At 43.6% G+C, this 65,685-nt stretch overlaps 1 protein-coding gene across 1 annotated transcript; it reads left to right on the top strand.

The window, feature by feature from the left end:
- The first annotated feature begins 5,826 nt into the window (after window positions 1–5,826).
- On the top strand, window positions 5,827–32,394 carry LOC120029472 (annexin A4-like). Its single transcript, XM_038974703.1, has 15 exons — window positions 5,827–5,949; window positions 11,128–11,490; window positions 13,151–13,182; window positions 20,657–20,953; window positions 21,391–21,478; window positions 21,749–21,843; window positions 22,386–22,499; window positions 22,965–23,055; window positions 24,270–24,349; window positions 26,323–26,379; window positions 27,338–27,431; window positions 28,237–28,332; window positions 30,452–30,510; window positions 30,801–30,923; window positions 31,143–32,394. Exons 2-15 carry the CDS (start codon window positions 11,136–11,138, stop codon window positions 31,200–31,202), a joined length of 1,641 nt encoding a protein of 546 aa, XP_038830631.1. The 5' UTR covers window positions 5,827–5,949; window positions 11,128–11,135; the 3' UTR covers window positions 31,203–32,394.
- Window positions 32,395–65,685: the final 33,291 nt, after the last annotated feature.

The following is a 65,685-nucleotide window of genomic DNA, read 5'->3' as shown; positions in this document are numbered from 1 at the left end:
CTCCATTTAGCAAATCTGACCATAATGCTATCCTGATTCCTGCTTACAAGTAAAAACTAAAGCAGGAAGTACCAGTGACTCGGTCTATAAAAAAGGGGTCAGATGAAGCAGATGCTAAGCTACAGGACTGTTTAGCTAGCACAGACTGGAATATGTTCAGGGATTCCTCCGATGGCATTGAGGAGTACACCACATCAGTCACTGGCTTCATCAATAAGTGCATCGATGACATCGTACCCACAGTGACCGTACGTACATACCCCAACCAGAAACCATGGATTACAGGAAACATCCACACAGCTAAAGGGTAGAGCTGCTGCTTTCAAGGAGCGGGACTCTAATCCTGAAGTTTATAAGAAATTCCGCTATGCCCTCCGACGAACCATCAAACAGGCAAAGTATCAATACAGGACTAAGATTGAATCGTACTACACCGGCTCCAACGCTCGTCGGATGTGGCAGGGCTTGCAAGCTATTACAAACTACAAAGAGAAGCACAGCTGCGAGCTGCACAGTGACACGAGCCAACCAGACGAGCTAAATTACTTCTATGCTCGCTTCGAGGCAATCAACACTGAAACATTCTTGAGAGCATCAGCTGTTCCGGACGACTGTATGATCACGCTCTCCGTAGCCGATGTGGGTAAGACCTTTAAACAGGTCAACATTCACAAGGCCGCAGGACAAGACGGATCCCCAGTACGTGTACTCCGAACATGTGCTGACCAACTGGCAAGTGTCTTATCACTCACATTTTCAACCTGTCCCTGACTGAGTCTGTAATACCAACATGTTTCAAGCAGACCACTGTAGTCCCTGTGCCCAAGATCTCTAACGGTTCGAACACACCGACAGCGTCCTGGCACAAAATATAATTCAGCATCATCTGGATATAACAAAAGTTCAACATTCACCTTCTGCTGCCATTTCTGTCAAGCCGTTTACGCATACGGTTTTGCGCATACGTTCGATAAAATCCAACGTACGCACCACACAGAACGCACTGCATCTGCAACGCAATGCTGCAAGGCAAACACAACGTTTCATTGGAATTGAATGTAATTCTGGTGTACCAAAATGCAATGACTGTCGGTGTGATCGAAGCGTAAGTTAACCTGCCTAAATGACTACCGACCCGTAGCACTCACGTCTGTAACCATGAAGTGCTTTGAAAGGCTGGTCATGGCTCACATCAACACCATTATCCCAGAAACCATAGACCCACTCCAATGTGCATTCTGCCCCAGCAGATCCACAGATGATGCAATCTCTATTGCACTCAACATTGCCCTTTCCCGCCTGGACAAAAGGAACACCTATGTAAGAATGCTATTCGTTAACTATAGCTCAGCGTTCAACACCATAGTGGCCTCAAAGCTCATCACTAAGCTATGGATCCTGGGACTAAACACCTCCCTCTGCAACTGGATCCAGGACTTCCTGACGGGCCGCTCCCCAGGTGGTAAGGGTAGGTAACAACACATCCTCCACGCTGATCCTCAACACAGGGGCCCCTCAGGGGTGCGTGCTCTGTCCCCTCCTGTACTCCCTGTCCACTCATGACTGCATGGCCAGGCACAACTCCAACACCATCATCAAGTTTGCAGATGACACAACAGTGGTAGGCCTGATCACCGACAACGACGAGACAGCCTATAGGGAGGAGTTCAGAGAACTGGCAGTGTGGTGCCAGGACAACAACCTCTCCCTCAACGTGATCAAGACAAAGGAGCTGATTGTGGACTATAGGAAAAGGAGGACAGAGCACGCCCCAATTCTCATCGACAGGGCTGTAGTGGAACAGGATGAGAGCTTCAAGTTTCTTGGTGTCCACATCACCAACAAACTAACATGGTCCAAGCACACCAAGACAGTTGTGAAGAGGGCACGACAAAGCTTATTCCCCCTCAGGAGACTGAAAAGATTTGGCATAGGTCCTCAGATCCTCATCAGGTTCTACAGCTGCACCATTGATAGCATCCTGACTGGTTGCATCACTGCCTGGTATGGCAATTGCTCGGCCTTCGACCGCAAGGCACTACAGAGGGTAGTGCGTGTACGGACCATTACGTCAGAAGAAGGCCCTAAAAATTGTCAAAGACTCCAGTCACCCAGTCGTAGACCGTTCTCTCTGCTACCGCATGGCAGGCTGTACTGGAGCGCCAAGTCTAGGGCTAAAAGGCTTCTTAACAGCTTCTACCCCCAAGCCATAAGACCCATGAACAGCTAATATCGTAGAAATTCAATACTGAGAGAGACTTGGTCATTTCTTCAAACAATCATTATTTAATATCGATTAGTTATTGTAATAATGAAACCGTCAGCCCAACAGTCTTGACTGACTGTTGGGCTGAGAGCCTTCCCTTTACAGACAATGCACAGTTTATTTAGCTAATACCCAGAATGCTTGATTCCAGCCCTCCCATATAGATTGGGGGTACCATAAGCCACTTTGGGCTCAACCTGTCTTCATCTGCACCTGGCGTTATCTTAACCCCCCACCCTGGCCTAATTTCCCAGGTGTTATCTTAACCCCCCACCCTGGCCTAATTTCCCAGGTGTTATCTTAACCCCCCACCCTGGCCTAATTTCCCAGGTGTTATCTTAACCCCCCACCCTGGCCTAATTTCCCAGGTGTTATCTTAACCCCCCACCCTGGCCTAAATTCCCAGGTGTTATCTTAACCCCCCACCTTGGCCTAATTTCCCAGGTGTTATCTTAACCCCCCACCCTGGCCTAATTTCCCAGGTGTTATCTTAACCCCTGACCCTGGCCTAATTTCCCAGGTGTTTTCTTAACCCCCCACCCTGGCCTAATTTCCCAGGTGTTATCTTAACCCCTGACCCTGGCCTAATTTCCCAGGTGTTATCTTAACCCCCCACCATGGCCTAATTTCCCAGGTGTTATCTTAACCCCCCACCCTGGCCTAATTTCCCAGGTGTTATCTTAACCCCTGACCCTGGCCTAATTTCCCAGGTGTTATCTTAACCCCCCACCCTGGCCTAATTTCCCAGGTGTTATCTTAACCCCCCACCCTGGCCTAATTTCCCAGGTGTTATCTTAACCCCCCACCCTGGCCTAATTTCCCAGGTGTTATCTTAACCCCTGACCCTGGCCTAATTTCCCAGGTGTTTTCTTAACCCCCCACCCTGGCCTAATTTCCCAGGTGTTATCTTAACCCCTGACCCTGGCCTAATTTCCCAGGTGTTATCTTAACCCCCCACCCTGGCCTAATTTCCCAGGTGTTATCTTAACCCCCCACCCTGGCCTAATTTCCCAGGTGTTATCTTAACCCCCCACCCTGGCCTAATTTCCCAGGTGTTTTCTTAACCCCCCACCTTGGCCTAATTTCCCAGGTGTTATCTTAACCCCTGACCCTGGCCTAATTTCCCAGGTGTTATCTTAACCCCTGACCTAATTTCCCAGGTGTTATCTTAACCCCTGACCCTGGCCTAATTTCCCAGGTGTTTTCTTAACCCCCCACCCTGGCCTAATTTCCCAGGTGTTATCTTAACCCCTGACCCTGGCCTAATTTCCCAGGTGTTATCTTAACCCCCCACCATGGCCTAATTTCCCAGGTGTTATCTTAACCCCCCACCCTGGCCTAATTTCCCAGGTGTTATCTTAACCCCTGACCCTGGCCTAATTTCCCAGGTGTTATCTTAACCCCCCACCCTGGCCTAATTTCCCAGGTGTTATCTTAACCCCCCACCCTGGCCTAATTTCCCAGGTGTTATCTTAACCCCCCACCCTGGCCTAATTTCCCAGGTGTTATCTTAACCCCTGACCCTGGCCTAATTTCCCAGGTGTTTTCTTAACCCCCCACCCTGGCCTAATTTCCCAGGTGTTATCTTAACCCCTGACCCTGGCCTAATTTCCCAGGTGTTATCTTAACCCCCCACCCTGGCCTAATTTCCCAGGTGTTATCTTAACCCCCCACCCTGGCCTAATTTCCCAGGTGTTATCTTAACCCCTGACCCTGGCCTAATTTCCCAGGTGTTATCTTAACCCCTGACCCTGGCCTAATTTCCCAGGTGTTATCTTAACCCCCCACCCTGGCCTAATTTCCCAGGTGTTATCTTAACCCCTGACCCTGGCCTAATTTCCCAGGTGTTATCTTAACCCCTGACCCTGGCCTAATTTCCCAGGTGTTATCTTAACCCCCCACCTTGGCCTAATTTCCCAGGTGTTATCTTAACCCCCCACCCTGGCCTAATTTCCCAGGTGTTATCTTAACCCCTGACCCTGGCCTAATTTCCCAGTTGCCAGGATATCTAAGGACCATGGAGGCCTTTGTTCTACTCCTTTCTATCCTGGCTAAACAGACATCATATATTGTCTATGGAATGCAAGCTCAATCAGACCGGAGACATACAGTATGTCTCACATGCACCACTAATCATAGAATGTGGCTGTTTCATTTTTTATCACGAGACATCAATCAATTGTCAGCTTCAAGCTATCTCGAGTAAAATCCATGTCCTCGACACCCAGACTAGCTGCAGGAAGCTAGAGTGGACACCATAAAACTCAGGATTAGCAGGACAGAAATATCTTACTGGTTGTTTAGTAAATAATTGTTACATATCCAACAAATAAGGTGAATACATCATTTTTCCCTCACACTAATCAAAGGGCTACCCAGACCCCTCTTTTTACACTGCTGCTACTCTCTGTTTATTATCTATGCATAGTCACTTTAACTCTACCTACATGTACATATTACCTCAATTACCTCGACTAACCGGTGCCCTCGCACATTGACTCTGTACCGGTACCCGCTGTATATAGCCTCGCTATTGCTATTTTACTCCTGCTGTTTAATTATTTGTTACTTTCATTTTTACTTAACACTTATTTTTCTTAAAACTGCATTGTTGGTTAAAGGCTTGTAAGTAAGCATTTCACTGTAAGGTTGTATTTGGCGTATGTGACAAATAAAATTGGATTTGATGTGTACAGAGGTAACCAAGACAACAGCAGACATTTAACATTCTCCTTGCAGGAGGATTTTACGCTGGCAGTACAATCACAGATTTTTTCCCCCCTCCAAAAATAATTCCACATGTAAAGACATACTAAACTTTGGGAATATACACTGAGTAGACAAAACATTAAGAACACCTGTCTCTGCTTGACATGGACTGACCATGGTGGGGATTTGATGTACTTTTATTTGTAATATTTTATTATTTATACCAGCATTTATGATACGTTTTAACAAATACTGGTACGTTGAAAAGCTAGTGTGTATATTTAAATGAAATATACTTTTAATAAAATGTATAAATACCATTTGTTATTGGAGTTACTCATTAAGAGTCTGTGTAATTTAAATTGGTTTTGTGCTGGCCAACTGGTTTAATACTGAGTGCTCGTGGCTCCTTTCTCCACCCACTCCGTTCACTGCAATGCAATACTGTAGAACACCAGACCTTAAAACGTGTTTGCTAAGGATGATGTATTCTGTTTCTTAAATAGGCTACTTCTAAATTAACATATCTAAGTCACTATGTGAACCAACGTATCCATATTTGTTTATATAAATCCCAAAGAAAAGACATGCAATTCATAGGTCATTAAACCTAATTGTGTCTGACAATTTCTGTACTGCAAGGCCTACTTTTTAATTTACATTTCAAAACACTGAAACATAAGGCCTCTAGACATACATTAAAATTAAGACTATAGACAGATTCATATCTAGACTGACACTATGATTAGGCTATAAACCTTTCAAAGCATTTTTTGCTGTTGTTGTATTTGACTGAAAGTGAATGACTTGACTGTTTGTTATATGCAAAGGTTGTTGCCAACACAGTGGAAACCTCTGGTGGAAACAAGGCTAAAATCAGGAGAAGAGCCCACCCACAACTACACTGCGCAACCATCTTTAAGCTCTTCCTGATTCAATCGCTTCCCTTCAACATTCCCGAGCGTCAGAAACAAGTAAGGCACAAGTTATTTTGCTTTGAAAAGGGTTATATTCTTCAATGTTAGGTTTTATACAGATCTAAGCCAACTCGAAATGTCCTAGAATTGTGTGCAGGTTTAAGCTTCTGAATGTCTTTATTTATATAATGTATGCGAAGCAGTTCGCATATCCGCATTTCGGTTCAACATCTAACAATCGCCATTTAAAATCGCTCTTATTTGTGAACGATCCTGGGTTTAGTTATTGGTCACTGTTTAATTGTTATAATTTAGTAGTCTACAATTGTTTTCTTATTATTATTCTCCTGCATTAAGGGCAGATCGACAAGATTTTAAGTACGCTCTAAAGTACTTTAATCTCAAACTGCCATTTTGTCTCAAATTCAGGATGTGTAATTAGCTACAATGTGACATCTTGGAAGGCTAGATTGTAATATTATGTAACAGCTTCAGTGTGTAGCCTAGTAGAATATATATATATTTTTCAGCAGTGAAAGGGACACACGAAACATGTGAGACCACCGATTCTGGTTGGCTGGAAGGTTACATTGTAGTACTCCTAATGTAGCCGAAATGACGTTGTTTTACTGTAGTAGGAAATTACTAGCGTTGTGATGTTCTTTTGTTGCGTTCAAATCAAAGGAGCAGACCTATTGACGGATCAATTTCTTGTGTTCGAAGCTAGTTCTGGAGCAATGAGTGTCCTTATGGGGCGTTCCTCTGCCCAGGCGTTGCTGAACCCTGCCAGATCTTACAACGGTCTGGATAGGTATTTTTAGGTATCAGCAGATGCCACGTTCAAAACAACTGGGAACTCGGGAAATCTCCTACTTCTGACTTAAGTGTGTTTTAAGACAACTGGGAACTTTGGGGGGGGGGGGTTCTAAACTTGGGCCTTTTTCTAGAGCTCTGACTTTCCGTCCGAAGATCACGGACCTAGTTTTTTTTCTCTTAAGTTCCCAGTTGTCTTGAAAGCACCATAACCACGTCATAGTTGCGTTACCCTGCTCAGATGTTGCTTGCGTCAACCAATTGTTGTGTGCCATGTCATCGACTGACTGTTTTAACGTATAATGTGGTTAGATGGTATGTAAAATACCAATCCAGGCGTTGTAAGATCTGGCAGGCATCAGCAATGCCTGGGCAGAGGAATACGCCCCATTAGTTGTAGAAATCTGTCAGTCGATGACAGAGCAGGGCAACTGCTTTAGTCTGTACTGGTCTGTTTATTCAGATAAATCAATGTTTAGGGTTCCATGGAGATGTTGGAATGTGTGACGATGGGAGAGGGCGTGCTGTAGGGTAGGGGACACCCAGTCGCCCTTCATATGTTACTGGTTAAATTGCTCAGTCTGGGTTAACCAGTCCAAGGAGTGTCTCAAAGGAGGAGTGCTGATGTAAACCTGTTTTTAAGACAACAAAAAAACTCCCAGCTCAGAGTAGGTTTAAACATTATGTTAAAGATGTCCTCCAGCCATTTTACTTTTACTGTTGAAAAGCGATATCCCCAAGTATAACTGCAGGAAAGTACATACACTGAAGGGTAAAAAAATGTGTTTCGGAATATTTGTATTCTGTATATTTGTATTCTTCTTTTCACTCTGTCATTTAGGTCATTATTGTGGAGTCACTACAATGTTGTTGATCCATCCTCAGTTTTCTCTCATCACAGCCTTTGAACTCTGTAGCTGTTTTAAAATCACCAATGGCCTCATGGTGAAATCCCTGAGCAGTTTCCTTCCTGTCCTGCAGCTCAGTTCAGAAAGACCTAAGACCACAACATAGCATGGCAGCAACACATGACAACACAGCATGGCAGCAACGCATGACAACACATGGTAGCAACACAACATGACAACACATGGTAGCAACACAACATGACAACACATGGTAGCAACACAACATGACAACACATGGTAGCAACACAACATGGCAGCAGCACAACATGATGTTTGAAATGCACTACTTGACTGAGGGAACTAAAATATGTTGTATGTATGGGGGACAGAGGAAGTGGTAGGCATTCATCATTATTACTATTTCACACACAGTGAGTCCATATAACTTTGTCGTTTGATAAGCCAAATCCTACATCTGAGCTAATTTATTCTTGCCTCAACGAAGGGGGTGAATACTTATGCACCGACTATATTTTAGTTGATAAATGTTAATTTGTAAACATTTGTAGAATTTTCTTTCCACTTTGATATGATGGAATATTTTGTGTAGATCAATGACCAAAACATGACAATTATGACGCTTGTTATGGCTCAAGGCTTCATGCATAGCTTTTATTTTTTACCCATAAGAGCAGGAGTAAGATGCCTTTATTTTTTACCCATAAGAGATGGAGTAAGATGCCTTTATGTTTTACCCATAAGAGATGGAGTAAGATGTCTTTATTTTTACCCATAAGAGCAGGAGTAAGATGTCTTTATTTTTACCCATAAGAGCAGGAGTAAGATGTCTTTATTTTTACCCATAAGAGCAGAAGTAAGATGTCTTTATTTTTACCCGTAAGAGCAGGAGTAAGATGTCTTTATTTTTACCCATAAGAGCAGGAGTAAGATGTCTTTATTTTTACCCATAAGAGCAGGAGTAAAGATGTCTTTATGTTTTACCCATACGAGCAGGAGTAAGATGTCTTTATTTTTACCCATAAGAGCAGGAGTAAGATGTCTTTATTTTTACCCATAAGAGCAGGAGTAAGATGTCTTTATTTTTACCCATAAGAGCAGGAGTAAGATGTTTTTATTTTTACCCGTAAGAGATGGAGTAAGATGCCTTTATGTTTTACCCGTAAGAGATGGAGTAAGATGTCTTTATTTTTACCCGTAAGAGCAGGAGTAAGATGTCTTTATTTTTTACCCATAAGAGATGGAGTAAGATGCCTTTATTTTTTACCCATAAGAGCAGGAGTAAGATGCCTTTATTTTTTACCCATAAGAGCAGGAGTAAGATGTCTTTATTTTTTACCCATAAGAGCAGGAGTAAGATGCTTTTATTTTTTACCCATAAGAGCAGGAGTAAGACGTCTTTATTTTGACCCGTAAGAGCAGGAGTAAGATGCCTTTATTTTTTACCCATAAGAGATGGAGTAAGATGTCTTTATTTTTACCCATACGAGCAGGAGTAAGATGTCTTTATTTTGACCCGTAAGAGATGGAGTAAGATGTCTTTATTTTTACCCGTAAGAGCAGGAGTAAGATGTCTTTATTTTTTACCCGTAAGAGCAGGAGTAGAAGCCATTATTTTTTTACCCATGAGAGCAGGAGTAAAAATGTCTTTATTCTCAGCACTTATGACTGATTTTCTACTGTGAGACGCTTTGTGGATTTGGCCCCTGGCGACGGAATACTGGTCAATAGGTTGTAATAGTATACTGTTCGATCAATTAAACCCAGAGTCATTATCGTTCATCCATGGTACTTCCATGTAGTTCACTGAGTCGTCATCTTCCAGGATATTGTACTTCTGTAATATACTTCTGTAATATACTTCCAGGATATTGTACTTCTGTAATATACTTCCAGGATCTTTTTAGCCGACTGGGAACTATGCCTTTATAGCAGCGGTAGACCACCCTGTTTGTGGAGTATCTCTGGTACTTCAGCATTTTGGTTCAACTCGTCAGCACACCTGATCAACTGAGTTAATTAATTAGTTCAGTGATTGCCTAAATTCAGCACACCTTGTCTTCAGGTCCGTTATATGGAAAACATGAAGTGTCTGTAGTTCTCCAGGACCAGGGTTTTCTACCCCTGCTTTACACTATTCTTTGACTAGAGTTTTGGTCAGCGCTTTTCTCCAGTTATTATACCTCAACTGATCCTTTAGAGAGGGTATGTGTGATGTCATGTCCTTAACGCCCAAAAATTGACAAAAACAAATGAATAAATGTTGTGCAAAGTAAACTCTAATTCACAGCTGTAATGGCTACCAAAGATGCTCCTGTATCAAGTATTACCTCTGGGATGTGAAGACAAACGTAATCAACACATCTTTGTGTTTATAGAAAAATGTTCCGTCATTTTTCTTTCACTTTGAAAATGTGGAATAGGTTATTTATTATTCTCCTGGATTAAATATTAAAGCAGCAAAATGTGAAGATTTAGCCAAAGGGGTTTGTAGACTTTCACTAGCGACTGTATATTCTATTTTGTTGGACACGAGCAATACTTTTCCGCGCGTGCAGGCATTTATGCATTTAGCTATAGTAATTGTCTCTCATTTTGTTTGTGGGTTTACACATTGAAACATAGGAAAAGACTATGAGGCTGTAGCTAGGTGTATGTGGTCTGTTCTCTAGTGTCCACTGACTGTTATAATGAACCAGTGGATGTTTTTATTTCAGGGTTTGTTTGTTCAGGTGATGAAGGCCATTCGACCAAAACTGTTTTTAAAATCGTAGTTGAATAAACTCTATGGGCCGGTTTCCTGAACAGAGATTTAGCCTAGTTCCGGACTAAAAAGCACTTTCAATGGAGATTCTACAGGACTAGGCTCAATCTGTGTCTGGGAAACCGACCCTATAGGTTCTTTGTACACTGTGTGTGTACACACACACACACACACACTGAGTGTACAAAACATTAGTTGCACCCCCTTTTTTAATCAAAACAGACTCAATTCGTCGAGGCATGGACTCTACAAGGTGTCGAAAGCGTTCCACAGGGATGCTGGCCCATGTTGACTCCAATGCTTCCCACAGTTGTGTCAAGTTGGCTGGATGTCCTTTGGGTGGTGGATCATTCTTGATACACACAGGAAGCTGTTGAGAGTGAAAAACCGTTGCAGTTCTTGACACACTCAAACCGGTGTGCCTGGCACATTCTATCATACCCTGTTCAAAGGCACTGTAGTTATTTGTCTTGCCCATTCACCCTCTGAATGACACACATACACAATCCATGTCTCAATTGTCTCAAGGCTTAAAAATCCTTCTTTAACCCGTCTCCTCCCCTGCATCTACACTGATTTGAAGTTGATTTAACAAGTGACCATAAGGGATCATAGTTTTCACATGGATTCACATGGTCAGTCTATGTCATGGAAAGAGTAGGTGTTCATAATGTTTTGTACACTCAGTGTGTGTGTATATATATATATGTGTCTCATAAATGTATATGTATCTCATAAAAATATGTTTTTAAATACTTACGCCTTAACTTCTAATGCTTTCTTTCTTTCAAGTCCCAAAGATGAGTTATCCTGGTTACCCTACCCAGACAGGTGGCTACCCCCCACAACCAGGTGCATATCCCCCCCAAGCTGGAGGTTACCCGCCTCAGGCTGGAGGTTACCCGCCTCAGGCTGGGGGTTACCCGCCTCAGGCTGGGGGTTACCCGCCTCAGGCTGGGGGTTACCCGCCTCAGGCTGGGGGTTACCCGTCTCAGGCTGGGGGCTACCCGCCTCAGGCCGGGGGCTATCCGCCCCAAGCCGGGGGCTATCCATCCCAGCAGGCTGGTGGTTACCCTCAACCAGGTGGAGGTTTTCCTCAGGGGGGAGGCTTCCCTCCTCAGGCCGGAGGGTATCCTTCCATGCCTCCAGCACAAGGTAAGGGTTTTGCTAATATATTACATTTTTTGGGGGGATTAGCTGATTACCTAGATAAGCACCACATTCCAGAGAATCCTTTAAGTAACACCGGCACATGTCAACTCTAAGGCTATTGCTATTTGCTTTCATGGTCGTGCAAATGTGTGCTTGTTGTGTTGTTTTTTTTAGTATACAGGAAATCTGAGATGAGACCCTGGTCTGTGACCTTGATACACAATGATTTTGGATACATTTTACAATTCAAATGTCCAGTATATGGGTTGTTCTATGAAGAGAGTGCCTTTTGTGTCCCTGATATTTTAAATAAAAAGTTTTGCACCCATATTGAATTTGAAAAGCCTGTTAAATGAAGTGCCTTTTTAAAGATGTGCTCTGGAACTTTGGCGTTCACTAAGTGTTGAGGCATGCATAATCTATGAGCAGAATTACTGTTTTAACTCAATTAGCCACGAAATCCTTAGTTCTTCTGGAAACAGTGCTGCGCTTTTCCCCCTACATTTTTCCCTCACGTGGGCCAGCCCGCTAGCAATTAGAGTTCAACCAATGAACTTCAGCCCCTCATCATTTGAGTGACAGCTAGCAAGATGCACTCAAAGGGGGGAGGGAGAGAAAGAGAGAGAGAGAGAGGGGGAGGGAGAGAGGGGGAGGGAGAGAGAGAGAGAGGGGGAGGGAGAGAAAGAGAGAGAAAGAGGGGGAGGGAGAGAAAGAGAGAGAGAGGGGGAGGGAGAGAAAGAGAGAGAGGGGGAGGGAGAGAAAGAGAGAGAGGGGGAGGGAGAGAAAGAGAGAGAGAGGGGGAGGGAGAGAAAGAGAGAGAGGGAGGGAGAGAAAGAGAGAGGGAGCGAGAGAGGGGGGAGGAAGAGAGGGGGAGGGAGAGAAAGAGAGGTGCACATATGTTACGTAGTGTGCAATTTTCATTTTGACGTGTCCCTCTGATTTCTTATTTTAACCGTAACAAGTTTCACCATCATTGTAAAGCCCTAGTTATGTTTTGTTGCTTTGACAAAAGTCATTTCTGAAGATATTTATTTATTTATTTGTGAGTCATTTACGTATGTCCCTCAGGTCAAACCTGTTACATGAACTGGACTCTTGTTAATATGGTAAAACTATTCCTTTAAAAAACAATATTTTTTCCCAAATAAACATTGAACATCTACTAGTCAAATCATAGCGTTAAAGCAGGTGATCTGGGTCTTCTATTTTTGGTCATTTTCTGGTGTTTTGTGGTGGAAAACTGAGCGGTTTGAGCAAAACACGTCAAACCCGTTATCCATAGATAGACAGGCTAGAAATGTTTGTACACCTTCACATTTTTTTGGTGAAGCTTGTGTTCAATTGCCACTCCCTGTTGCACACAATAATATTCCATTCCCCCACGTCTCAATGAGATTTATGGCTTATTTAAATTGCATTCAACCCTGTTACTTCATCTGCCACTTACTATAGTATTTTTTAAAATAATTGAGTCTCTTCAGATGAGAAAATGTGTTGTTCAACTTAATGAAAAAAAAAAAAACATGTGCTTTTTATTATAGAATGTTAAAAATGTTCTCAAAAGGCACCGAACTGGATAAACGATCCATATTTGAAGTTATCCTGTGTTTTCGATATTAAAATTCTACTAAAAGATGCACCACTCGCTGTGTTTGTTCTCCAGGTGGTTGGGGTGGAGCCCCTGCTGGTGGAATGGTAAATATAACTTACACCAAGTAACTAAGAAGCAAGTTATTACCGACCTACTGACAGCCTCTAAATCAGCTCTATCTACCACGTCATCTCCACTCCCTGTAACACTCTGTTACGTCTCAAATGGCACCCTATTCTTTTTTTATTTTTAATATAATATTTCAGTTTGCAGTTTTTCCCCCACACCAGATACAAACCTAAACATGCTAAAAACAACTTACAGACAAACAACGACTACATCTCTTCTGCCCAGACCTACATGGTCTCTCCTCTATCCCTAGTACCTACATGGTCACTCCTCCATCCCTAGTACCTACATGGTCACTCCTCTATCCCTAGTACCTACATGGTCACTCCTCTATCCCTAGTACCTACATGGTCACTCCTCTATCCCTAGTACCCACATGGTCACTCCTCCATCCCTAGTACCTACATGGTCACTCCTCTATCCCTAGTACCTACATGGTCACTCCTCTATCCCTAGTACCTACATGGTCACTCCTCTATCCCTAGTACCTACATGGTCACTCCTCCATCCCTAGTACCTACATGGTCTCTCCTCTATCCCTAGTACCTACATGGTCACTCCTCCATCCCTAGTACCTACATGGTCACTCCTCTATCCCTAGTACCTACATGGTCACTCCTCTATCCCTAGTACCTACATGGTCACTCCTCTATCCCTAGTACCTACATGGTCACTCCTCTATCCCTAGTACCCGCATGGTCACTCCTCCATCCCTAGTACCCGCATGGTCACTCCTCTATCCCTAGTACCCGCATGGTCACTCCTCCATCCCTAGTACCTACATGGTCACTCCTCTATCCCTAGTACCTACATGGTCACTCCTCTATCCCTAGTACCTACATGGTCACTCCTCTATCCCTAGTACCCACATGGTCACTCCTCCATCCCTAGTACCTACATGGTCACTCCTCTATCCCTAGTACCTACATGGTCACTCCTCTATCCCTAGTACCTACATGGTCACTCCTCTATCCCTAGTACCTACATGGTCACTCCTCTATCCCTAGTACCTACATGGTCACTCCTCCATCCCTAGTACCTACATGGTCTCTCCTCTATCCCTAGTACCTACATGGTCACTCCTCCATCCCTAGTACCTACATGGTCACTCCTCTATCCCTAGTACCTACATGGTCACTCCTCTATCCCTAGTACCTACATGGTCACTCCTCTATCCCTAGTACCTACATGGTCACTCCTCTATCCCTAGTACCTACATGGTCACTCCTCTATCCCTAGTACCTACATGGTCACTCCTCCATCCCTAGTACCTACATGGTCACTCCTCTATCCCTAGTACCTACATGGTCACTCCTCCATCCCTAGTACCTACATGGTCACTCCTCTATCCCTAGTACCTACATGGTCACTCCTCTATCCCTAGTACCTACATGGTCACTCCTCTATCCCTAGTACCTACATGGTCTCTCCTCTATCCCTAGTACCTACATGGTCTCTCCTCTATCCCTAGTACCTGCATGGTCACTCCTCCATCCCTAGTACCTACATGGTCACTCCTCCATCCCTAGTACCCGCATGGTCACTCCTCTATCCCTAGTACCCGCATGGTCACTCCTCTATCCCTAGTACCCGCATGGTCTCTCCTCTATCCCTAGTACCCGCATGGTCTCTCCTCCATCCCTAGTACCTGCATGGTCTCTCCTCCATCCCTAGTACCTACATGGTCACTCCTCCATCCCTAGTACCCACATGGTCACTCCTCTATCCCTAGTACCCACATGGTCACTCCTCTATCCCTAGTACCCACATGGTCACTCCTCTATCCCTAGTACCCACATGGTCACTCCTCTATCCCTAGTACCCACATGGTCACTCCTCTATCCCTAGTACCTACATGGTCACTCCTCTATCCCTAGTACCTACATGGTCACTCCTCTATCCCTAGTACCTACATGGTCACTCCTCTATCCCTAGTACCTACATGGTCACTCCTCTATCCCTAGTACCTACATGGTCACTCCTCTATCCCTAGTACCTACATGGTCACTCCTCTATCCCTAGTACCTACATGGTCACTCCTCTATCCCTAGTACCTACATGGTCACTCCTCTATCCCTAGTACCTACATGGTCACTCCTCCATCCCTAGTACCTGCATGGTCACTCCTCTATCCCTAGTACCTACATGGTCACTCCTCTATCCCTAGTACCCACATGGTCACTCCTCTATCCCTAGTACCCACATGGTCACTCCTCTATCCCTAGTACCCACATGGTCACTCCTCTATCCCTAGTACCTACATGGTCACTCCTCTATCCCTAGTACCTACATGGTCACTCCTCTATCCCTAGTACCTACATGGTCACTCCTCTATCCCTAGTACCTACATGGTCACTCCTCTATCCCTAGTACCTACATGGTCACTCCTCTATCCCTAGTACCTACATGGTCACTCCTCTATCCCTAGTACCTACATGGTCACTCCTCTATCCCTAGTACCTACATGGTCACTCCTCTATCCCTAGTACCTGCATGGTCACTCCTCCATCCCTAGTACCTGCATGGTCTCTCCTCTATCCCTAGTACCTGCATGGTCACTCCTTTATCCCTAGTACCTACATGGTCACTCCTCTATCCCTAGTACCTACATGGTCACTCCTCTATCCCTAGTACCTACATGGTCACTCCTCTATCCCTAGTACCTACATGGTCACTCCTCCATGCCTAGTACCTACATGGTCACTCCTCCATGCCTAGTACCTACATGGTCACTCCTCTATCCCTAGTACCCACATGGTCACTCCTCTATCCCTAGTACCCACATGGTCACTCCTCTATCCCTAGTACCTACATGGTCACTCCTCTATCCCTAGTACCCGCATGGTCACTCCTCTATCCCTAGTACCCGCATGGTCACTCCTCTATCCCTAGTACCCGCATGGTCACTCCTCCATCCCTAGTACCCGCATGGTCACTCCTCTATCCCTAGTACCCGCATGGTCACTCCTCTATCCCTAGTACCCGCATGGTCACTCCTCCATCCCTAGTACCCGCATGGTCACTCCTCCATCCCTAGTACCCGCATGGTCACTCTTCCATCCCTAGTACCCGCATGGTCACTCTTCCATCCCTAGTACCCGCATGCTCACTCCTCCATCCCTAGTACCCGCATGCTCACTCCTCCATCCCTAGTACCCGCATGCTCACTCCTCCATCCCTAGTACCCGCATGCTCACTCCTCCATCCCTAGTACCCGCATGGTCACTCCTCTATCCCTAGTACCCGCATGCTCACTCCTCCATCCCTAGTACCCGCATGCTCACTCCTCCATCCCTAGTACCCGCATGCTCACTCCTCCATCCCTAGTACCCGCATGTTCACTCCTCTATCCCTAGTACCCGCATGCTCACTCCTCTATCCCTAGTACCCGCATGCTCACTCCTCTATCCCTAGTACCCGCATGCTCACTCCTCTATCCCTAGTACCCGCATGCTCACTCCTCTATCCCTAGTACCCGCATGGTCACTCCTCTATCCCTAGTACCCGCATGGTCACTCCTCTATCCCTAGTACCCGCATGGTCACTCCTCTATCCCTAGTACCCGCATGGTCACTCCTCTATCCCTAGTACCCGCATGGTCACTCCTCCATCCCTAGTACCCGCATGGTCACTCCTCTATCCCTAGTACCCGCATGGTCACTCCTCTATCCCTAGTACCCGCATGGTCACTCCTCTATCCCTAGTACCCGCATGGTCACTCCTCTATCCCTAGTACCCGCATGGTCACTCCTCTATCCCTAGTACCCGCATGTCACCCGCATGGTCACTCCTCTATCCCTAGTACCCGCATGGTCACTCCTCTATCCCTAGTACCCGCATGGTCACTCCTCTATCCCTAGTACCCGCATGGTCACTCCTCTATCCCTAGTACCCGCATGGTCACTCCTCTATCCCTAGTACCCGCATGGTCACTCCTCTATCCCTAGTACCCGCATGGTCACTCCTCCATCCCTAGTACCCGCATGGTCACTCCTCCATCCCTAGTACCCGCATGGTCACTCCTCCATCCCTAGTACCCGCATGGTCACTCCTCCATCCCTAGTACCCGCATGGTCACTCCTCTATCCCTAGTACCCGCATGGTCACTCCTCTATCCCTAGTACCCGCATGGTCACTCCTCTATCCCTAGTACCCGCATGGTCACTCCTCTATCCCTAGTACCCGCATGGTCACTCCTCTATCCCTAGTACCCGCATGGTCACTCCTCTATCCCTAGTACCCGCATGTTCACTCCTCTATCCCTAGTACCCGCATGGTCACTCCTCCATCCCTAGTACCCGCATGGTCACTCCTCTATCCCTAGTACCCGCATGGTCACTCCTCTATCCCTAGTACCCGCATGGTCACTCCTCTATCCCTAGTACCCGCATGGTCACTCCTCTATCCCTAGTACCCGCATGGTCACTCCTCTATCCCTAGTACCCGCATGGTCACTCCTCTATCCCTAGTACCCGCATGGTCACTCCTCCATCCCTAGTACCCGCATGGTCACTCCTCCATCCCTAGTACCCGCATGGTCACTCCTCTATCCCTAGTACCCGCATGGTCACTCCTCCATCCCTAGTACCCGCATGGTCACTCCTCCATCCCTAGTACCCGCATGTTCACTCCTCTATCCCTAGTACCCGCATGGTCACTCCTCCATCCCTAGTACCCGCATGGTCACTCCTCCATCCCTAGTACCCGCATGGTCACTCCTCCATCCCTAGTACCCGCATGGTCACTCCTCTATCCCTAGTACCCGCATGGTCACTCCTCCATCCCTAGTACCCGCATGGTCACTCCTCCATCCCTAGTACCTGCATGGTCACTCCTCCATCCCTAGTACCTGCATGGTCACTCCTCCATCCCTAGTACCTGCATGGTCACTCCTTCATCCCTAGTACCTGCATGGTCACTCCTCCATCCCTAGTACCTACATGGTCACTCCTCCATCCCTAGTACCTGCATGGTCACTCCTCCATCCCTAGTACCCGCATGGTCACTCCTTCATCCCTAGTACCCGCATGGTCACTCCTCCATCCCTAGTACCCGCATGGTCACTCCTCTATCCCTAGTACCCGCATGTTCACTCCTCTATCCCTAGTACCCGCATGGTCACTCCTCCATCCCTAGTACCCGCATGGTCACTCCTCCATCCCTAGTACCCGCATGGTCACTCCTTCATCCCTAGTACCCGCATGGTCACTCCTCCATCCCTAGTACCCGCATGGTCACTCCTCTATCCCTAGTACCCGCATGTTCACTCCTCTATCCCTAGTACCCGCATGGTCACTCCTCCATCCCTAGTACCCGCATGGTCACTCCTCCATCCCTAGTACCCGCATGGTCACTCCTCTATCCCTAGTACCCGCATGGTCACTCCTCCATCCCTAGTACCCGCATGTTCACTCCTCTATCCCTAGTACCCGCATGGTCACTCCTCCATCCCTAGTACCCGCATGGTCACTCCTCCATCCCTAGTACCCGCATGGTCACTCCTCCATCCCTAGTACCCGCATGGTCACTCCTCTATCCCTAGTACCCGCATGGTCACTCCTCCATCCCTAGTACCCGCATGGTCACTCCTCCATCCCTAGTACCTGCATGGTCACTCCTCCATCCCTAGTACCTGCATGGTCACTCCTCCATCCCTAGTACCTGCATGGTCACTCCTTCATCCCTAGTACCTGCATGGTCACTCCTCCATCCCTAGTACCTGCATGGTCACTCCTCCATCCCTAGTACCTGCATGGTCACTCCTCCATCCCTAGTACCTGCATGGTCACTCCTTCATCCCTAGTACCTGCATGGTCACTCCTTCATCCCTAGTACCTACATGGTCACTCCTCCATCCCTAGTACCTGCATGGTCACTCCTCCATCCCTAGTACCTGCATGGTCACTCCTTCATCCCTAGTACCTGCATGGTCACTCCTTCATCCCTAGTACCTACATGGTCACTCCTCCATCCCTAGTACCTGCATGGTCACTCCTTCATCCCTAGTACCTACATGGTCACTCCTCCATCCCTAGTACCTACATGGTCACTCTTCCATCCCTAGTACCTACATGGTCACTCCTCCATCCCTAGTACCTACATGGTCACTCTTCCATCCCTAGTACCTACATGGTCACTCCTCCATCCCTAGTACCTGCATGGTCACTCCTTCATCCCTAGTACCTACATGGTCTCTCCTCCATCCCTAGTACCTACATGGTCACTCCTCCATCCCTAGTACCTACATGGTCACTCTTCCATCCCTAGTACCTACATGGTCACTCCTTCATCCCTAGTACCTGCATGGTCACTCCTCTATCCCTAGTACCTACATGGTCACTCTTCCATCCCTAGTACCTACATGGTCACTCCTTCATCCCTAGTACCTGCATGGTCACTCCTCTATCCCTAGTACCTACATGGTCACTCCTCCATCCCTAGTACCTGCATGGTCACTCCTCTATCCCTAGTACCTACATGGTCACTCCTCCATCCCTAGTACCTACATGGTCACTCTTCCATCCCTAGTACCTACATGGTCACTCCTTCATCCCTAGTACCTGCATGGTCACTCCTCTATCCCTAGTACCTACATGGTCACTCTTCCATCCCTAGTACCTACATGGTCACTCCTTCATCCCTAGTACCTGCATGGTCACTCCTCTATCCCTAGTACCTACATGGTCACTCCTCCATCCCTAGTACCTACATGGTCACTCCTCTATCCCTAGTACCTACATGGTCACTCCTCTATCCCTAGTACCCGCATGGTCACTCCTCCATCCCTAGTACCTACATGGTCACTCCTCCATCCCTAGTACCTACATGGTCACTCCTCCATCCCTAGTACCTACATGGTCACTCCTCCATCCCTAGTACCTACATGGTCACTCCTCTATCCCTAGTACCTACATGGTCACTCCTCTATCCCTAGTACCCGCATGGTCACTCCTCCATCCCTAGTACCTACATGGTCACTCCTCCATCCCTAGTACCTACATGGTCACTCCTCCATCCCTAGTACCTACATGGTCACTCCTCTATCCCTAGTACCTACATGGTCACTCCTCTATCCCTAGTACCCGCATGGTCACTCCTCCATCCCTACTAGTACCTGCATGGTCACTCCTTCATCCCCAGTACCTGCATTATTGTTTGCCACATGGCCTTAAATTGTACCAAGCTGTTTCTCTCGGCACAAATGGCACCTTATTCCTATGGGCCCTGGTCTAAAGTAGTGCACTATGTAGGGAATAGGTTGGGCCCTGATCTAAAGTAGTGCACTATGTAGGGAATAGGGTGGGCCCTGGTCTAAAGTAGTGCACTATGTAGGGAATAGGGTGGGCCCTGGTCTAAAGTAGTGCACTATGTAGGGAATAGAGTGGCATCTGGGCACAATACCAGAGTCAGTAACGTGATCCCAGCTAATCAGCTCCCCTTTTCCTCCAGCCAGGTGGAGGTATGCCCCAGGGGTACCCAGGCTGTCCTGCCCCAGGTCAACCCCAGGGGTACCCAGGCTGTCCTGCCCCAGGTCAACCCCAGGGGTACCCAGGCGGTCCTGCCCCAGGTCAACCCCAGGGGTACCCAGGCGGTCCTGCCCCAGGTCAACCCCAGGGGTACCCGGGCGGTCCTGCCCCAGGACAGCAGCCCATGCCTGGCTACCCTGGTGGAGCCCCGGCCCCCAACCCTTCCATGCCAGGATATGGAGGTGGTGTTCCGGCTACTCCTTATTCACCTGCCATCAACGTGAGAGTCTCTATATGTTGTTGTCTTTAACGTGAAATCGTCAACCAATTACTCAGTTACATTTATTTACATTGGATTTTTATTTCCTAATATGCTTTACAAAGTGTTTCCTTATTTCAGTATTTCTAATCTTCAGTTTCAGTATTTCTAATCTTCAGTTTCAGTATTTCTAATCTTCAGTTTCAGTATTTCTAATCTTCAGTTTCAGTATTTCTAAATCTTCAGTTTCAGTATTTCTAAATCTTCAGTTTCAGTATTTCTAAATCTTCAGTTTCAGTATTTCTAAATCTTCAGTTTCAGTATTTCTAAATCTTCAGTTTCAGTATTTCTAAATCTTCAGTTTCAGTATTTCTAAATCTTCAGTTTCAGTATTTCTAAATCTTCAGTTTCAGTATTTGCTTGCTTCAGTGTCAGTATTTTCTTGTATTTGTCATTAGAGAGGCTATAGGGGTGTTATTAAGGACTATCCAGGCGCTGACCCTCTGAGGGATGTGGAAGTCCTCCGCAAGGCCATGAAGGGCTTTGGTCAGTACTTCATTACAGACATTCACTTATATCATGGATAATGACATTCAGTACAAATCTAATAACACATTATTTAACTGAAGTTCCTTCTGGGGAAAAATGTAGTTTATTTTATTCGATTCTGTAAATCTTCTATAAATATAAACTTTCTATGGCTAGATTTGCATGTGTTGAATATTCTACAATTAAGAACACATTATTTCGTGATACACATTCAATTTACTATCAGTTAAACTGGTAACAATAATATTAATAGATTATTTTCAACAGGCACGGATGAGGCAGCTATAATTGAGATTCTTGGGAGCCGCTCAAACAAGCAGAGGGTTCCAATGGTTGCAGCCTACAAAACCACTTATGGGAAGGTGAGGTTTACACTACAGTAATGGTTCCCTATATTGTTGTGTGGTTCCCTATATTGTTGGAGTTCAACACCTGTCTCAACATCAACAGTGAAGAGGAGACTCTGGGATACTGGCCTAATTGCAAAATGGTTTTCTAATGATCAATTAGCCTTTTAAAATGATAAACTTGGATTAGCTAACACTAACGTGCCATTGGAACACAGGAGTGATGGTTGCTGTTAATGGGCCTCTGTACGCCTATGTAGATATTCTCATTACAAATCAGCCGTTTCCAGCTACAATAGTCATTTACAACATTAACAATGTCTACACTGTATTTCTGATCAATTTGATGTTATTTTAATGGATAAAAAAGGTTTGCTTTTCTTTCAAAAACAAGGACATTTCTAAGTGACCCCAAATATTTATATATTCAGGATAGAGCTGTTGTTGTGGACGTGCCTTGGTCAAGGCTCTGGTTAAAAGTAGTGCACTATAAAGAGAATAGGGTGCCATTTAGGGCACATATTGCGTGACCTCTTACACAATCTTCTATTTCACAGGATTTATTCCACGATCTAAAGTCTGAGCTGACTGGGAACTTTGAGAAGCTGGCTATTGCCATGTTGCAGACACCAGCCAAGTTTGATACATCTCAACTCAAAGAAGCCATAGCGGTGAGTTGGGCTTTTACTCATTCTTCTCTACACCGGGGGTCATGTTCATTAGAAGTTCTTATATTATTGGACAAGACTGTTTTTTAAAAACGTTTTCTTCCTACTGAACACAACCCAGATTGTCTTTATAGTAGCCACCTTTTTGGGTCTCTTTTTTAGTGAGTCATCTCAGTAAGGAACAGAAAGAAAAGCTCAATTTTTAAAGACAAAAGTCAGGCATGTGGGGGTTGTGAATTGTTCATTGCTCATACATTGTCCAAAATCAATTTAGCTTGCCGTAGTTACTGTATCAAGAAAATGTTGCTTTTGATTGTAGCATACTTGGACAATAAATATTCTTATCTTCAAGATGATTCTTAGTCATTCGATTTTAGTAAATGTTTTTACTTGTAACATGTATACACCTTAAATGTTCCCTTTTATTACCATCTACTCAATAACCTGTTTTGTTCTCTGGACAAACAGGGTGCAGGTACCGATGAGGCCTGTCTGATTGAGATCCTGTCATCTCGCTCCAATGCAGAAATCAGAGAAATTAATCAAATTTACAAAAACGGTAAGTGTCTTGCCTACTCCTGAAACACACAGTATTTCATCCATATTCTGAAACACACAGCATTTTCAATTCATACTCGTGAAACACAAAGCATTGCCAGTTTGTCATACAAGTAAATGTGTCTTAGCTATGTTGATACATTTTGACCGGTTATGTGTTGGGAAGGCAGTAAGACACATTTACTTTTATGATAATCGCTCTGGATAAGAGCGTCTGCTAAATGACTTAAATGTAAATGTAATAATCTGAAATGCTTTGTGTTTCAGGGTAGGGCTGAAAAGCAGTTTGTTTCAGAGTAGAGCTGAAAAGCAGTGTGTTTCAGAGTAGGGCTGAAATGCAGTTTGTTTCAGAGTAGGGCTGAAAAGCAGTGTGTTTCAGAGTAGGGCTGAAAGGCAGTGTGTTTCAGAGTAGGGCTGAAAGGCAGTGTGTTTCAGAGTAGGGCTGAAAGGCAGTGTGTTTCAGAGTAGGGCTGAAAGGCAGTGTGTTTCAGAGTAGGGCTGAAAGGCAGTGTGTTTCAGAGTAGGGCTGAAAGGCAGTGTGTTTCAGAGTAGGGCTGAAAGGCAGTGTGTTTCAGAGTAGGGCTGAAAGGCAGTGTGTTTCAGAGTAGGGCTGAAAGGCAGTGTGTTTCAGAGTAGGGCTGAAAGGCAGTGTGTTTCAGAGTAGGGCTGAAAGGCAGTGTGTTTCAGAGTAGGGCTGAAATGCAGTGTGTTTCAGGGTAGGGCTGAAAAGCAGTGTGTTTCAGGGTAGGGCTGAAAAGCAGTTTGTTTCAGAGTAGGGCTGAAAAGCAGTTTGTTTCAGTAGGGCTGAAAAGCAGTGTGTTTCAGAGTAGGGCTGAAAGGCAGTGTGTTTCAGAGTAGGGCTGAAAGGCAGTGTGTTTCAGGGTAGGGCTGAAAAGCAGTTTGTTTCAGTAGGGCTGAAAGGCAGTGTGTTTCAGAGTAGGGCTGAAAGGCAGTGTGTTTCAGAGTAGGGCTGAAAGGCAGTGTGTTTCAGAGTAGGGCTGAAAGGCAGTGTGTTTCAGGGTAGGGCTGAAAGGCAGTGTGTTTCAGAGTAGGGCTGAAAGGCAGTTTGTTTCAGAGTAGGGCTGAAAGGCAGTTTGTTTCAGAGTAGGGCTGAAAGGCAGTTTGTTTCAGAGTAGGGCTGAAAGGCAGTTTGTTTCAGGGTAGGGCAGAAATGTTGTTTCATTCAGGGTATCATGTAAATGCTGTGTGTTTCAGAGTATGGTAAGAAACTGGAGGATGCCATCATTAATGACACATCAGGACACTTCCGTAGGCTCCTCGTCTCCCTCTGTCAGGTAACTGTTGATGTGTTGTTAATGGTTTTTAATATGTTGATTGATATGTTATTAATCGTTATCATTGAGTAACGGCTTTGAAAGTGAAGGCTAAAGCTGATTTAATTAGGGCAACTTCCCAGTACTCAACATAGTTGGTGCTCTTGCACTTTCCATTGGCTATCTGATGGCTACAAATATTATTATCCTTAAGTGTCGTTAACAATTCTGAAATGCTAAGATTAAAAAGACTCAGGAAACCAAAATACTTGTATTAAACTGCTATCGCCCTCAAGATAAACATCTACTGTAGCCACTTCCTTTCTGAGAGTACGTCCCAAATGGCAACCTATTCCCTACATAGTGCACTACTTTTGACCAGAGCCCTATGGACCCTGGGAATAGGGTGCCAATTGAGACGTACACTCTTGAGTCAGGAAGTAAGAACTACTATAAAGATACAATTAAAGTTTTATGGAAGAAATTACAGCAATTGGGGAGGATAAGTTTACAGTTTTCTTGCGTCAAATTCCTTCCAAGATACCAGTACTCTGCTGTTATAATATAATCTGCATCCCAAGGCTCTGGTCAAACGTAGTGCACTATATAGAGAATAGGGTGCATTAGCCTGGTCAAACGTAGTGCACTATACAGGGAATAGGGTGCATTAGCCTGGTCAAACGTAGTGCACTATACAGGGAATAGGGTGCATTAGCCTGGTCAAACGTAGTGCACTATACAGGGAATAGGGTGCATTAGCCTGGTCAAACGTAGTGCACTATACAGGGAATAGGGTGCATTAGCCTGGTCAAACGTAGTGCACTATACAGGGAATAGGGTGCATTAGCCTGGTCAAACGTAGTTCACTATACAGGGAATAGGGTGCATTAGCCTGGTCAAACGTAGTGCACTATACAGGGAATAGGGTGCATTAGCCTGGTCAAACGTAGTGCACTATACAGGGAATAGGGTGCATTAGCCTGGTCAAACGTAGTGCACTATACAGGGAATAGGGTGCATTAGCCTGGTCAAACGTAGTGCACTATACAGGGAATAGGGTGCATTAGCCTGGTCAAATGTAGTGCACTATACAGGGAATACGGTGCATTAGCCTGGTCAAACGTAGTGCACTATACAGGGAATACGGTGCATTAGCCTGGTCAAACGTAGTGCACTATACAGGGAATAGGGTGCATTAGCCTGGTCAAACGTAGTGCACTATACAGGGAATAGGGTGCATTAGCCTGGTCAAACGTAGTGCACTATACAGGGAATAGGGTGCATTAGCCTGGTCAAACGTAGTGCACTATACAGGGAATAGGGTGCATTAGCCTGGTCAAACGTAGTGCACTATACAGGGAATAGGGTGCATTAGCCTGGTCAAACGTAGTGCACTATACAGGGAATAGGGTGCATTAGCCTGGTCAAACGTAGTGCACTATACAGGGAATAGGGTGCATTAGCCTGGTCAAACGTAGTGCACTATACAGGGAATAAGGTGCATTAGCCTGGTCAAACGTAGTGCACTATACAGGGAATAGGGTGCATTAGCCTGGTCAAACGTAGTGCACTATACAGGGAATAGGGTGCATTAGCCTGGTCAAACGTAGTGCACTATACAGGGAATAGGGTGCATTAGCCTGGTCAAACGTAGTGCACTATACAGGGAATAGGGTGCATTAGCCTGGTCAAACGTAGTGCACTATACAGGGAATAGGGTGCATTAGCCTGGTCAAACGTAGTGCACTATACAGGGAATAGGGTGCATTAGCCTGGTCAAACGTAGTGCACTATACAGGGAATAGGGTGCATTAGCTTGGTCAAACGTAGTGCACTATACAGGGAATAGGGTGCATTAGCCTGGTCAAACAGTGCACTATACAGGGAATAGGGTGCATTAGCTTGGTCAAACGTAGTGCACTATATAGGATGTTATTTGAGACTTATCCAATCCTTTTTTTGTTGTAAACCAATTCTTCACTTCCTGTTTGTAGGGAAATCGAGACGAGAGGGAACAGGTGGACATCAACATAGCCAAACAGGATGCTCAGGTGAACACTCTTTCTTGCTCTGGTAATGTAATAGATCTTTAAAACAGTAACATTTCTATCTGATGCCAAACAATACTGTTTATATACCCTGTAGGGCAAAAGGATAACAGGAAAGTGGGCATTATCTAAGGCTGAAAGTTATTTAAAAAAATATATAATTGGAAAATATAGGCAGAGATATGCTTCCATAATCATAGACAAGCAGTTCATGACTTGTAATGATTATGTTGTGTTAGAAACGGATCGTTTTTATGTGTGTGTTAGAAACTGATCATGTGATGCTGTGTGTTAGAAACTGAACATGTGATGCTGTGTGTTAGAAACTGAACATGTGATGCTGTGTGTTAGAAACTGAACATGTGATGCTGTGTGTTAGAAACTGATCATGTGATGCTGTGTGTTAGAAACTGATCATGTGATGCTGTGTGTTAGAAACTGATCATGTGATGCTGTGTGTTAGAAACTGATCATGTGATGCTGTGTGGTAGAAACTGATCATGTGATGCTGTGTGTTAGAAACTGATCATGTGATGCTGTGTGTTAGAAACTGATCATGTGATGCTGTGTGTTAGAAACTGATCATGTGATGCTGTGTGTTAGAAACTGATCATGTGATGCTGTGTGTTAGAAACTGATCATGTGATGCTGTGTGTTAGAAACTGATCATGTGATGCTGTGTGTTAGAAACTGAACGTGATGCTGTGTGTTAGAAACTGAACGTGATGCTGTGTGTTAGAAACTGAACGTGATGCTGTGTGTTAGAAACTGATCATGTGATGCTGTGTGTTAGAAACTGATCATGTGATGCTGTGTGTTAGAAACTGATCATGTGATGCTGTGTGTTAGAAACTGATCATGTGATGCTGTGTGTTAGAAACTGATCATGTGATGCTGTGTGGTAGAAACTGATCATGTGATGCTGTGTGGTAGAAACTGATCATGTGATGCTGTGTGTTAGAAACTGTATGCTGCCGGGGAGAACAAAGTGGGGACGGATGAGTCCCAGTTCAACGCCATACTGTGTTCCAGGAGCAAACCCCACCTGAGAGCAGGTAGGTAATCATACTGTGTTACCTGAGAGCAGGTAGGTAATCATACTGTGTTACCTGAGAGCAGGTAGGTAATCATACTGTGTTACCTGAGAGCAGGTAGGTAATCATACTGTGTTACCTGAGAGCAGGTAGGTAATCATACTGCACTGTGTTTATATTACCAAGTCAGTTCTGTTTCTCTCAAAGGGTTGTAGTTCCTCATACCAGTTATACTGTTATGACAGTACAGTATATGTCTATATTATATATGTCTATATTATATATATCTATATTATGTCTATTATGTCTATATTATATATGTCTATATTATATATGTCTATATTATATATGTCTATATTATATATGTCTATATTATATATATATCTATGTCTATATTATATATATGTCTATATTATATATATGTCTACATTATATATATGTCTACATTATATATATGTCTACATTATATATATATGTCTACATTATATATATATGTCTACATTATATATATATGTCTACATTATATATATATGTCTACATTATATATATATGTCTACATTATATATATGTCTATTATATATGTCTATCTCAACGCTATTTCTACAAACATATTTTATTTGCTTTATTTATGTGGTTAACCAAAGTCATAACAACCCTGCCTATGGCTCATTAGTATATTATAACCTGTATTACATGTTTATAACAACCCTGCCTATGGTTATAACCTTACCACGTGGTTATAACCTTGCCTGTGGTTTCGTTGGCATGTTATAACATTATGACGAGGTTATAACAACCGCTGCTCTGTGGTTCTTGCTTCTGCTAGTGTTCAATGAGTACCAGCAGATGAGTGGTAGAGACATCGTGAAGAGCATCTGCAGGGAGATGTCTGGAAACGTGGAGGATGGCATGGTGGCTGTGGGTAAGTTCAGTAATAACCTGGTCACTGCAAGGAGAGAACAGTCTGTAATAACCAGCTGGTCACTGCAAGGAGAGAACAGTGTCTGTAATAACCAGCTGGTCACTGCAAGGAGAGAACAGTGTCTGTAATAACCAGCTGGTCACTGCAAGGAGAGAACAGTGTCTGTAATAACCAGCTGGTCACTGCTAGGAGAGAACAGTGTCTGTAATAACCAGCTGGTCACTGCAAGGAGAGAACCGTGTCTGTAATAACCAGCTGGTCACTGCAAGGAAAGAACAGTGTCTGTAATAACCAGCTGGTCACTGCAAGGAGAGAACAGTGTCTGTAATAACCCGCTGGTCACTGCAAGGACAGAACAGTGTCTGTAATAACCAGCTGGTCACTGCAAGGAGAGAACCGTGTCTGTAATAACCAGCTGGTCACTGCAAGGAGAGAACAGTGTCTGTAATAACCAGCTGGTCACTGCAAGGAGAGAACAGTGTCTGTAATAACCAGCTGGTCACTGCAAGGAGAGAACAGTGTCTGTAATAACCCGCTGGTCACTGCAAGGACAGAACAGTGTCTGTAATAACCCGCTGGTCACTGCAAGGACAGAACAGTGTCTGTAATAACCAGCTGGTCACTGCAAGGACAGAACAGTGTCTGTAATAACCAGCTGGTCACTGCAAGGACAGAACAGTGTCTGTAATAACCAGCTGGTCACTGCAAGGACAGAACAGTGTCTGTAATAACCAGCTGGTCACTGCAAGGAGAGAACAGTGTCTGTAATAACCAGCTGGTCACTGCAAGGAGAGAACAGTGTCTGTAATAACCAGCTGGTCACTGCAAGGAGAGAACAGTGTCTGTAATAACCAGCTGGTCACTGCAAGGAGAGAACAGTGTCTGTAATAACCCGCTGGTCACTGCAAGGACAGAACAGTGTCTGTAATAACCCGCTGGTCACTGCAAGGAGAGAACAGTGTCTGTAATAACCAGCTGGTCACTGCAAGGACAGAACAGTGTCTGTAATAACCAGCTGGTCACTGCAAGGACAGAACAGTGTCTGTAATAACCAGCTGGTCACTGTAAGGAGAGAACAGTGTCTGTAATAACCAGCTGGTCACTGCAAGGAGAGAACAGTGTCTGTAATAACCAGCTGGTCACTGCAAGGACAGAACAGTGTCTGTAATAACCAGCTGGTCACTGCAAGGACAGAACAGTGTCTGTAATAACCAGCTGGTCACTGCAAGGACAGAACAGTGTCTGTAATAACCAGCTGGTCACTGCAAGGACAGAACAGTGTCTGTAATAACCAGCTGGTCACTGCAAGGAGAGAACAGTGTCTGTAATAACCAGCTGGTCACTGCAAGGAGAGAACAGTGTCTGTAATAACCAGCTGGTCACTGCAAGGAGAGAACAGTGTCTGTAATAACCAGCTGGTCACTGCAAGGAGAGAACAGTGTCTGTAATAACCAGCTGGTCACTGCAAGGAGAGAACAGTGTCTGTAATAACCAGCTGGTCACTGCAAGGAGAGAACAGTGTCTGTAGTAACCAGCTGGTCACTGCAAGGAGAGAACAGTGTCTGTAATAACCAGCTGGTCACTGCAAGGAGAGAACAGTGTCTGTAATAACCAGCTGGTCACTGCAAGGAGAGAACAGTGTCTGTAGTAACCAGCTGGTCACTGCAAGGAGAGAACAGTGTCTGTAGTAACCAGCTGGTCACTGCAAGGAGAGAACAGTGTCTGTAATAACCAGCTGGTCACTGCAAGGAGAGAACAGTGTGACTTATTCTCAAAGTTCAGTAACTATCACTTTTGGGATCTGAGATCCCATAGCTGTTGAATGTTTAGAATCAGGTGATTGAGGATCTGATTTGAATCAGGTGATTGAGGATCTGATTTGAATCAGGTGATTGAGGATCTGATTTGAATCAGGTGATTGAGGATCTGATTTGAATTGGTTTGATATGACAGTGTTCTGCATCCCAAATGGCACCCCATTTCTTATCTAGTGCACTACTTTTGCCCAGGATCCATAGGGCTCTATACAGGGAATGTGGCAGCATTTGTGACTGAGCCGGTAGTAAGGTTAGTCCTGTTTCTTCTCTATGAACTAAAGCCTTGTCTTGTTGTGTTCCAGTGAAATGCATCAGGAACACTCCTGAATACTTTGCAGAGAGGCTGCACAAGTCCATGGCGGTAAGAAAGAAACACTGTCTCTTACATCTGACTGTGCTCTTACTTTGACTGCGGGCACTCGGACCCTACGCATTCTGACTCCACACACTCTGACTCCGCTGGTGGAAATGTCCTTTAACCATGTATAAGTGTAGCCCTGAGACATGTCCTGTAGTTTCTATCACGATAGTGTTTTAGACATATTGTATTTTGACACACATTTAGACACCATAGTGACGGCGACCACAAGCCATGTTTCAGGCCTAGCTCTTACTGATGACTAACCAGTCTGTGCTATGTGTTGTTCCTAGGGGGCTGGGACCAAGGACAGGACTCTGATTCGGGTCATGGTGACTCGCTCCGAGGTGGACATGCTGGATATCAGACAGGCATACCAGAAGACCTACGGGAAATCACTGTTCACCGCCATCTCTGTATGTACCTTACACAAATAATCACTATGCTAAAATTCTATTGTTGGAATTAGTCCACTGCTTTTATGCTATGGAGGTAGATTGCTGCCAAAATTATGTAAATTATTGAATAATAATTCACAAGTATATTATGTTAATTTCTTGGTTTGTCTGATGGAAAATGTGTCTGTTTTTAACATGCTGTTACGTGTATGTGCTTTTTAAAATGTCATCTGACAGGGTGATACCTCTGGGGACTACCAGAAGCTGCTGCTGAAGCTGTGTGGAGGAAGTGATTAGAGCGATATGAAGAAATCCCCGATATCAATCAGGACAGTGACGTCATAGAATCAGAATGAGAACCATAGAATCATAAGTGCTATGGCCGTTCTACTCATTCTAATTCTATGAGTGTAGTAGTCCATGAGAATGTAACAGACAGGATCTTATATCAACCTGTGATATATGTAGTTAGTTTTGCCAAATTTGTGTCTCACACCATAATGTGCTGCGTGATGTATGTAGTTATTTTTGCCAAATTTGTGTCTCACACCATAATGTGCTGCTTGATGTATGTAGGATAATGACTTTATTTGCTGCATATGCAATCCGTTATTGTTATTATATAGTCTTGATTCATTTTCAAAAGTTTATATTTTTTATTTTAATCGTGATATCTGTAATCATATTTCATATGATCAGGATAATGCCATTTAAAAACAATGCAGTACTATAATTGACAAATTATTATATTAGCTAACTGCCAAATACTAAATATGAATATTTCTGGATTTGTGTCAACACGTGCAAATATTTTAGGATATTTAGATACTTATTAAGATATAAAAAAAAATGTAGGTTATTATAGCTTTATTGCTGACTGCTATATTCTATGCAAATTAGCCAACTTGTTTAATTTCAAATGAAAGCCAATGATAATTAAATATCACCACACAAAGCTGGTATTTATTTTCTCTTATTGACACCTTTTAATAATGTAGGCCATTTTTCCATTGCTTGTTTCCTAGATATTAACACAATGTTGCCTTTTTTATGCTGCAGACCCAAAGCCGCCATGCCATGCAACTCTTTCAATGTTTTACCATCTATTTTGAAAGCTGTTTAAGTTCCATGCAAGTCAATATTTATGTTTTCATTTCATCTTTCACTGCTATTTCTAATATAAGCCGTTGTACAACTAATTGCCAATACTTAAATATTTAATTATTTGTTGTCAATATTGTTTAACGATTTATTCATTGCGTAGGTATATACTGTATAGTATAATTTGATGCCAGTAGAGGGCAGTTTGAACACAATGGATCCAGTGAGGCATTGTAATTGGAAAATGATATAAATATATGCTAATACCACGTTTGTAACTTATCACAATGGCCCAAACGTTTACAATCATTTGGTTGTTGTAATGTTCACCCACAGGCTTATAATGGTGTCCTTCCTGTCAAATTAAAATATTTTGACTGGCAATGATTTTCTGTTTCAATGAGATTTTTGTGCTTCATAACATTCAAATCAAATCAAATGTATTTATATAGCCCTTCTTACATCAGCTGATATCTCAAAGTGCTGTACAGAAACCCAGCCTAAAACCCCAAACAGCAAGCAATGCAGGTGTAGAAGCACGGTGGCTAGGAAAAACTCCCTAGAAAGGCCAAAACCTAGGAAGAAACCTAGAGGAACCAGGCTATGAGGGGTGGCAGTGACATTGATTGTCATAGCCTGAGTGCTAGTCTGTTTGCGCTTTCAAGTGCCCCGAGGGGAAGCATTTTTTTTTTTAAAGAGCTGATATGGCTGACTTGCTTAAACAAATGTGGTTTCTACTGACAATTGAGATGTACAAACTGGCATAAGGGACAGATGAGCTGATAAGAGGAAATCCGTAATTTCGATGAAGACATTTTAATGAGCGAGCTAAGACCGGACGTAGTCAATAACTATGTGTGCTAGTCAGCAGCCAACCGGTGTTTCCCAAACTTTATAATAAAGCGTTGCATTGCATTATCATCGCATTTGCGTCGTGGCAGTGAGCAGTAGAGGAGAGGCACGTACAGAAGTTGTACACATGGAGAGACGTTTCAGTAGCCTAGGGTACGGGAAAATGTGGCCTTTTATCAAATGCATTTCATACTATTCTACTTTATTTTACATGCCTGGAGACGTTGGCATAATGTTGTTAATTTCATTTATTTTTATTTCACCTTTATTTAACCAGGTAGGCAAGTTGAGAACAAGTTCTCATTTACAATTGCAACCTGGCCAAGATAAAGCGAAGCAGTTCGACACATACAACAACACAGAGTTACACATGGAGTAAAACAAACATACATTCAATAATACAGTAGAAAAAGAAGTCTATATACAATGTGAACAAGTGAGGTGAGATAAGGGAGGTAAAGGCAAAAAAAAAGGCCATGGTGGAGAAGTAAATACAATATAGCAAGTAAAACTGAATGGTAGATTTGCAGTGGAAGAATGTGCAAAGTAGAGATAGAAATAATGGGGTATACCGCACAAATGATCGAAATGGCAGGATACTTTGACACTGACAAACTGAGAATGTGAGATCAATAAAAACGACCTTGTCTTGAATCCATCAATATATCTAGGTGTGTGGAGACACATATTGTCGGCTACAACATGAGGAGGAAATTATAGGCCTAAATATGTTTTCCAGTTTCACCGACTCACCCAATGATGCGCAACTCACTTGCTGGTGATGGCCGATCCGCTCAAACCAAAACCCTATCTCTCTTTTTTTTGTAAAACAATATTTGGAATTCGATCTAAAATTTTGGTACAGCATAGTGTTCTATTTTCAGCAGCAGCCATTTGCTTTACAACCTGTGTTTTCCCTTGATTGTATTTGAAATATCGCGAAAGGCCTGTTTTGTCTGCATGCTGTTTTTTTCACGGACAGATTTGCAGCGCGTTCCCGGCTAGGTTATACCTTGTTATTGGGCTACAATCCACAGCTAGGCAATTTAAAAAAAGAAGAAGCTATTGATCCTCTGAGGCTAAATTATAGGCCTTCTCATGGTGTAGTAGGCTATTCTGATTTCATTTATTTATGAACAGACAGCAGTAATTCCATAACTTTGGCAAATGTACATTTCAATTTAGGGGTGCTGTAGTTCCTTCAGAACCCTTCGCGCGGTTATGATTCTATAAGGAAATAAATGAAGTGCAACGCTGGAGAGATGAGAGTTGCAGGCTCATGTCTATCAGAGCAGAGTGGGTTCATAGAAAGTGAAACTCATTCTAGTTATGTGAGAGATACTGGCGCGCTTCTCACACAGCCACAGCCACACACACAGCCAAGGCCACACGTTGGTCTCAAACATAGGTTACAATGTTGCGCAAACCATAAACCCGTGCCGGCCCAAACCATATTAAGCTTGGGCTGAAAATCAACTTTTTCACATTACGATTTTACATAATTTAGGCAGCAGCATACTGTAATGACCTGACTAGATCATAAAAGAATGACTGTCCAGACAGAGGATTGAGTTTACGAATGGACGGTTTATTAAACCAACTTTACACAGGCTACTGTTTGGCCGTAGCCCACGCCAAATAAATGAAAGATAAACCACAAGCCAATCGTGACGTTCTCTTGTGAAGCCCAGACGTAAGAGAGAGAACAAAGGCAAAACCTGGTCTTAACTTCCAATGCTCCATCCCCCTGCCCAACCCCCCTCCACGCCACTCCGCCAACCACCAGGATGCCCGGCATCAGAACATTCCAGGCATTCCCGTGATTGGCAGATAGCAGGTTGACTGACATGTCGGACCCCGCGAACACAACCACCTACTAGCCTAACACATAACACACAGCTGTCTGTGCGGGTCGCTACACAGCCCCCCCACCACAAAGTCCCTCGTCCCCGAGGGAACAAACAAAGTCTCTGAAGCGACCCGGAGGTCTCCTTTGCCTGCGTGGCCGTGATGGTCGCAGAGTGCCCCTCTGGGAACCAGGGGATGAAGGCAGGGATATGGGGGACAAGGAAGCGGGAACGGGTAATACAGTCCGTGGCTCTGGGGAACCACGCGGTGACACAGGGGGGAGACAGGGGGAGTGGGCTGTCTGGAGCCTTGTCTGCGGCACCTGGGGGTGGGTGCCTGGAGAATGGCATTGCCAGAGAGGGGAATTGTGGGGGTTCCTGGGGTTTGGGGAGAAGAGGCCCCTCTGTATGGGGCTAACCTGTCCCGGTGCAGTGCCACCTTTCTCCCCCTGGGAGGAAGCTGCACCCGGTAAACAACCTCCCCTACCCTCTCCAGGACACTGCAGGGTCCCACCCAGTGACTGTCCAACTTGGGGCATCTGCCTTTTTTCCTTAGCGGGCTGTAGACCCAGACCAGCTCCCCAGCCACAAAGTGCCTTCCCCGGGTGTGCACGTCATAGTTCCTCTTCTGCCTCACACCTGCATTCACCAGCTGCTCTCTGGCGAAGGTGTGGGCTGTCTCCAGGCGGTCCTGGAGTCTCCGGGCATACTCCGGCCCCGGGGGAACATGAGGGCTATCCAGGGGCCGACCAAACGCCATCTCCGCAGGGGTGCGGATCTCTCTCCCCAGCATGAGGAGGGCAGGCGTGCAGGAGGTGGAGTCTTGGACAGCGGAGCGGCATGCCATGAGGACCATAGGCAGGTGCTTGTCCCAGTCACGCTGGTGTTTGGAAGAGACGATGGCCAGCTGCTGTCCAAGCGTTTTATTGAAGCGCTCTACAAGGCCATCACTTTGAGGATGGAGAGGAGTAGTGCGGGTCTTGTGCATACCCAGCCTCTCACACATGGTGGCGAACACACGGGACTCAAAGTTTCTGCCCTGGTCGCTGTGGATGGACTCTGCAGCTCCAAACCTGCTGAACATCCCCGCTGTCAGGGCGTCGACGATGGTCTCTGCCTCCTGGTCAGGCAGAGCATAGGCCTCGGGCCATTTTGTGAAATAGTCCATGGCCGTGAGCACCCAGCGGTTTCCACTGTCTGTGGTGGGGAACGGCCCAACTACATCCACTCCCACCCTCTCCATGGGAGCCCTCACTGGGAACTGTTGGAGCTGAGCATGAGAGCGGCCTGGGGGGCCCTTTCTCGCTGTGCAGTTGTCACAGCGGCGACAAAAGTCCTCCACATCCCTCTTGTGCTGCCCCCAGTAGAAGCCCTGACGGAGACGGCGCAGTGTTTTTGTGACCCCAAAGTGTCCAGTCCCCACCCCGCCATGAGTACTCTGGAGCACAGCCTCCCGCAATGCTTTTGGGACCACCACCTGCCACCTCTCCTCTCCCGTAGCTGACTCCTTCCATGCCCGCTGTAGCACGCCATCAGCCAGCCGCAGTCTCTCAAACTTTGACCACAACCCTTTGGTCGCGAGTGAGAGCGCTGTCACCTCTTCCCATGGTGGCCTCACCTGCGCCTCTACCCACTGTAGCACTGGCTGTAGGTCTGTGTCCCGTCCCTGCTGCTGCCGCCATTCAGCCACGTCGACAGTCTGCAGCTCACAGCAGACAGGCCCGCTCGCCCGACACACTGTGGCACAGACCCCCTCTGCACACAGCTCTCTCTCCCGTCCCTCTCTCCGTTCGCAGTGGCGGCAGCCGTCTGCAGTACAGGGCCGACGGGACATGGCGTCGGCGTTGGAGTGGCGTGCCCCTGCCCTGTGCACCACTGTGAAGTCATACGGCTGAAGCTCCTCCAACCAGCGTGCCACCTGCCCCTCTGGCTCTCTGAAAGACATGAGCCACTGGAGAGCAGAGTGGTCAGTCCTTACAGTAAAGGGCAGACCACCCAGGTAGTACTTGAAGTGTTTGACGGAAGCCACAACAGCCAAGAGCTCCCGCCGGGTGACACAGTAGCGGCGCTCATGTTTGTCAAATGTTTTGCTGAAGTACGCCACCACTCTCTCCCCCGCTGGCCCCACCTGGGCCAGCACCCCACCCATGCCCACATTGCTCGCGTCTGTGTCCAGGATAAAGGGCAAGGTGAGGTCAGGGGGGGCGAGCACGGGGGCCTCGATCAGTGCACGTTTGAGGGTGTTGAACGCCTCCTCACACTCCACTGTCCAAGTGAAAGCTTTGTCCTTCGGCAGCAGGCGGTTCAGTGGAGCAGCAACGCTTGAGAAGCCCCGTACAAACCTCCTGTAGTACGAGGCCAGGCCCAGGAAGCTCTTCAGCTGACGCTGGTCGGTGGGGGTGGGCCAGTCTCTGACAGCCCCTACCTTGTCCTCCATGGTGCTGATCCCCTCCTTCCCCACTCGGTGGCCCAAGAAGGACACCTCTCTCCTCATGAAGTGGCACTTCTCGGGGTGGAGCTTCAGACCTGCGGCAGCCACCCTCTCCAGCACACGCCGTAGCGCCCCCAGGGCTGACTGGAAGGAGCTGCCATGGGCCAGGATGTCATCGAGGTATACCAGACACTGCTGTCTGGGGATGCCATCCAGCACCCTGTCCATCAAACGCTCAAAAGTAGCTGGAGCGTTGCACAGGCCAAAGCACAGGACCTTGAACTGCCAGTGTCCTCTGTTAGTGGAGAATGCAGTTTTGGCTCTGGCCTCTGGGGAGAGGGGCACCTGCCAGTAGCCACTGCGGAGGTCTAGTGAGGAGAACCAGGAGGACCCCCTAACCAGGTCCAGCGACTCATCGATACGTGGTATGGGGTATGAGTCCTTCCTGGTTACCTCATTCAGCCGCCTGTAGTCCGCACAGAACCTCAGCTTGCCCCCCTTCTTCGGAACCATGACGACTGGCGCCGCCCAGGGGCTGTCTGAGGGCTCAATGAAGTCTGCCCGCTGCATCTCCAACACAGCCTTGTCTGCCGCCTCCTGGCGTGCCAGCGGGATACGGCGGGGACGCATCTTGATGGGTCGAGCATCACCTGTGTCGATCTCATGCTGCACCAGATGAGTCTGACCCACCTCTTCCTCACTCAGCGCAAAGCTGTCTCTGAATTCAAACAGCAACTGCCACAACCGTTCCTGCTGCTCGGGGTCAAGACCAACACAGTTCCTCCCCCATATCTCCCTCACTGCAGACAGTGTCCTCTCCTCTCCCATCTGGGGTAGCTGGGCTGGGGGGGCGCGGCCTGGGCTCACAGAGGGCTGTGTCATGGAGGTAGCTGGGGGAATGTAACACACCGCAGTAGGTGACAGGGGGGCTGGGGAAAAGTCACACACAGCTGTGGGGGAGGGGGGGCAGCCATGAGTCTCTGCTGCTTTAACTGTTGGAGTAAAGGGTTTGTTGGGTTGAGTGAATGTGACATTAGGGGGGGCCATGGTGACTTCCGGCCCTCCCTGGAAGCTCAGTGTGCCCCTATTTAGGTCTAACTGGCAGCCTGTGCTCCTAAGAAAGTCCAACCCCAGGATACAAGGGTCCTGCACAGCCGCCACCCACACAGGATGACGCACAGTCCTGCCCCCTACTGTCAGAGTCATTATTCCCTTCCCTTTCATGGGTGCCAGCTCACCTGTGACTGTGCGGAGCTGCACAGTTGTAGGCTCACACTGAGTCCAACCTGGCACAATATCTGGCCTCACCAGGGTTACTGTGGACCCAGTGTCCACCAGGGCGGAGCAGGGCACACCCTCCACAGTGACAGGGACATGACAAAAGTCCCCAACACAGGTCCGGCCCACCACAACAACAGGCTCCATTCGCTTGCTCTCGTCTGCTTCTGGGGGAAGTGGAGCCTTGCTTCCCCGTCTGTGCCGGTGGGCTCCTCCTGAAGATGATGGTGGTTGGGATAGAAAGCCAGGGGTCCGCACTACCCGGTCTATGCGGACCCCGAGCCGTTTCCCTGAGCTCTGGGGGACATGGGGCAATTTCGGCGCAGATGGCCTGGCTGGCTACAACCCCAGCAGACCCTGGGACCAGGGTGTGTGTTTTGTGCCGCCTGTAGCGACACAGCACGAATGAGTTCTGTCATTTCAGCCACCCATGCAGGCTTTTCCGGCTCCGGGCTGCTCTGCCCCCCAGCTCGCACAGAGGGTGTGTCTCCCTGCACCCCCACCAAAGCCCCAGCTGAAGTCCCAGCCCACACCAGCTCCCTCTCCAAAGCCATCTCCAAGGCTATCTGCAATGACTCAGGATGAGCCAGCTGGGTCTGTATGCGCAGCTCCGTAGGAGAGAGCGCCTGTATGAACTGGTCCCGTGCTAGCTCGCTCTGCACGGAGGGGGGCATGTGAGCATATGCCCGCCGAGAGAGGCTCTCAATGTCATTAGCTAACACCCGTAGAGGCTCTCCAGGCTGCCTGCGTCTATTACTCAGTTCGGAGCGCAGTAGCCCGGGCTGTACACACTGTCCATAGCGCCTCCTCAGTGCTCCCACTAAAGCGCCATAATCATGTCTGTCCTCGGGGCTAATCAATATCAAACAGGCCAGAGCTTCATCCGTGAGGCATAAAGCCAACTGCAGTGCCCTTTCTTCATCCGACCACCCCCTAAAATGAGCTAACAGTTCAAACTGAGCATGAAAAGCTTCCCAATCCGCCTTACCGGAATACTTCGGGGTCTTAACAGATACGGACGCAGCCGGGAACTGGGCGCCGCCATGTTTGTTTACATCCTGAGCCCCAGATTCCTCGTCCCGCCGCGTCGACGTCACCACTTCGGCCCGCCCACCAGAATCCGCGCGAAACACAGTCGACGAGGCGCTCATGCCCGCTTCAGCCGCCATCACTCTAGCGTCCTCCCTCAAGCGGCCTCTGCGCTCCGACGCCCTGGCGATCTCCTCAGCCAGAACCTCCGACGTCCATTCACACGTATCTCCTTGGCCATAATCGTCCCCTACCTCCACCTTCACTTTCGGATTCCCTCGAAGCATTTTCAACCCCCGTTCTCACCTACGGTAGCTAGCCACAGAAGTCAGCTAGCTAGCTGGCAAACTTTTATCAACGTTTTTACTTCTGACACCAATGTAATGACCTGACTAGATCATAAAAGAACGACTGTCCAGACAGAGGATTGAGTTTACGAATGGACGGTTTATTAAACCAACTTTACACAGGCTACTGTTTGGCCGTAGCCCACGCCAAATAAATGAAAGATAACCCACAAGCCAATCGTGACCTTCTCTTGTGAAGCCCAGACGTAAGAGAGAGAACAAAGGCAAAACCTGGTCTTAACTTCCAATGCTCCATCCCCCTGCCCAACCCCCCTCCACGCCACTCCGCCAACCACCAGGATGCCCGGCATCAGAACATTCCAGGCATTCCCGTGATTGGCAGATAGCAGGTTGACTGACATGTCGGACCCCGCGAACACAACCACCTACTAGCCTAACACATAACACACAGCTGTCTGTGCGGGTCGCTACAATACAATACATTTTTGGACCCACCGTGGTGTTGTGCTCACAAGAACAGGAAGGTGGCGCCGCGGTCCTTCTTGTGGGCAAATTTTGTCATCAAACTTTGTCATCAAAGTCTGGCATTCTCTGGATCTATGGTGCATTCAAGACAACTAGGAATTCTGAAGAAAAAAAACAAGGTTGAATCATGACGTCAGTGATCTGCAGGTCAGAGCTCTAGAAAGAGGCACTAGTTCCTGACTTGGAATTCCGAGTCAGATGGCCTTTCAAAACCTATTTTCCCAGTCGGAGCTCATTTTTTCCCCAGAGTTCCCAAATGTCTTGAACTCGCTGAAGTCTGAGATTTCCCAGTTCCGAGTTCCCAGTTGTTTTGAATGCACCAGAAGTCATGCTGGATTGAGAGCATGACCAATGTATTCAACCTTTTCTGGCCCATGGTGTTGCATGTGAATGTTTATCCTTTTAAGTTTGGAAAAGAGACCCTTAAACCCAGACTTGGACCACACACCCTCTCCACTGAATAGCAGGCTAGTGATTGCTTTGCAACGCTTGCAGTTAGCCACTGATTCCTTCCAAAACATTCATTGTTGAATTTGTGATTTACAACTTTTGTGTAATGTTTATGTCCAATGGCCAATGAGCATCATGATCATGTTGTCATGATCAGTCCAATCAAAGGTACGGTAGATATAACGTGATTTGACGTCGTTTTATCTGTGGCCAATGACCTTGAGGCTTCTTGGATGGGCACTTCTTGGATGGGCACCTTGAGGCTTCTTGGATGGGCTTGAACTTTCTAGCTCTCCCTCTAGATTTTGCAACGACATAGTGTCCCAATGAGTGACAGAATACTGAGCCAATCACAGCGCAACTACAGAAGATTGCCAACCCCTAAACTCTGTATTTTCCACTGGCTGCCTCTCCACCACAGAAAGAACTGAGCTAGGCTGAAGCACCTGCATTTTCTGAGCTGCCTTAAGAAAGCAAAAAAAGAGACCATGTTTGTATGAGTGGGTTTGCCCCACCAAGATTTGCATGCTAAAATCGCCACTGAGTATTGGTGCCAACCATCAGTGGAAGTGTTGTAGCAGTGTAAGTTGTTTGATGGCTATGCAATTGCATAAAGACCTCCTCCTTTGACACTGTATGCTATACAATCTTTGTAAGAGAATTAGTGATGTTCGGTTTGAAGCCGGAGCTCCGAGGCAGGTGTCGAAATCGCTACGCCGTTTACTTCGAAGCGGTGTGCCCGATCAATTACATCCGAAGCTTCGTGTTGACAAACAACCACCTGATTGGTTTGGTATTGGTTTGATAGAAGACCAAAAGGCTACCCTGCGCACGTGCTACGGCGTGTGCGACATCATCTATAATCATTTGGCTCCTCTAAACTCTTTTGACCAGCAGGTGCCATTAGTGTATTGATGAAAGTTTCATTTTGTCACGCCCTGACCGTAGAGAGCTTTTTATGTCTCTATTTTGGTTTGGTCAGGGTGTGATTTGGGTGGGCATTCTATGTTGTATGTTCTATGATTTTGCATTTCAATGTGTTGGGCCGGATGTGGTTCTCAATCAGGGACAGCTGTCTATCGTTGTCTCTGATTAAGAACCATACTTAGGTTGCCTTTTTCCCACCTGTATTTGTGGGCAGTTGTCCGTGGGTAGTTGTCCATGTTTAGTTGCCTGTGAGCACTACGTTGGCGTCACGTTTCGTTTGTTAGTTTGTTAGTTTGCTAAGTGTTCTTCGTTGAATTAAAATATGTATTCCAATCGCGCTGCACCTTGGTCCACTCCTTTAAACGGTTGTGACACATTTCCCCATCACTAAAGAGAACGTGTCAGTAATGAGCTGCAGTGTGAAGAGGTAATTGTGTATTTTCCAGTAACTTAATGGCTACTATTGTAACGACAGATTTCCTCCTCTTCGTCTGAAGAGGAGGTGTAGGGATCGGACCAAGACTCAGAGTGGAAAGTGTCCATAATTTATTATAAAATAAACTGAACACTAACTAAACAAAATAACACAGAGAGTCTAACCGAAACAGTCCCGTGTGGCACGAATACTAACACGAAAGACAAACACCCACAAAACACACGTGAAACCCCGGCTGCCTAAGTATGATTCTCAATCAGGGACAACGATTGACAGCTGCCTCTGATTGAGAATCATACCAGGCCGAACACACAAAAACCCCAACAAAATATCACACATCGACAACCCACCCAACTCACGCCCTGACCATACTAAATCAATACAAAAACAAGGGAAAAACAGGTCAGGAACGTGACAACTATTGTCAGAAGTTGCTGTGAATTTGTAATTTCTTAACTGGAAACTACTTGACTGTAACTACTTAACTGGAAATTTTGCTAGTAAAATACAGGACACTTGCTGATCCTGTAGACAACATGCAAATCATACAAATCAATTGCATACTTTAACAGTGGCAGCCTATCAGAAGATTGCAGGCGTGGCTTATTCAAGGCGTGGCTTATTCAAGGCGTGGCTTTCAGACAGCTCTTTTTTGGTCTCCGATAAAAGGGAATGTCATCCCAGTTAATTTGGTCTGTTCCTAAACATAAAGGTTGTACACTGTCAGTTCTACAGCCTTGGTAAAGGTTGACAAAATTGCATGTGATACTAAAGAACCTTATTTAATTTCTAACTGGTATCATGTCCTTGTAGTACTCACTTTCCTACCAGACCATCAGGTAAGGGAGTGTGATGGACCAGCTACAGTGAACTACTATGGATTTTACAATAACCCACTTGTAACTAGTTGTCAGTAGGTCATTGAAAATTACATATTAACTTTCTGTGAACCAGCTACCATTAAGTTACTGGAAAATGCGCATTAACCTCTTAACAGTGCAGCTCTTGATTGTCACAAATTCTTACAAAGATTGCAAAATTAACAATGTCAAAAGACATGCCCAACGTAATCATAAAACGACAAACTGGTACAACATTTCCACTGATGGTTGGCACAAATACAACATATTTTACACCTTGCCCCCAAATATGCTAATGAGCCACCGCCAGACAATTGACCCCACCTACATTTCAAAGTGCAGTAATGATTGTACCTAATGCTGCATTTGTAACCAAGTGGGAATTTACCACATACGACAGTGAAAAATCCCCTGAACGGCCCTCCAACTGGTAATTACTAGTAGGAAGCGCATTTATCATCCCTGAGAACACGTGTTTTCAAATGTGCAGGTGTTATCGCTGTTTAGATAAAATATGTTCCCACTTGGGATCAGAGGTGGAAAAAGTAGTCAGTTGTCATACTTGAGTAAAAGTAAAGATACTTTAATAGAAAATGACTCAAGTAAAAGCTGAAGTCTCCCAGTAAAATAATACTTAATTAAAAGTGTAAAATTATCTGGTTTTAAATGTACTTAAGTACAGTGTGGGAATATTCTGTTTTAATGTTACTTCTGAATTACTATGATAAATATAATAAAGTCCAAAATACAGGTCCGGTACTGACACAGACATGGTGGCTTAGCATCAAAACGCAGGTAATAATTACTGTAGAAACACACATACACAATGTAGTCATGTGTGTCAAAATCATGTGAAAATTGGAATTCACATGTAAATGGTTATGTGATTACGTGAAAATCCACGTGAAACTTCATGTGAAATATCATCACACGTGAAGTGTTCCAAAAACACATGATTTCACAAGTGTAAAACGTGTGGAAATGTCATGTGAAATTGTGATTTTCCACATGTGAAATTATGTGTTTTTTCCGTAAGGGTCCTATCACAGACACGTTCCAAAACGGATTAATAAAGTGATCAAACATTAATTAATTGAAACACTGCGCTAGACGACACTCCTCCACCTGCATTTGCTCTGGCAGGATAATTGTGTTCCACTGAAGGCGACCTCTGGTTGGCATTTTCTTTTGTAATCGGAGGGGAAGATTAAGTCTGCTGAACCCGGCACTCTTGCTCACACAGACACAAACTCAGGCACAGATACGCATGCATGCGCGCACACACACACGCTCTCTCTCTCCCACACATACACACACACAAAACACACACACACATGCAGCACGGTGGTGAACATGGAGAGGGTCTGATTGAAGCTAAGCCTCGTCTGTCCTCAGCTGAGTGCCAGCTGTCCTTGGAAGGGGACAGGCTGGGCCTTATAGTACGTTACCAGCTCAGAGAGGAAAGGATGGAGGCTGGGCCTTATAGTACGTTACCAGCTCCGAGAGGAAAGGCTGGACCTTACCAGCTCAGAGAGGAAAGGATGGAGGCTGGGCATTATAGTACGTTACCAGCTCCGAGAGGAAAAGCTGGAGGCTGGGCCTTATAGTACGTTACCAGCTCCGAGAGGAAAGGCTGGAGGTTGGGCCTTATAGTACGTTACCAGCTCTGAGAGGAAAGGCTGGAGGCTGGGCCTTATAGTACGTTACCAGCTCCGAGAGGAAAGGCTGGAGGTTGGGCCTTATAGTACGTTACCAGCTCTGAGAGGAAAGGCTGGAGGCTGGGCCTTATAGTACGTTACCAGCTCTGAGAGGAAAGGCTGGAGGCTGGGCCTTATAGTACGTTACCAGCTCCGAGAGGAAAGGCTGGAGGTTGGGCCTTATAGTACGTTACCAGCTCCGAGAGGAAAGGCTGGAGGTTGGGCCTTATAGTACGTTACCAGCTCTGAGAGGAAAGGCTGGAGGCTGGGCCTTATAGTACGTTACCAGCTCCGAGAGGAAAGGCTGGAGGTTGGGCCTTATAGTACGTTACCAGCTCTGAGAGGAAAGGCTGGAGGCTGGGCCTTATAGTACGTTACCAGCTCCGAGCGGAAAGGCTGGACCTTACTAGCTCTGAGAGGAAAGGCTGGAGGCTGGGCATTATATTACGTTACCAGCAGTTAGCCAATGATGTTGTATGAACACAGGAATAGTATTTCAGACAGGAAATGCCATCAATCATTTTTTGAAAGATTACCATACATACAATTCGTTGTCTAGGATCTGCTACTTCAGTGTAGCTCACCGCCAGAGCTCTGCTACTTCAGGGTATCTCACCGCCAGAGCTCTGCTACTTCAGTGTAGCTCACCGCCAGAGCTCTGCTACTTCAGTGTAGCTCACCGCCAGAGCTCTGCTACTCGGGGTAGCTCACCGCCAGAGCTCTGCTACTTCAGTGTAGCTCACCGCCAGAGCTCTGCTGCTTCAGTGTAGCTCACAGCCAGAGCTCTGCTACTTCAGTGTAGCTCACCGCCAGAGCTCTGCTGCTTCAGGGTAGCTCACCGCCAGAGCTCTGCTACTTCAGTGTAGCTCACCGCCAGAGCTCTGCTACTTCAGGGTAGCTCACCGCCAGAGCTCTGCTACTTCAGGGTAGCTCACCGCCAGAGCTCTGCTGCTTCAGGGTAGCTCACCGCCAGAGCTCTGCTACTTCAGTGTAGCTCACCGCCAGAGCTCTGCTACTTCAGGGTAGCTCACCGCCAGAGCTCTGCTACTTCAGTGTAGCTCACCGCCAGAGCTCTGCTACTCGGGGTATCTCACCGCCAGAGCTCTGCTGCTTCAGGGTAGCTCACCGCCAGAGCTCTGCTACTTCAGTGTAGCTCACCGCCAGAGCTCTGCTGCTTCAGTGTAGCTCACCGCCAGAGCTCTGCTGCTTCAGTGTAGCTCACCGCCAGAGCTCTGCTGCTTCAGGGTATCTCACCGCCAGAGCTCTGCTACTCGGGGTAGCTCTGCTCCTTCAGGGTAGCTCACCGCCAGAGCTCTGCTATTTGGGGTATCTCACCGCCAGAGCTCTGCTACTCGGGGTAGCTCACCGCCAGAGTGTTCATCATGTTAAGATAATAATTACAGGCAGTGAACAAGGTACACTGTACCAATCCCCAAAACAGCAGAACCGCTGCCAGACAACAAAATGTGAGCATGGCAGAACCACACCATTTAAGAGCTTAAAGATAATTCAGCAATGTCATCTGTATGATGCCATGTGTAGCATGAAGGTAAAACTATGTGTAGGCTATAGCAGGCACACCTTACTGAAATAGCTTCTCAGAAAATCGCAGTAGGGCTTATTTCCCATATTACGAATTCCTGATGCCATTGCTGAGGCAAGATGAGCCTGCCATCTTGATAAATGAAAAATAAGCTACCCATCAAACACTGTGCCGTAATCACACCACTGAGATAGCCTACTCATAGTCTGAGAAAGTAATTCTCATGTGACGCCCATCCAGTGCCCTCGCTGAGGCAAGATGAGCTGTTATCTTGGTACACGACAATATTCTACTTGTGAACCCAGCTAATCATGTGCCTTCAGAAATGATTCACATCCCTTGACTTTTTCACATTTAGTTGTGTTACAGCCTGAATTTAAAATGGATCAAATTGGGATTTTTTTTTGTCGCTGGCCTACACACAATACCCCATAATGTCAATGTGGAATTATGTTTAATTAATTAAAAACGAAAAGCTGAAAATGTCTTGAGTCAGTAAGTATTCAACCCCTTTGTTATGGCAAGCCTAAATAAATTCAGAAGTAAAAATGCACTTAACAAGTCACATAATAAGTTGCACGGACTCACTCTGCCGGATGCAATATGTATGGGCCAGAACAGAACCCTGATGGAGCGGGATGGATGACGCTGCTAGCAAATCCACTGCCAAAAAGTGCTGCGCATTTGCCAAATCAGATGAAGTGATTGTTCTGATAGAAAATAGTGCACAGAAACAATTGCTGACTTGCAGCCAGTATAACGAACAATCTCTCTTGCTTTTGGCCGTGCATAACTAGCTACCTCTCCATAGCATGTAACCAGTATACCGAACAATCTCTCCTGCTTTTGACCGTGCATAACTAGCTACCTCTCCATAGCATGTAACCAGTATACCGAACAATCTCTCTTGCTTTTGACCGTGCATAACTAGCTACCTCTCCATAGCATGTAACCAGTATACCGAACAATCTCTCCTGCTTTTGACCGTGCATAACTAGCTACCTCTCCATAGCATGTAACCAGTATACCGAACAATCTCTCTTGCTTTTGACCGTGCATAACTAGCTACCTCTCCATAGCATGTAACCAGTATACCGAACAATCTCTCCTGCTTTTGACCGTGCATAACTAGCTACCTCTCCATAGCATGTAACCAGTATAACGAACAATCTCTCTTGCTTTTGACCGTGCATAACTAGCTACCTCTCCATAGCATGTAACCAGTATAACGAACAATCTCTCCTGCTTTTGGCCGTGCATAACTAGCTACCTCTCCATAGCATGTAACCAGTATAACGAACAATCTCTCCTGCTTTTGGCCGTGCATAACTAGCTACCTCTCCATAGCATGTAACCAGTATAACGAACAATCTCTCCTGCTTTTGGCCGTGCATAACTAGCTACCTCTCCATAGCATGTAACAAACCCACCTGAACAGGCTGAAATTCCAGGCCTTTTTTAAGTAGCTCTTCCACAAAAAGTGGATGGTCATCATTTTCTAAATGTCAGACCTCATAGTGTGGAAATATCATTAAAAAAACAGGCTTTATTTAGACTACACTGCCTCTATAAAGGTCTAATGGAGACTTTTTTATCTCAACATCAAATCATTTATGGGCAACAATTAAGTACCTTACTGTGATTGTTTCTTTTTGAAAATTTTAAGTGAAAACAAAATTACCTTCTGAGCAAAGAAGCAATTTCTCAGGCAATAATTTTTCTAGGACTGTCTGGGAGTGGTCGGAGTGAGGAGGGGAAAACTGAAAAATTGCTGTTATTGGCAGAGACGTTTGGAAGTCTTTCTTGCTGGTCTATTAACTAATTTACCGTCTGGTGATGTCACCAAGCGGGCCAAAAATCCATCCCACCAAAACAGGCTGACGTTTCAGGCAGTCTATTCAAACAGCTCTCACACACACAAAAAAAGCATGATCATAATTCTCACAATTTCACAGTATTATTCCAACCTCATAGGTCCTTACTAGTGAATAGTGTCTGTTCCAGGTGCGTAGGAGTCCAAATAAGAATACGTGAAGAGATGGAGACCCACACACTGTCGAGAAAAAAAATAATAAATCCAAAACTGAGTCTTGAATGCATAATAATGATGTTTATTAAAACATCATGGTGCCCCCAAAAAAATCTTAGTGTAAATCGTCGGCACACACACACACACCTGGCTTCTATTTCAAGGATAATTGCATATGTCACATCAAGCAAGAAAACACATCAGAAAATCTATGAATCAGTAGCGAATACAATAGAATGGATGATCTAGATTATATACAAAATATACAAAAAGCGGACAGAGAAATATCAGCGATTACTTATTTTACATATACCATGTGAACATTTCCTCAGAATAAATAAGGACGCAGAGGACAAGACGACTAGAATTAACGATCAATGGAAATAGTTGTTTTTCAGTTCATGTCACGACTTCGGCCGAAGTTGGTCCCTCTCCTTGTTCGGGCGACGTTCGGCGGTCGACGTCACCGGCTTTCTAGTCACCACCGATCCATGTTTCATTTTCGTTTTGTTTTGTCTTTATCATACACACCTGGTTTCCATTCCATTAATTTTATGTTCCTTATTTAACCCTCTGACTTCCCTCTCTGTGTTGTGCGTTATTGTTTGTCATGTGGGTTCGTGTTGTTAGTGCTCTGGATTATTGTGTTTGTTCCTTGTTTGGAACTTTACTTTTATTTTGAGTAAATTTGGACTATTACTCATAACTGTGTCCTGCGCCTGACTCTGCATTTTTCCATTCACCAACAACCTCACAGTTCAACATCTGTTTAGAATCTGTTAGGAATGTCAGTCTGGGACTCATAGCTACATGGCAAGTTCTCATTGGTCCAAATTGTTTATACATTGAATCTGAAAAAGGATACTTGTTATTTGGCCATTGGCCCAGTTTTATTGCAATGAATTCTAATGGGTCAACCACAGGCTAAGGCTGGGTAATAAAAATACATCCTGTCGCTTTGTTCTGTGGAGAGAATCACTGGAGAGAATCACCGAGGACAGGGGAGAATGAACATCTACGGTATACCTCTCCACATGATTTGTTCAATTTAAATAAACCTATTTTCCTCCTCCTGATTTGCTTTGAGGTCTGTGTTATTGAAGAATAACATCAACTGCTAACGTGCCTGATGGGTGGAACGTTTTTAAATAGAACATCCACCTGCATTCTGTCTGGAGAAGACTAAGTTCAAAATTACCACCCCTATGTGAACGTTTTATCTACTGTATAACACAAAAGGAATAAAAAAAAAAATGTAACTAGGCAAGTCAGTTTAAGAACAAATTCTTATTCACAATGACAGCCTACCCCAGCCAAACCAGGACGATGCTGGGCCAATTGTGCGCCGGCGTATGGGACTCCCAAGCAGAGCCGGATGTGAGGTAGCTTGTATTCGAACCAGGTACTGCAGTGACACCTCTTGCACTGAGATGCAGTGTCTACATTTTTATAGCCTCAAACTGTCTATATTTTCATAATCTCAAACTGTCTATATTTTCATAGTCTCAAACTGTCTATATTTTCATAGTCTCAAACTGTCTATATTTTTATAGTCTCAAACTGTCTATATTTTTATAATCTCAAGCTGTCTATATTTTTATAATCTCAAGCTGTCTATATTTTCATAGTCTCAAACTGTCTATATTTTTATAATCTCAAACTGTCTATATTTTCATAGCCTCAAGCTGTCTACATTTTCATAGTCTCAAACTGTCTATATTTTTATAATCTCAAGCTGTCTATATTTTTATAGCCTCAAGCTGTTTATATATTTATAATCTCAAACTGTCTATATTTTTATAGCCTCATGTTCAAACTATGTTTTACTAGTACACATGCACTTCAGTCTCAGAAATTGTGTGTAATAACAAACAGGAAGAAGGATATAAGGGTTTAAGTGAGACTGCTTATAACAGTGCCACCTATAGGCCAATCGGTGCCATTATTCTTTGACCAAGCACAACGTGTGCCAAATTAGAAAAAAAGTTATCAATCTATGCTTCATTTATTTGATCAAGGTAAAAAAAATAATAATAATACAGAGAATAACAACAGCTTCACTGTGAACCATCAACATAACAATCAACATAACAATCAACATAACCATCAACATAACCATCATAACCATCAACATAACCATCATAACATAACCATCAACATAACCATCAAAATATCAATCAACATAACCATCATAACATAACCATCATAACATAACCATCAACATAACCATCATAACATAACCATCAACATAACCATCATAACATAACCATCATAACATATCATAACCATCAACATAACCATCAACATAACCATCATAACATAACCATCATAACATAACCATCAACATAACCATCATAACATAACCATCAACATAACCATCATAACATAACAATCATAACATGTCATAACCATCAACATAACCATCAACATAACCATCATAACATAACCATCAACATAACCATCATAACATAACCATCAACATAACCAACATAACCATCAACATGACCATCAACATAACCATCATAACATAACCATCAACATAACCATCATAACATAACCATCAACATAACCGCCAACATAACCATCATAATATAACCATCAAAATATCAATCAACATAACCATCATAACATAACCATCAACATAACCATCAACATAACCATCAACATAACCATCATAACATAACCATCAACATAACCATCATAACATAACCATCATAACATAACCATCAGCATAACCATCATAACATAACCATCATAACATAACCATCAACATAACCATCAACATAACCATCATAACATAACCATCATAACATATCACAACCATCAACATAACCATCATAACATAACCATCATAACATAACCATCAACATAACCATCAACATAACCATCATAACATAACCATCAACATAACCATCATAACATAACCATCAACATAACCATCATAACATAACCATCAACATAACCATCATAACATAACCATCATAACATAACAATTATAACATGTCATAACCATCAACATAACCATCAACATAACCATCATAACATAACCATCATAACATGTTATAACCATTATAACATAACCATCAACATAATCATAATAACATAACCCTCAACATAACCATCATAACATAACCATCATAACCATCAACATAACATAACCATCAACATAACCATCATAACTATCAACATAACCATCAACATAACCATCATAACATAACCATCATAGCCATCAACATAACCATCATAACATAACCATCAACATAACCATCATAACATAACCATTATAACATAACCATCATAACATAACCATCATAACATAACCATCAACATAACCATCATAACATAACCATCAACATAACCATCATAACATAACCCTCATAACATAACCATCAACATAACCATTATAACATAACCATCAACATAATCATCATAACATAACCATCATGACATAACCATCATAACATAACCATCAACATAATCATCATAACATAACCATCATAACATAACCATCAACATAACCATCATAATATGTCATAACCATCATAACATAACCATCAACATAACCATCATAACATAACCATCATAACATAACCATCAACATAACCATCATAACATAACCATCATAACATGTCATAACCATCATAACATAACCATCAACATAACCATCAACATAACCATCATAACATAACCATCAACATAACCATCAACAGAACCATCAACATAACCATCAACATAACCATCATAACATAACCATCAACATAACCATCATAACATAACCATCAACATAACCATCATAACATAACCATCAACATAACCATCAACATAACCATCATAACATAACCATCATAACATAACCATCATAACCATCATAACATAACCATCATAACATAACCATCATAACATAACCATCATAACATAACCATCAACATAACCATCATAACATAACCATCAACATAACCATCAACATAACCATCATAACATAACCATCAACATAACCATCATAACATAACCATCATAACATAACCATCATAACATAACCATCATAACATAACCATCAACATAACCATCATAACATAACCATCAACATAACCATCATAACATAACCATCAACATAACCATCATAACATAACCATTAACATAACCATCAACATAACCATCATACCATAACCATCATAACATAACCATCAACATAATCATCATAACATAACCATCATAACATAACCATCAAAATAACCATCAACATAACCATCATAACATAACCATCAACATAACCATCATAACATAACCATCATAACATAACCATCAACATAACCATCATAACATAACCATCAACATAACCATCATAACATAACCATCAACATAACCATCAACATAACCATCATAACATAACCATTAACATAACCATCAACATAACCATCATACCATAACCATCATAACATAACCATCAACATAACCATCATAACATAACCATCAACATAACCATCAACATAACCATCATAACATAACCATCAACATAACCATCATAACATAACCATCATAACATGTCATAACCATCATAACATAACCATCAACATAACCATCATAACATAACCATCAACATAACCATCATAACATAACCATCAACATAACCATCATAACATAACCATCATAACATGTCGTAACCATCATAACATAACCATCATAACATAACAATCAACATATCCATCATAACATAACCATCATAACATAACCATCATAACATAACCATCATAACATAACCCTCATAACATAACCATCAACATAACCATCATAACATAACCATCAACATAATCATCAACATAACCATCATAACATAACCATCAACATAACCATCATACCATGTCATAACCATCATAACATAACCATCAACATAACCATCATAACATAACACAACCATCAACATAACCATCATAACATAACCATCAACATAACCATCAACATAACCATCAACATAACCATCATAACATAACAATCAACATAACCATCATAACACAACCATCAACATAACCATCATAACATAACCATCAACATAACCATCATAACATAACCATCATAACATAACCATCAACATAACCATCATAACATAACCATCAACATAACCACCAACATAACCATTATAACATAACCATCAACATAACCATCATAACATAACCATCATAACATAACCATCATAACATAATCATCATAACCATCAACATAACCATCATAACATAACCATCATAACATAAGCATCATAACCATCAACATAACCATCATAACATAACCATCATAACATAACCATCATAACATAACCATCATAACATAATCATCATAACCATCAACATAACCATCATAACATAACCATCATAACATAAGCATCATAACCATCAACATAACCATCAACATAACCATCATAACATAACCATCATAACATAACCATCATAACATAATCATCATAACCATCAACATAACCATCATAACATGTTTCAGTTTGTTGATGTGTGAGAAGGCCAGTCATACTGTATATACCTCCAGTCTGACTTCAGGGGACATGTACTCTGAAGTGTCTCAGAGTAGGACTGTTGAACTAACATCAGTTCCGCCTTTTAAAGCATAAGTAGGGTTAATCATGTCACATGACCTGGATTTTAACCTTTCTTTTAAGCCTTCCAGAAGAGAGAATTAGACAACAAAAAAATTTAAGCAATTGTCTGAGGATGGTGCTGGAGGATGGATGGTTACACCATCCATGTCATGTGACATGATTAACCAAAACATACTGTAGGGCCCTACTTATAATCTAAAAGGCTAAACTGATCTTAGTTCAGTCACTAAACAAAACCAAAGTGCCCTAATCATAATGAATAAGATTACATAGACAGAGGTGAACCTGATCATAGATCACTTTACACTGAGACACTTGTACGGTCCAGATTTTCAAACCGTCTTTTTGTGTTGCAAGTATCGTCCAAGGAGGAAGCCGGGCCTACATTTGCACTCAGATCATGACTATATTGAACCAGGAACAAAGTAAAGCCCTTTGGATTCCTGACGGAGTTCTCTAGAAGATCTCTAGAATTCATTAATGAGAGTTAACTCATCATAACATAACCATTTATGATGATGGTTATGGTCCCAGTTGAGCATCATTTATTTCTGCTGCTGTTGTTAAATGGGAAACAGCACGTTAGTTGTGCAGGGCTTAACAGTGTTGATGGCTGTCGATGACAAAATCCCTTGCATCACATTTTCATACTGGTTTTCAGACCATTTTTACTGGTTTTCCCGCTAACTCCATGTTGAGATAGATTCCATCTTTTTGTTGTTGAGCTGTGTACACTGTGAACAGTTCCAATACTGTTTCAGTTGTACCTTCCTCTTCTTGTGCCGCGTCTGACACTGTGCGCTCTTGCTGTGCGTTTTGAGGCTTTACACACTTTCTGTAAATGTCCAACCTTTCCACAATTGTGGCACTTTACATTTTGGAATCGACATTCACTGTGCTGATGATTATCTCCCCCACATCTGTAGCAACTTGGCTTAGACCTTTGAGATGTGGGCTGCTTTGTTCTTGTGTAACCTTGAGGACGGGACTGAGAAAAGTGTGACTTTTGTGAGCCTTTTTCACCACGTGCATCACTGACCTTGTGAACACCTTTCTGACGTTCTGCATATCCCGATAGCTCAATAGTATCCCTGTGGGCAAGCTCGAGTCCAAGTGCGATATCACAGGCTTTCCGAAAGGTCAGGTCCTTCTCTGACAGAAGCCTTCTGTGATATGCTTCACCTGTGAGACCACATACAAACTTGTCTCGAAGAGCATCATCAAGAAATTGTGCAAACTCACATGTACTTGCCAGCCTTTTCAAAGCAAGGATGTAGTCAGCCACGGTTTCCCCTTGACTCTGGTGACGTTGGTAAAATCTGAAACGTTCTGCAATGAGAATTGGTTTAGGCTTGAAATGCCTTGAAAGAGTTTCAGTCAGTTCTGCATAGTTCAACTCCACTGCTTTTATTGGTTCAATGAGACCTTTCAGCAATCCATACTCAGTTGGACCCAAAACACTGAGAAATACGTCTGCTTTCTTTTCATCTTTGATTTCATTTGCAGCCAGCCAACGCTCAAAACGCTCCAAATAGGAATCAAAATCCTCTTTTGTAGCCTCAAACTCTGGTACTGACCAATGGTTGCCATTTTCACAGTTAATTGTTCAGTTTCCTTATTCCTTGTATTCCTTAATTTTCATCTAATTCTTCACTTCAGAAGTTTCTTCAATTTCTTCGTTCACTGCACTCATTTGTAATAATGTACACACCGTGTTACGTTCCTTCTTCCTTTTTTTTCTTTCTTGATAATATTTCTCCACTGAGATCACCTAATTTCAATGGGTTCAATGACAGTTTTTTTTATTTATTTAACCACCAGAGGGCAGTGTCGCTATTCCGGACTCCAATAGTCTTGCTACTTGGCAGCTCCTGAACACTGTACCTGCTAGCAGTGCTTAGCCTTTTTTTACTGGCGAAAGAAAATAAAAAATAACTGACGAATTACATAATTATTTTGAGTTTCATTACTCACGCAACATTCTTCCCTTCAAGCAATGTCCGTTAAAAAAGTCTAATCACCTCGTCGCCACTGTAATATTCTAGAGATAATATATAACACTTCAACCCCTTTCCTAGTAAAGGTTATGTATGATACACTTATCCATGGGTATGTGTTCAAACCTGGTCAGTAATATAACAACAACATTGTTTGCTAATAAACTCTGAGGTTACATCCGAAATAGCACCCTATTCTCTATGTAGTGCACTACTTCCCCAAGTAGTGGACTAAATAGGGAATAGGGTGTCATTTGGATCGCAACCCTCTTATACACGCTCTACATAGTAACACTGAAAGATGAAGATTCATATAAAACAGATTTTTCTCACAGCGTATGAACAGAAGTAGTAATACCATTATAATAGTGATATCCTAGTGGTGCTGTATAATGATACCATTATAATAGTGATATCAGCTGTATAATGATACCACTATAATAGTGATATCCTAGTGGTGCTGTATAATAATACCACTATAATAGTGATATCCTAGTGGTGCTGTATAATGATACCACTATAATAGTGATATCCTAGTGGTGCTGTATAATGATACCACTATAATAGTGATATCCTAGTGGTGCTGTATAATACTACCACTATAATAGTGATATCCTAGTGGTGCTGTATAATAATACCACTATAATAGTGATATCCTAGTGGTGCTGTATAATACTACCACTATAATAGTGATATCCTAGTGGTGCTGTATAATGATACCACTATAATAGTGATATCCTAGTGGTGCTATTTAATAATACCACTATAATAGTGATATCCTAGTGGTGCTGTATAATGATACCACTATAATAGTGATATCCTAGTGGTGCTGTATAATGATACCACTATAATAGTGATATCCTAGTGGTGCTGTATAATGATACCACTATAATAGTGATATCCTAGTGGTGCTGTATAATGATACCATTATAATAGTGATATCCTAGTGGTGTTGTATAATGATACCATTATAATAGTGATATCCTAGTGGTGCTGTATAATAATACCACTATAATAGTGATATCCTAGTGGTGCTGTATAATGATACCACTATAATAGTGATATCCTAGTGGTGCTGTATAATGATACCACTATAATAGTGATATCCTAGTGGTGCTGTATAATGATACCATTATAATAGTGATATCCTAGTGGTGTTGTATAATGATACCATTTTAATAGTGATATCCTAGTGGTACTGTATAATAATACCACTATAATAGTGATATCCTAGTGGTGCTGTATAATGATACCACTATAATACTGATATCCTAGTGGTGCTATTTAATAATACCACTATAATAGTGATATCCTAGTGGTGCTATTTAATAATACCACTATAATAGTGATATCCTAGTGGTGCTGTATAATAATACCACTATAATAGTGATATCCTAGTGGTGCTGTATAATGATACCACTATAATAGTGATATCCTAGTGGTGCTGTATAATAATACCACTATAATAGTGATATCCTAGTGGTGCTGTATAATACTACCACTATAATAGTGATATCCTAGTGGTGCTGTATAATGATACCACTATAATAGTGATATCCTAGTGGTGCTATTTAATAATACCACTATAATAGTGATATCCTAGTGGTGCTATTTAATGATACCATTATAATAGTGATATCCTAGTGGTGCTGTATAATGATACCACTATAATAGTGATATCCTAGTGGTGCTGTATAATGATACCATTATAATAGTGACATCAGCTGTATAATGATACCACTATAGTAGTGATATCCTAGTGGTGCTGTTTAATAATACCACTATAATAGTGATATCCTAGTGGTGCTGTATAATGATACCATTATAATAGTGATATCAGCTGTATAATAATACCACTATAGTAGTGATATCCTAGTGGTGCTATTTAATAATACCACTATAGTAGTGATATCCTAGTGGTGCTATTTAATAATACCACTATAATAGTGATATCCTAGTGGTGCTATTTAATAATACCACTATAATAGTGATATCCTAGTGGTGCTGTATAATGATACCACTATAGTAGTGATATCCTAGTGGTGCTGTTTAATAATACCACTATAATAGTGATATCCTAGTGGTGCTGTTTAATAATACCACTATAATAGTGATATCCTAGTGGTGCTGTATAATAATACCACTATAATAGTGATATCCTAGTGGTGCTGTATAATAATACCACTATAGTAGTGATATCCTAGTGGTGCTGTTTAATAATACCACTATAATAGTGATATCCTAGTGGTGCTGTATAATAATACCACTATAATAGTGATATCCTAGTGGTGCTGTATAATGATACCACTATAGTAGTGATATCCTAGTGGTGCTGTTTAATAATACCACTATAATAGTGATATCCTAGTGGTGCTGTATAATGATACCACTATAGTAGTGATATCCTAGTGGTGCTGTTTAATAATACCACTATAATAGTGATATCCTAGTGGTGCTGTATAATGATACCACTATAGTAGTGATATCCTAGTGGTGCTATTTAATAATACCACTATAATAGTGATATCCTAGTGGTGCAGTTTAATGATACCACTATAATAGTGATATCCTAGTGGTGCTGTATAATGATACCACTATAATAGTGATATCCTAGTGGTGCTGTATAATGATACCACTATAATAGTGATATCCTAGTGGTGCTGTTTAATGATACCACTATAGTAGTGATATCCTAGTGGTGCTATTTAATAATACCACTATAGTAGTGATATCCTAGTGGTGCTATTTAATAATACCACTATAATAGTGATATCCTAGTGGTGCTGTATAATAATACCACTATAATAGTGATATCCTAGTGGTGCTGTATAATGATACCACTATAGTAGTGATATCCTAGTGGTGCTGTTTAATAATACCACTATAATAGTGATATCCTAGTGGTGCTGTATAATGATACCACTATAGTAGTGATATCCTAGTGGTGCTGTTTAATAATACCACTATAATAGTGATATCCTAGTGGTGCTGTTTAATAATACCACTATAATAGTGATATCCTAGTGGTACTGTATAATGATACCACTATAATAGTGATATCCTAGTGGTGCTGTATAATGATACCACTATAGTAGTGATATCCTAGTGGTGCTGTTTAATAATACCACTATAATAGTGATATCCTAGTGGTGCTATTTAATAATACCACTATAATAGTGATATCCTAGTGGTGCTGTATAATAATACCACTATAATAGTGATATCCTAGTGGTGCTGTATAATGATACCACTATAATAGTGATATCCTAGTGGTGCTGTATAATAATACCACTATAATAGTGATATCCTAGTGGTGCTGTATAATACTACCACTATAATAGTGATATCCTAGTGGTGCTGTATAATGATACCACTATAATAGTGATATCCTAGTGGTGCTATTTAATAATACCACTATAATAGTGATATCCTAGTGGTGCTATTTAATGATACCATTATAATAGTGATATCCTAGTGGTGCTGTATAATGATACCACTATAATAGTGATATCCTAGTGGTGCTGTATAATAATACCACTATAATAGTGATATCCTAGTGGTGCTGTTTAATAATACCACTATAATAGTGATATCCTAGTGGTGCTGTATAATAATACCACTATAATAGTGATATCCTAGTGGTGCTGTATAATAATACCACTATAATAGTGATATCCTAGTGGTGCTGTATAATACTACCACTATAATAGTGATATCCTAGTGGTGCTGTATAATGATACCACTATAATAGTGATATCCTAGTGGTGCTATTTAATAATACCACTATAATAGTGATATCCTAGTGGTGCTATTTAATGATACCATTATAATAGTGATATCCTAGTGGTGCTGTATAATGATACCACTATAATAGTGATATCCTAGTGGTGCTGTATAATAATACCACTATAGTAGTGATATCCTAGTGGTGCTGTTTAATAATACCATTACAATAGTGATATCCTAGTGGTGCAGTTTAATGATACCACTATAATAGTGATATCCTAGTGGTGCTGTATAGGCTTAGCGACCATGTCATGACCTTGATGAACTGCAGTGATGACAATAGGGTCAACAAGGTTTTTCTTAACAGAATGGACCGCAGTGTTCTCCTCTTTATTTGGGCTTTGTTTATGTCATTTAAGTTATCTAACTCCATTTAAATAATGTCAGTTATGAACCATCTTTTATACCTTAAAATGTATAATTTAGTGAACAGAAAGGATGTTGTAATTTGTTACTCTGTTGTTTGTCATATAATTGACATGTTTAAAGAAAAAATATTACGGCGAATTTGCATGCTTATTTATTTTACTTCTGTAAATGAAAGTCTTTTGTCTTCATTTTTATTCTGTAATTCATAAATGAGTCACAGACGTTTGATTTATACCTCTTACAGTTCTCAATGTTTCATTGTTTCAAAATAAACACATGTTGTTTTGCACCATTTATCCGCCGACCTTCAGATCCAATCCTTTTTTAACCGTAGGTACGATAGTTTCACCATAAGAAAATGTAGACGTATGTCTTGTTCAATGTTCCTAAAATGTTATTAATTTGTTGCCTTATTGGCATCTTTTTATTACCAGAAATTGAGAATATGTTTTAATTAAGGGGTTTGAATTCACCAAACTAGAAGAAGATCAATTAATTTGAAGAATGTAGGCTTTATAATGACCTGCTGGTACAATACTTTTTTTTTTTTTTTTTTTTTTAATGACAACATTTAATCTTCTCATGTTGGTATTAACAGAGAAGTAGCATATAGTTATAACTTCACTTCTCAATGAAATTGTACTATTTATGTTATGAAAGTTTATTTGGTTCGTTTTAATTGTAATTAGCATTTACATTGTACAATTGAGGACTGGCCACCCCTCGGAGCCTGGTTCCTCTCTACCCGGTACAGTCTTAAGAGGACTGGCCACCCCTCGGAGCCTGGTTCCTCTCTACCCTGTACAGTCATAAGAGGACTGGTCACCCCTCGGAGCCTGGTTCCTCTCTACCCTGTACAGTCATAAGAGGACTGGCCAACCCAAGGAGCCTGGTTCCTCTCTACCCGGTAGAGCTAGAGGAGGACTGGCCACCCCTCGGAGCCTGGTTCCTCTCTACCCGGTACAGCCATAAGAGGACTGGCCACCCCTCGGAGCCTGGTTCCTCTCTACCCGGTACAGCCATAAGAGGACTGGTCACCCCTCGGAGCCTGGTTCCTCTCTACCCTGTACAGCCATAAGAGGACTGGCCACCACTCGGAGCCTGGTTCCTCTCTACCTGGTATAGCTAGAAGAGGACTGGCCACCCCTCGGAGCCTGGTTCCTCTGTAGGTTTCTTCCTAGGTTCCTGCCTTTTTACTGAGTTTTTCCACTGTGCTTCTGCCTCTGCATTCCTTGCTCTTTGAGGTTTTAGACTGGGTATCTCTGTAAATCACTTTGTGACAACTGCTGATGTAAAAAGGGCTTTATAAAAATACATGTGATTGATTTAAATGAATAGTCTAACTATACCAACAGACATAGCATCTAGTATCTGCATCTTTCTATTGTCTCCTTTTGAATCATGTTCTTTTTCTTCTTCTATTGATTCGTCTTAAAAGACGTAGAAGAGACGCACGTGAAACTGTACTTTGGATGTGTGCGTAAATGTTCTGTCCTATTTCCGGATCCAATCCTTTGGGAATTTGAATCGAGGCGTGCGTGTCTTCTCTGCCGCTGCAGGCTCATGAATCCAAAGATGAGGCAATAGATGCAACGTGTGACCACCAGGGAGAGCAAAATCTCCGGTTCATAGATTTGTAAATTCAAATATTTTTGGGGGACTAAAAGTGCAGAATAAAAACGCTTTATTTATATATTTAAAACTACAATTGGAGCAGCATAATTTCCCGAGCTATGAATTGATTTCATTGCATATTTGCTTCATTATATAATCCTAGTACATCTCTAAAATGAATTAATTTAATCATGCATTAAATGATACATGTTGTATGACTATTATTTTAGTTTACATGTGGTAAAGCTGTTACCACGGAAATTATAGGTAGCCTACTTGTTTTCTTGACAACAAAAAAAAGAGCAACAGATTGCTTAGTGTGACTAATCAACAGGTCCTATTCAAGGCCGAGGTGTGGACAGCATGGTCCTGTTGTATTCTTTTGCATCCTCTCCTCATCCTCCCTCAGACACGAAACGCTTTCAAAATACTGGGTTTTGTGCATATTTTTGTGCGCATTCGAAGCGAGACATGTAGGCTATTCTAAATAAAAAAAATAGTATAATTTAATCCATTGTAGAATTACGCCGATAAATAAAACCAGTGCATCCATTATCTTGATATCCTATAGCCTGTAGAAAGTGCTCATAAATATCTAAAATAAATAACTACGAATCGAATGAGAAGGGACGTCGCCGTAGAATCACTGACAGGATAATGTTTGAGGACCACCGAAACATATGAGTCGGTCAGATGTTGTTGATGGCTCCACCCCTGCTACCTGTACATCTCTCTAGCCATCTTCCAAACAGATCTGACCCGGTAGCCGCATATCAGCTGGCCGCTACTGAAGCAAGAAGAGGACAACAAACCTATGGAAAGCGTTATCGCAAATCTTTTCTGAAATGTTATAAAATGACAAAATCGCGGTTATAAAGAGATAAAGTAGTCTTCAACAGCTAGCGAGAGCGCTAAATGTACCAGAAGGAACGGACACGGAAAGCGGCGATTGGTTCTCAACAAGGTGGAGTTTTGTGAGCGAGGGCTACCCATCGATTGCGCGTTACGCTATTCGGTTACCAGATGCAGGAACCTGAACGACAGGTTGCGCGTAGATAATAGCTGCCTTTTCTGGAAATATTGAACCGTTACACCAGAAGAAACAAGCAAAGAAGAGCAGTAATTGGATTTCCTATATAGAATTAAATGAAAGAGTTTTAAAGAAATATCAGATTTTTTTTTTTACATACAATTCGCATTTAGATATGCCTTCTTTTACGATGTGTGAATGACTGCTGTATATGGAACTATCACATCCTGTCATTCGAAGTGAAGTTTGTGCGTAACAGGTCGCTGAGAACACAACATTTACATAGAAGAAGAAGGACTGATGAAAACGGACCGGGCAGAGTAGAGGAAGAAGAAGGTAGTTAGTTTAAGCAATATGGCTGAATTGTGGGGTAGGGGACACTGGCTGGAACTACTCAAAGAGTCTGGATGCTAGTTATAGAACATGGCAACATATCACTGGGCATCGGTAGCCTCAGAATAATGCCTAAAGGTAAACATAGTTACTATCCGGACTCTCCCTCTATCCGCATATCCAAGATGGATGTGATCATCCCGTTTTCCCCAGATGTGCCCTGTGATAGCAACGGGCAGCGCATGTGGTGGGCTTTCCTTGCCTCCTCCATGGTTACGTTCTTTGGGGGTCTCTTCATCATTCTTCTCTGGAGAACTCTCAACTACCTGTGGACCGTCTGCTGCCACTGTAATACCAAAAAAAAGGTTGGTCATACCCATGTGTCCACAGCAGCACATTTCCAATGCATTCACAACTTGTGACAGAAATGAACTATTGTCTGTGTCGCTGTTTTAGTGTGGTACTGTGGCTTCATACCATTTAGATTCAGGATTTGGGGTATTTTCTTATTTGCTATAAGCCTATGATACCGACAGTCCCTGTGCAATAATGTTTCCCCACCAAAAATCACATTGTTTCCTTTCGCCCAAATGAAACGATAACAGTTCCAACTCTTAACACAGTTCTAACAAATGCATAACATTGTCACCCTCGAAGCATCGTTACCTATCGCTGCCCTAAAGCAGCCGCCCTTACAGAGCAAGGGAAACAACTACTTGCGTGCGTAAATGTTTTAAGAGCGAGTGACCTCACTGATTGAAACGCTACTAGCACGCACCGCTAACTAGCTAGCCATTTCACACCGGTTACATAGGACACTATATTTTTAGGCCATATTTGGCATAATGTTGGTTGAGAATGAACAAACACATTAGTATCTCTTACAACCATGTGTCATCTCGTTATCTCAAATTACATGAGCAGAATTAGAGCCCCCAAAAATGGTTAAGGCCATTGACACCTGTAGGCCTGCAATGTAGACCTGTCTTAAACCCTAACCCTTACCATAACCCTAACCTTAACCCGTAACCCAAACCCTAAACCCTAAACCTAACTCCTAACCCTAAACCTAACCACCAACCACTTACCCTAACCCTAATTCTAACCCTAATTCTAACCCTAACCTTACACCTAACCCCTAACCCCTACTGAGAGAGTTCTCATCTGTATTCTTCTTAGCTGTTTACATACCACCTCATATAGCAATGAATGAGCTATATTGCGCCATAAGCAAAAAAGAAAACGCTGACCCAGAGGCGGCGCTCCTAGTAGCCGGGGACTATAATGCAGGGAAACTTAAATCAGTTTTACCTAATTTCTATCAGCATGTTAAATGTGCAACCAAAGGGAAAAGAACTCTGGACCACCTTTACTCCACACACAGAGACGCATACAAAGCTCTCCCTCACCCTCCATTTGGCAAATCTGACCATAATTCCATCCTCTTGATTCCTTCTTACAAGCAAAAATTAAAGCAGGAAGCACCAGTGACTAGATCAATAAAAAAGTGGTCAGATGTAGCAGATGCTAAGCTACAGGACTGTTTTGCTAGCACAGACTGGAATATGTTCCGGGGATTTCTCAAATGGCATTGAGGAGTACACCACATCTGTCATTGGCTTCATCAATAAGTGCATTGATGATGTCGTCCCCACAGTGATCGTACGTACATACCTCAACCAGAAACCACAGATTACAGGCAGCATCCACACTAAGCTAAAGGCTAGAGCTGCTGCTTTCAAGGAGCGGCATGCCCTCCGACGACGAACCATCAAACAGACAAAGTGTCAATACTGGACTAAGATTGAGTCGTACTACACCAGCTCTGACGCTCGTCGGATGTGGCAGGGCCTGCAAACCATTACAGACTACAAAGGGATGCACAGCCGAGAGCTGCCTAGTGACATGAGCCTAGATGAGCTAAACTACTTCTATGCTCGCTTCGAGGCAAATAACACTAAAACATGGATGAGAGAACCAGCTGTACTGGAAGACTGTGTGATCACGCTCTCCGCAGCCGATGTGAGGAAGACCTTTAGACAGATCAACCTTCACAAGGCCGCAGGGCCAGACGGATTACCAGGACGTGTACTCCGAGCATGCGCTGACCAACCGGCAAGTGTCTTCACTGACATTTTCAACCTGTCCCTGGGGTCTGCAATACCAACATGTTTCAAGCAGACCACCATAGTCCCTGTGCCCAAGAACACTAAGGTAACCTGCCTAAATGACTACCAACCCGTAGCACTCACGCCCGTAGCCATGAAGTGCTTTGAAAGGCTGGTCATGGCTCACATCAACACCATCATCCCAGAAACCCTAGACCCACTCCAATTTGCATACCGCCTAAACAGATCCACAGAGGATGCAATCTCTTTTGCACTCCACACTGCCCTTTCTCACCTGGACAAAAGGAACACCTATGTGAGAATGCTTTTCAATGACTACAGCTCAGCATTCAACACCATAGTGCCCACAAAGCTCATCACTAAGCTAAGGACCCTGGGACTAAACACCTTCCTCTGCAACTGGATCCTGGACTTCCTGACGGGCCGCCCCCAGGTGGTAAGGGTGGGTAACACACACATCCGCCACACTGATCCTCAACACAGGGGCCCCTCAAGGGTGCGTGCTCAGCCCTCTCCTGTACTCCCTGTTCACTCATGACTGCACGGCCAGGCACGACTCCAACACCATCATTAAATTTGCCGATGACACAATAGTGGTAGGCCTGAT

Source organism: Salvelinus namaycush, chromosome 35 (genome assembly GCF_016432855.1).
Source record: "Salvelinus namaycush isolate Seneca chromosome 35, SaNama_1.0, whole genome shotgun sequence".
NCBI lineage: Eukaryota > Metazoa > Chordata > Actinopteri > Salmoniformes > Salmonidae > Salvelinus > Salvelinus namaycush.
This window is presented reverse-complemented; position numbering and strand designations above follow the sequence as displayed.

Coding starts and splice junctions, on each gene's coding strand:
- LOC120029472 (XM_038974703.1), top strand. CDS start 11,136: ATGAGTTATCCTGGTTACCCTACCCAGACAGGTGGCTACCCCCCACAA. Junction 21,479..21,748: donor CAAGGCCATGAAGGGCTTTG/GTCAGTACTTCA, acceptor TATTTTCAACAG/GCACGGATGAGGCAGCTATA. Junction 30,924..31,142: donor CACTGTTCACCGCCATCTCT/GTATGTACCTTA, acceptor GTCATCTGACAG/GGTGATACCTCTGGGGACTA.